The sequence below is a fragment of the Cuculus canorus genome, chromosome 3 (assembly GCF_017976375.1).
Source record: "Cuculus canorus isolate bCucCan1 chromosome 3, bCucCan1.pri, whole genome shotgun sequence".
Lineage (NCBI taxonomy): Eukaryota > Metazoa > Chordata > Aves > Cuculiformes > Cuculidae > Cuculus > Cuculus canorus.
Genome location: NC_071403.1, coordinates 43,376,358 through 43,448,446, shown reverse-complemented (window position 1 = coordinate 43,448,446; position 72,089 = coordinate 43,376,358). Strand labels below are relative to the sequence as shown.

The 72,089-nt window shown below is 39.9% G+C and overlaps 1 long non-coding RNA gene across 3 annotated transcripts; it reads right to left on the bottom strand.

Annotated features, from left to right (window-relative positions):
- Positions 1-14,714: 14,714 nt before the first annotated feature.
- On the bottom strand, positions 14,715-40,200 carry LOC128851854 (uncharacterized). Of its 3 annotated transcripts, none has more exons than XR_008449385.1 (4): positions 39,924-40,200; positions 39,611-39,674; positions 19,076-19,240; positions 14,715-17,717 (listed from the first exon to the last, which is right to left on the bottom strand). It is a non-coding gene; the product is annotated as an uncharacterized LOC128851854 (long non-coding RNA). The 3 variants fall into 3 exon arrangements; XR_008449384.1 differs by having other exon boundaries at positions 39,963-40,200; XR_008449386.1 differs by lacking the exon at positions 19,076-19,240 and having other exon boundaries at positions 39,963-40,200.
- Between the last annotated feature and the right edge of the window lie 31,889 nt (positions 40,201-72,089).

Genomic DNA, 72,089 nt, shown 5'->3' with positions numbered 1-72,089 from the left:
ATTTTTAATTTTTAAGACGATGAGAAAATCCATAGGAAAGCCAGTTTCATAGATGAAAATGGGACTGGGTAATATTACATGAATCATTGCTCCCTTTAGATTTCATTCTGTTTGGTCAGCCACATCTTTTTTTTCCCTTTGAGACAGATATATTTTGAAAGGGTTATTTTAGGTTCTAAGATCTATGCGTTGCCTTTACTCTGTTTTCTATATCCTGTCCTTTTCTCTGTGTGTGTGAGATTACTTTATTAACTGTAAAGAAAACATCCTTCAGGGATTAGACTAAACCATTGTTTTCTTTTCAACCACTGAAGGAAGATATTTTAGATGGCATCCTGTGACATTCATAACACAGCTTTTGCCTGTCTAAGATATTATCTATTCCTCTCCCAAGAAAGAATAATATTCTGACAAAAGTAGACCATACCTGTGTCACAAGACCGATGATGGTTTAAAAGACTGTATGGCTAATCCCTGAAACCACTTGTAATATGAAAGGCTTTTGTATAAGTTCTAGGTGAAAAAAATCTTTAGTTAATATGTCTAATTTCTGCTAAGAAAGTTTTCTGGGATAGTTTACCTGTAAATCTCCTCTAGGCTACACAAGGCCAGCAGATTGAGCTCTGTAGTCTTGTTTTGGCTTAAGGCATTTAGAGAATAATTCAGGTTGCAAAGTGGTATTGCTACACTGGCGTGGTACTGTATCTCAAAGCAATTTGTTGACTGGCACAAAACTGATCTGATGTGCTGACATGGCTTCCAATTTGTGTCTGCTCTGGCTCTCTGCAAGGTATTTGACCGCACTGGTGTTGCACTGTGGCAGTGATTCCTCTGGGTACACGTGACTGCTGGTCACAACCGTGTGATCCCCTTTTGGACTTGTACCTGTTCTCACCGAGTTACCTCATGTCACGTATCATTATTTCAGCAGTGTAGTGTGTTCCCTGGATTGGAAAAGGGAGTTTTCAACTATTGGACAGTATGATCGGTCTCATTTTGCTTGAGCTGACTTGCCATTAAAAGCTTAATGAGAGCACTTGGTTTCTCAGCAAAGGCTGTATTCTCTTCTGGATGTGGGTGGGGAAATAGATTATATATGAATATAATGAAAAGGTGTTGTAGCAACTTGCATGCCTGCCCTATAACTGCTGTTGAATCTATTCACAGAAACCCTTTGCTTTGCTTAACACTGCACAATTTGTCTGTTCTTTCCTGCACATAAGGGCATATGAAAGGCTGTGTTGGGTGTAGTAGTTCCAGCTACATATGCACTGGAATAATGGAAAGACAGACAGGAGGTGACAAACTAACTCCCTCTGACTGTAGTTCCTTCTGCTCGGATGGAGCTCATGTGTGGACTGAGAGACTCTTTATGTAAAAATCAGTGAGTACAGAAGATGTAAAATGAAACAAATGATGAGAAAAACAAAGTAGAACTGTTGAATGGAAATACAAGACTGTTTTGCAGCTGATTTCAATGGGATCATCTTTTTATCTTTTGTATATGTGTTACAGTAAGCCTCATTGCCAAGACATGTGCTGAGCCTTAAGGACATACGTTGTCCTAACGCAGAGTATTTGTGCAGCTGAAGCAGAGCACGTTTCTAAGGCCAGGCCAGACCATGGCTTTTCTATATGGTCTGTCTACACAAGAATAACATGGTTTTCCAGCTTAAGAATTAGACCTTCACCCAGTAGGTAGCTACCAGGGATCCAAATTCTGCTTAGTTTTATGTACAATGGCATTTTGCCAGCTTAAATAGCTCCTGCCCCATCCTTTTATCTAGTTGAGGGCTATGTGTGTTGTGGTGTTGTACCTTTCCACCACAGCTAGCTGTTCCTTTAATTGGGCAACTACAACTGTTTCACAAGCTGCATGGGAAACTCAATCACTGAAATGACCCAGGAGAAAAATAACACTCCAAAATGAGGGGTTCTTTACATCTCTGTTTGGCATTTTGACCTGTGAAGTCAGCACACCAATGCCCACATAGCTCCTTAAAAGCCGCAGAGAAAACTGCAAAAACTATTTAGAAAAAAATTTTAAAAAATAATTGCTGGTAGAACTCTTGCTAAGGCTTCTCAGAGAGACTACACCTACACTGGAGCAAGAAGTATTTGTAATCATACTCTGAAGATGACAGCTATATCCTTGCTACCCTGAGGATTAGATTGACTCGTTTTCTTTAACAAAGAAAGCTCTTTCACCCTTTCTGCTTCTGATTTAAGAGTAGCTCAACTTGTACCCAAGAAGGATGGTTTTTAATTCTGTGGCCTCAAGTTTTCAAGAGCTTTTCTGCCCTGTATTTCTTCTGTCAAAACATAGAAGGCGCTCTTACACTGCTGTCTGCATCTGGGAAAAGCTATTCCTAGAACCAAACTGCTGGCTTTGACCTAATAAGCATAGACTAGTCCTACCACAGGTCATCAAGCAAAGCTGATAACAAACATTAATCTGTAGTTCTTCAAAGGTAAATAACTTTCTGCAAAGACAAATAACGTTATTTACATTTAGGGAAAGAAACAGTGCCTTGAGACGTGTTGAGGCAAAAAGCAGTGAATAGCTATAAACTATGATGTCTTACCCATGCAAGACCCCTTCCATAGACTGGTCTGCTACTTTGAGCTTTATGCAGCCTTTCTTAAAGGTAAAGACACCTTTCCTAAGCAGGTGACATAGGTATGGATGTTTCAAAATAGATATTGTGTTACATGAAATTCTGTCAATCAAACCAAATAGGCTATGTTTCAAACTATCCAAATTGACTACTTGCACTAGTTTGAACTGCCTGAAATTGTTTTGATAAGCAAGTAAGAATGAAATGCAATGTATACATATACTTGCATGTATGTATATGCACATCGAAATCTAACCCTTACACTCATCAACGGTAAAAAATAAAGTGGGTTAAAGCTAGTTTTAACTTGTGACAAATCTTGATTAGTTCTTAACTTATGTGGTTTGGAAAAGCGGGTGATAAAGCATCTCCTGCTCTGCTTCCTGCTCTCCTGTGACACACCCTGAAGAGCTTTGGAGAGCAGGACAGAGCCTTCAGTGAGATGAAACCACTGAAAGCCATAGCACGGAGTTGAATAACAATACCAATTCCTTTCTTGCTGAAGCAGAAAGACAGTGTCTCCTCTCCCAATATTTGACCAGTGACTGCCTTCATCCCCACACTTTACTTCTTTGATGTAGGTCTAGTTCATTTTATTTTATTATTCTTATTTCAATAGTCTTTAACTCTTGGGCGTCTAGCACTTACTTATTTGGATTCCAGTTTCCCTTTCTGTTACTGGGATGCTCCTTGTCTTTGCATAATCTGAGCTATCTTGATGTATTTTGAACTCAATTTTGAACATCCAGGCTCTCCAGAGGAGAAAGGCAGACATTGTTCTATCTGCAGAAATGATCAATGAAAAATCATCATACCTGGGTGGAAGATCTAGGCCCAAGTCTGACTTTCTCCCTAATTCTTCCCCTTGGTAATCACTTATTCCCACCTCTTCATAAAGCAGGGTGCCATTTTGCTTTGTAGTCTTCACCTTTGTTTTTTCTCAACTAGATGTGAAGATAAGATCATATCTAGTATCCCATCCATATGGGGAAAAGAACTGAACATCTGTGAGACTTGGCACAGAAATCTGCTATAAACAGAAGAGCAATTCCGCATACTAGTGGGCTATATCATTGAACACTATCAAAAGCTGGCAGAGAAGTAATAGAAAATGGATTAAATGTCATTCTGCTTTTCCATAGCTTGTCATTACTTTTTTTCATCAGAGACATTATGCAAGTTTAACACATTTTGTCATTACTCAACAGTTGCTTGAGAATTACAGGGACATGCCCAGGTAAGCTGATCTTTTCTATTTTGCTTTCCTTATCTTTTAGGAAAATAAGAACCTACTGTTCAGATGAGAATTTTGAAATATATCAAATATATGCATTTCTTCAAATCTTTTTACATGTATTAGGAGTCTTTGAAAAGATAGCATTGCATAAGATAATTAACAGTTGAACAAAAGATTCAGAGAGAAGCTGCTTGTGAAATGAATACAGATCTATCTAAATGAGGAGAACAATATGAGAGAACAAAATTAATGAGTCTACAAGAGAAACCCAGTGTTGTGATTACACCAATGAGAAACACCACAAAGGAGCTCTTGCTCTACTCTTCTAATATATTGAACTAAACAAAAAATAAGCCTCACCTTTTCAGCACTACTGAATTGAGGAAGTAAAATTTTTTCAATGTCTCAAAGTGGGGAAAGGATAAATATAGGTATAATTTCTTGCACTCTAACATAGCTTTGGAGTACAACATGAAGCAAACCTAAGCAAAACTGGGAAAAAGAAAAGGTTTTAAATATTAAGATCTTGTGTATTTTCTAGTGTTTTCAGATTTTCAACTCTCTTTTCATCTTCCCAAAATATGGGATGAAAGTGAACTTCTTCATAAAGCAAGAATCACAAACACATTCATACTTGTTTATATGATTCTAAGAGCTGGTGTTGTCATAGAAAAAACCACATCATCATGAGATTCATAACAGCATTTACAAAGCTGGATCATGTGAAGTTGTGATATTGTCACATCACTCAGTGGATGTTGAGTGCAGAGAATCATCAACTTTTTTTGCAGTAAAAACATTTTAAAAGCTTACAGTGATATCTAAAGAAACATATTAGACCAGTTTCTTTTTTTCTAAGAATATGCATTTGTACAAAATGCTTAACTTCAATCTACACATCAACAATGTTTTGATGATACATTCATTTTGCCCAGTTGTCCACAACAAACACTTTCAACTTGATGCATTGATTTTCTTCCTGCATCACTTTTTTTTTACTTTATTCTAAAGACCATGAAAGAAATTTTTAAAAGGTACAAGTGGTAGTTAAGGACCTCACTACTAATGCAAAACCTGTGAAAACTAGTCATGTAAGTGCCTTCAGGCTTTTGGAAACCTCTGTAGAGGATGTAAACAATGTAGTAGTTTCTAGAAGAGGCCAGGACAATCTCATTTATTGTTATTTGTTGCACCCCATCTCCTAGCCTAAAGAGGGGACTAAACACAAGTTATATTCTTTGGGTATCTTTATAAATAGCAAAATGCAGCAAGGTGGTGCAGGAGCAATTATGAACATCACTGCCAGTGTATGTTGTAAAAAAAAGATTGTGTGAGCACGTTTTTAAAGGAGACATTTCCATAATCCTGCTCAGCATAGGCTGATGAACCCTGAATTATAATCAAGTAATATAGAGGAAGCTGTAGGTCACAGAGAAAGATGCTAAGGTCTTTCAACAACCTCTCACAAAAATATTCTATTTACTAATAATTCTCTGCTAGTATGTATTTGTAACCAGAAAGAGTCATGTGTACCAGTGCTGCACTCCTATTCCTATGGATTTCATAAAGCACAAAGATTTAATATTAATCAGAAGTTCTGGATTTATTGATCTTCTCCTGGCTTGTATGGAGCTCTCCCAGTGCTGTGGGTATGTAGATGCGTTGTTTCACAGGCTTTATTTCAGCAGCTGTCTCTGTGCTCAACAGCTGATTTGCCTCTTCCTCTCATGTTGTGCCTCGTGCATGTTCACATCACATGATGTTGCTGACGTGTTTTTCTTGTTTTTCTTGTTGCGTCCTGCTGAAATAAGCAGCCAAAGAATTATTGTATTAATGACCTTGGACTCTGCTAGCTAAAGAAAGTAAAAACCTGCAACCAGCTAAAAGGCATCAGAGAAAGAGGAGAAAGGAAGCAGCGTTTATTATTCCTTTACAGCTCTGCCAACATCCTTTTGCTCAGGAGTAATAATTTGTTCCCTATTACGCAGTTCTCTATGGGATAATTTTTTCTGGAATCAGTATTTTTCCTTTTCCCATTACAATGTCATGTAGTGATAGGATGAGGAGGAATGGCTACAAATTGGAAAGCGGAAGACTTAGACTAGACGTTAGGAAGAAACTGGGACAGGTTGTCCAGGGAAGTTGTGGCTGCCCCATCCCTGGAGGTGTTCAAGGCCAGGTTGGATGGAGCCTTGAGCAGCCTGATCTAGTGGGACGTGTCCCTGCCTACTGCAGGGGGTTGGAACTAGATGATCTTTAAGGTCCCTTCCAACCCAAACCATTCTATGACTATGATTTCTGATGTGGATCTGAGGACCTCTCAGAAAAGCCAGGATGGAGCAAGAGTAACCTAAACAGAGCTGATATTAGGCCCTTTGTACACTCCCTGGGGGACAAAAAGGAGGGAATGCAGAGCTCTATCTTCTGAAGTGGTGTTTTCCATTTCTCTTAGTGAAGAGTGACAAAATTCATTTTACCCCCAAGGGCAGTAAACAGGCACTACAAAATGATGATGCACTGCCTAAAGACAGCAGTGGACCCTGCCTGGCTTTGCTGTCGCTGAGGCAGTGTGCATCAGGCACGCTTGGGTTTTTGCTTCCATGTTCAGTGGCTGGCAAGGATGCTGCCCACTATGAGGCTTCATGTGCTTGGGACTGAAGGGCTAGGAGAGTTTTTTCACTCTTCAGCTGTGTGTCCATTGATGCTCTCTGCAATGGATGGGACAATGAATAGGATCCAACTGCGTTTTCTCACAGGGGATATCAGGAAAGGTTTGGGCTTCCCAGCATGCAAAAGCTAAATTTTGTTGAGGCGAATGCTGCCTGCAGTGCTAGCATGGATATAGATATTTGGCTCCAGACAGGCGGCACAGGTTGATGTCACTAAAACATCCTGAAGTGCTATGGGAAGTTCTGCTTGGTAGTGTGGAGGCAATGGCAGTTGTCGCTGACCTATAAACAGGATGAGGGAGCAGCAGCAGCAAAGCGGAGAGACAGTCTCTGGCGCTACATTGACAGACAGACACATAAACAAAGCGAGGGAGGAAGCTCTGTTTATATCCAGAAAAGAAACCCCAAACTATAGGATCCAAATGATAGGCATACATAGCTATAAATAGCTACAAAAGCATAATGTAACTTAAAAGACCTAGTTATGCTGTAAAGATTCCATGTCTATACTTAGAATGCACTGCATACACTTAATTTTTAAGTGATGTGCTAATTTTTTGCATATTTAGTACTACTTAGTATACTTTAACCCGACTTTTTTAAACAGAGAGAAAAACTTTGCATAAATCAATAACAACCTTGCCTTCTTTCATAAAAAAGAAGAGGCTAAAAAAATTTGGGAGGCTGCCAGACAACATTTCAGGCAGTTTCCTAAGAGACGCAGTCACCAGTAGTTTGGGTATGAAATTGTGCTTTATAAGATTAATAATACTACTTTGGAAGTCAAAAGGTAAGCAGAATACAAGCAATATTTTGTTGGAGTTTTGATTGTATTCTCAGGGTTTGGGGATATTAATTAGAAGGCAAGTGAGAGTTTTGTCCCTCAAACATTGTCCTCCCAGGCAAAATATGGATGAGGAACAATCCAAATGCAACCTTTCCCAGGTGTAAATAGAGATCTTCTTTGTTCTACCTTTACACATATGTGGTTAGAGACCTCAGAATCCAACTTTTGCTGGAATGCCAGATAGATCTTGCTACATTTTTGGACTTGGTTTAGTGGGGTTTCGCATCAATTGTGGTAGTTTAGAAGGTTGTGAACAAGAACAAGTCAAGTTACTTTTATTACAAATAGTTTTTTGCTGAACTGGAAGTGGTGATATAGTGCTGACAAGGTACATCCACAAGCATTTAGGATGTGGTAATTTTTTTCTTAGTGGCATTATGTATGTGATATAAAAGATGATTAATTGTGTTCAAAAAACTGTCACTGGAAATAAGATGCCTGCTGGCACTTTTTTACCAGATAACTGTTCTATGACCTCTGAGGAATTTTGTCTAGCAATCCTAATATGGATTGCTATGCTTGTAGCTTTTCATTTACCATTTTCATTTGTAATACTCAAACTACTTTCACAATGGCCTTTTTGTCTTTTCTAAAGAAAAAAACCCAAAACCACAACAAACTCAAAAGCCTAACAAGTATTACTGTTTGTATACATAACATAAAAACCTGTGTTTAGTACTTTCTGGTGCAGACATGAATACTTAGTTCAAGAGAAGAGTGAAATTAGCAGTTGTCCTGTGTTACAGTAACATGCTGTGTCAGACTTTGTCTCGCAAAGTCAAGGAGACATAAAGCTTTTCATGCCCTCAAGTCACCTAGTATAATAGACATTGCATAACAACTTCAGTTTCATTCAGGGTGGCATTGTAATTTCCAACTTGACTGTCAGGCTCATTTCTTTCACAGCAGGGCATGCTGTGCTTTCCGCACTGTGCAACTTCCACAGCTGAGTTTCTTTACTAAAATTCAGAGAGGAAATATCAGAACCTCTGAAGCAACGTGGTTCTCGGTCTTAGCCTCCTCCGTCCTGAGCCTGTCAAATCTTTCTTTCATGGCTTCAGGAACAGCCCAGGAAGAAGTAAGGCTTTCATTGTTAAATCTCTACAGGAGTTGTTTAATCACAACAAGTCAAACAAGTCAGTGTTGTTAGTATGCTTTCTTTCTTCTAACTGGAGGGGAAAGTTTTGCTCTGTCCTTGGCAGAGCTTTTGGAACAGGATCTAACTAGAAGGCAGGAACCCCCACGGCCTACCTGCAGCCTGGACTTCAGGACAAAGGCAAATGACTTCTTTTCCTTCCTTGAAGGAAAAGGAAAAATCAAACAAACAATCAAGGAGCAATCTTGATGGGAGGGAACACAGTTTCTCTTTTCTTGTCTGTGGTAGTGGGATTGATATGGTACTTCAAAATAAGTCCTACAACAGTATACATAATTCTATCTGCAAAACTGGAGTCAGGTATGGTGGGCATGTTTCATGGAGCTGTCATAGCCTATGCTTTTGAGAACAATAAGCAAAAAGTACTTTTCAAAGTGTAACTCCCTAGAAGATAAGAGCTGAGTTGGCCACTGCCATTAACACTGCTGCTGTGTTGCTAGAAGAAATTATCTAAATTGTTATCAAAGGGACCTGTTTTGTTGAGTGCTCATACTTGCTTGAGATCAAGAGGTTTAATCCAGTATGCCAGAAAAGCAGGAAACAGAGAAACAGAGGGAAAAATTTACTTTCAACAGGGTGAACACATCTTGAAGACAGTGTACTTGTGCTCTCTACTGCATATAATCCTATGATGAAGGAAAACTCTGATTTGAGCCAGCATTGAGAGAAAAGCAAAACTTGTTCTGGTCAAGTGAGGTGGTTTTGTTAACTGTCAACACAGCAATCAGAATGATTAGTAATTTTTATCTGATTTTTTGAACTATTTGCCACTGATCCTGAATCACAGAATCACTGCAGTGGGAAGGGACCGGTTGACATTGTCTAGTCCAATTGCCCTGCCAAAAGGAGAGTCAGCTGTAGTAGGTTCCCCAAGACCTTGTCCAGATGGTTTTTTAATATCTCCAAGAATGGAGACTCCATAACTTTTCTGTCCAGTCTGTCCCCCTGTTTGACCACTTTCATGATAAAGAATAGTTTTCTTGAGTTCAGATGGAATTCTATTCTGTTTACGCACATTGTCTTTTATCCTGTCACTAGGGCCCACCAAAATCAGCCAGGCTCCACCCTTTTTACATCATCCCTTTAGATATTTTAGACAGTGATAAGATATCCCTGAGCCTGTTCTTCTTTAGGCTAAACAGACCAAGCTCTCAGCATTTTCTCATATGAAAGGTGCTCAGTTACTTCAACTGCCCTTGTGGCTCTGTACTGAACTTGCTTCAGTATGTCTACACCTTTCTTGTACTGGAAAGCCCAGCACTGCACCCAGCACTCCAGGTGTGGCCTCATCATGCTGATTAGAAGACAAGGATCAACTCCCTTGACCTGCTGGCAACACTCATCCTAATGCAACCCAGGATATGATTTGCCTCCTTAGTCCCAAGGACACATTGCTGGCTTATGTTCAGCTTGGTGTCCTACGGGACGCCCAGGTCCTTCTCTGCAGAGCTGCTTTCCAATTGGGTGACACCCAACAAGTATTAATACCTGGAATTATTTCTCCCCAGGTGCAGGATTTTGCATTTCACCTTGTTGAACTACATGACTTCCCTGTAGGTGCATTTCTCCAGCCTGTCAAGGTCCTTCTGAACGCTAGCATAACTCTCTAGTGTATCAGCCACACCGCCCAGTTTTGTATCATCTGTGAACATCCAGGTCAACAACAAAGACATTAAACAGTACTGGCCCTGGGGTGTACCACTAGTCTTGCCTACACCTGGACTTTGTGCTGCTGATCACCAACCTTTGGGCCCAGATGTTTATCCATTTTTCAGTACATCTCACTCTGCACTGAAAACCTGTACTTTGTCAGCTTGACCATCATGGAAGGCATTGTCAAAAGGATCCTTCTCTCAAAATCTGCCTCACTTTCTTCTCTGCAATAGTACTGACATTTCTGATTTTGTTTGCTTTGTTTGAAATAATTTATAACAAATTACGTTAGTAGTTCCATCTAAGAGAGAAATTTCTATTCCCTTTTCTGGTGAGCAAAGCTTGATTTCATGTGTTATAAACCATCAGCAGTTACATGCTCTGCAATGCAGTTATGCCTTCCTTAGCTCAGACACTTTTGTGCCCAAATGCTATTTTCTTTCTGGTATTCAGGGGACTGATGTTTAGTCTGGGAAGTGGAAGACCACAGTTGAATTCGCCACAGATCAAACACAGGTTGCAGAAGCATTTACACAATATGTAAGACTTTCAGCTGCAATTTCCAACTCTAACATCCCTTTGGTGCTTTACCTGGTATGCTAGTAATAGGTTAGTGGCTCTTGGGCTGCATTGTGAATAGTGTGTGACAAGTGACCTAAGGGGAAGTTTGTCAAAGACACAATTTAGCAGGTATTCCCCTGCTATAAAGTGCTGGAACTTCCAAGGGTGATGCACCAAGTCCTTGCCTGTGACTTTTGGGTCTTGCCCCAGCTCAGTATTGATCAAGTTCTTCTCTGAAGAGCTCATCTCGGCATGGGGTGGCTGGGTGTTCAGCACCTCTAAATAGCTCTGTCATGATTCAAAGCTATCTGTTTGAAACAAGCCATGTTTGGGGCACTAGACTGAGCAGTGCCATCAAAATAATTTTTGTTGCTCCACTATTAAAAAGGAAGAATGCCTTTGCAATGTGGATGTAAACTGTGTATTTAGTGGGATACTTAGCACTTGCTAATTCCCTATTTGTCATTGCATTTGCATTCACTGCCTTAAGCTGTCTCAGAAAGTTGAAAATACAAGTGATGAGAAAATGTCAAGAACATGTTTTGAAAATGTATTAAAATTTTCTCTTCTGTTTTTCTCAGATGGAGGAGTCAGTTATTACGTGCTAATCTGCTCAGTGGATATGCATCTGGCTACACTAGGTTTAAAGGAAATCAAGGGTGGTGCCGCTAACATTCCACCCTCAGTTCCCTATTCACCTTTTGTCATCCACCCTTGCATTTGAACTCAATCGTTTTACTCACCCACCTAGTTTCCATGTGAAATTGTTCTAATGAAGACCTGTCCCACAAAACATGTAGAGTTTTGAGCTGCTTTTGTAATTTCCAAATTTCTTTTTGAATTTCAGGTGTTTCCGACTTGCTAAATCCTGATTTAAGTCAACATCCGAAGTCCATCCACACACATGTAAGACAAAGATCATGCCACATTGAAGTAAGAGGCTGATTATGCATGAGATCTAAACTTTATTGTGGTGCAGTAACACTAGATACAGGGATTTCGGTATAATTCTGTGCTACCAGGAAGGAAAAGGCCAGAAAGAGATCTGATAATGATTTGAATGGAGTAGGTCCTTGGGCATTTGTGTTCTGTGTGCCCTGTAAACTCTGCACACCCATTAGTGCTGTAGAAGGATTGGAGACCTGCTTGGTCCCAGAGAGAGGTCAGTTCTTCCAGAAATACTCGTATTTTTATATCCTACCTGTGCCTTGGCAGAACTAAAGTGATGCAGTAATACACAGGCTTTACACACCTTGTCTAAACTTCTCTCTTCCAAAGGTCTTTTACTTTCCTTTCTGAGTCCAAGCTTCTCTTTCTTTTGTCTTCTCCATTCAGTTTCATCTGTATTCCTTCATTCTTTTTCTCTTTTGGAACCCCCCCCTGCATGTCAGGAGACACCAAAGCTGCAGTCGTATCAACAAGGTGCTTTGCAGAAAACAAGCTCTGGGTTACACTGTAAGCTTTTATGGTACTCACAGCATGGCTTGTTTTTACACACAACTGTAGGCACGAGGTGGGCGAGAGGATGTGGTCAGCAATCGCTCAGGGTCTAGCAGAAATGTAACACGTGGTGCAGAACTGGCTAAGGCTCCCTGCTCATGGAAAGGAAGACTCCACAGAGACTCTTCAACTCTGACTGAATTTAACATGCTGAATGTTTTATGGTGCTAGGGTCCATAGCAGCCTTCACTGAAATGTGCAGAATTGGAACTAGGCAGAGGTGACCACATTACTAAGTTTATTATCAGTGTTCAGAGCAAGCCTGGCTGTTTGCAGGGGGCAGCAGGGACTATGCTCCATTTCTTTCCCCTGCCTACTTTGAGCTCAAATTTTACCAAACTCCCTGTACAGACTGTAGATTTATTCTGCCTCTGTTTCTCACTCAATAAACATTTAATTGTTCTATGCAAAGTGGAATTGTTTTAGGAAGAGCTGCCATTTTATGTCTGTTTATAGCATTCACTGGGGACATGCAATCTTAGGTATTTTCAGGCTGAGGAAAGACCCTAAGTCTAAGTTCTGCTCAGCTGGATCAGAGACCTCAGCTACTTGTAGGGGATTTGTCTAAGGGAAAGGTCCTTGTGGAGTCACTTTGAAAACACCTACCTGTTGTGTTTCTGCCCTGTTACTACAATTCAGAACTAAAGAGTTGTTGAGACACAGGCAGACTTGGGCTTGCTTTGATTTTTATGAATCTGGAGAATTTGACTGCTAGAGATGTAGGAAGCAGCTGGAAGAAGCACCTGTGAATCCAGTTGTCTCCAAGCCCAGAGGATGGGATCTTGAGGAGAAAAGACAACAGACTGGTCCTTTTGTAGCTACAGTACCTCGTGAATGAAGTCACATATGTCATTCCTTCACAGTTAACTTCGGAAAACTGTCTTGCTGAACTACACACCCTCCTATAGCTATTTCTGGGGTAAAGGCACATGAATACGAGAGAAGAAAAACAACGGAAACTGCAACAACCAAATAAACTGTAGTCTTACACAAGGCCTAGACTTCGGATATGTTGACTACACCCTTAAATCCCTCAGCCTTCATCCTGATCCTCTCCCTTTTGTTCACCTAGCAGAGCCCTGACGGTATGTGCTAGGATACAGCAGCAACCTCAACCTTTTTTACAGAAATGTCAAATAATGTTTAATTTCATAAAACTCTTATCTGTGAAAGCATTAACTTGGGTACAGTTCCTTAGTTTGGAACTGACACTTGGCCAAGTGTTTAATGCTTATAGCTATAAAAGAGTGCTTTTCTATCACAGGAAACATTGAAAAAAATGACAAATAATAAACTAAGAAATGTCACATAAAAAAACCCAAACCAAAATGGAAGCAAACCCATAATTTAGGGACTGTCAGATTATTCTGTGGAGTTTTGGCACAAATTTTGTTCGACTTTTTAACAAAGCCATAGTTCAAATTTTGCTTGTCGTTTCTTTCTACTAAACTATGTTCATCATCAAATTTGCTCATGCATCTTATAAGCCTAGAACACCTCATTTTGTGAGGGCAAGATTTCCTCAGAAACCAATTCTCCATTGCATGATTTAAATATAATATTGCTAGCCTGTCTCTTCTGTCATAAAAACTTGTTCTTATAGTGGATACTGAAACTTTAGGAGAAAATAAGGACCTGATAATTTTGATCAAAACTGTTGAAGCTGAATCGAGGTGATTATTATTGTTGTTAGTATCATTTTGAGATAGATTTCACACCTCTTGACTCATTAAATGTGAAAGGCCTCTGAAAGTCCCTAGCAGGTAGCACTACACAATTTCCAAATCTCCTGAACTGGGGGATTTTTTTGAGTGACCAGAAGACTAGAGGAACATCACTGACTCCAGCAAATCTTACTGTCATTAATCACTTTATGCAAACTCAGTTCTTTTATATAACTGTGCTAAAAATATTCACAAGTAATAGGTTGCATCTTTCTCTCTCCTTTGGTCAGCGTGGGCATTTTTTTTTTACTATGACATTCACTTAATTATATTTCTAAGCAAAAATTGTATTCTATCATTGTGATTATCTGTTGTCTGTTTTTTTCCTCTCCTCTGCGATATTTTTTATCTCTGATACTGTGATTCTGTGTCAGTAAGGCTCAAGGAACCAGTGAAGGAACAGAAACAATACTTCATGTCTTCAGTGAGATAAACAAGAAGTCATATTGGGTAAATATTTACAAATTAACTCAATTTGCCAAAGGTCTGGCATCGATACCTAGACCCCAAAGAAAAAATACACACCTCTCCTTCCTTCCTTCCTTCCTTCCTTCCTTCCTTCCTTCCTTCCTTCCTTCCTTCCTTCCTTCCTTCCTTCCTTCCTTCCTTCCTTCCTTCCTTCCTTCCTTCCTTCCTTCCTTCCTTCCTTCCCTTTTGTCTCCCTCTTCCTCTCCCTCTCCCTCTCCCCTTTCCTTTCTCCATCCCATTCCCCATCCCCCTTCCACATTACCCTTCCCCTCCTCTTCTTTTTGCATATTTTAGGAGAAACTTCCTGAAAAGTTTCCCGAGCATCCATCAAACAAATCACAGAGAAAATCTATTGGTCTCCTACTGCTTGTTTTACTGTGGCATGTGGTATTTATCTTTTATCAGACTCTGTTGTACAGTCCCATGGATGTCATAGTTAACGTTGGCAAGCTTTCTATCAGTGACTCAGTCTGCCCTGGCCCCAAATCAGAGTAGAAACAGGAATGGCAGGCCCCTAAATTAGAAATTATAAAGTTATGAAAATTGAGATGGGAAAGGGGTTAAAAATATTTATTCTGGGTAGGATTCAGAGAAGCCTCTGACCTTGGCCTCTTTACTTACTGGAGAGGACACTGTCCTCAGCTTGATTATGAGATAGAGATAAAATGCAGTGTAAAACTGATTCCAAATATCTATTGCCAGGAAGCAGATGACATACTAAATTGCTCTGTAGATTGAGTACTTAATTCAGTGATTTCCTGCTGCAGGAGTTGCCAGTATATAGCCATTTTGTCTTTTTTGGCAAAGAGGCTGCTTTTGGACTGCTGTCTCCAGTAGTCTTTCCTATGCTTCCTGTTGTAGGAAGGTCTGTTTCCTGTCGCGAAATTCCTGATTAGGCTCTGCACTATTTTAGTCTGCAAAATGCCTGTGTAGCAGGTTGCTTCTCTTCATTTGATACTGATTTGTGGGAAGTGATGCCAGATCACAGTCTGGCCACAATAGAACATCCAAATCCTTTGAGAAATCTAAAAAAAATTCTGTAGCTCAACTGAAAAGAACTGATGCTTAAAGTAGTATTCAGAGATACAATGCACATCCAAGTGTTTATTTTTTTAGTGAAGTTTTACTCTGTCTATTTCCTTTGGTTTTGGTAACCAGGGCCTATCAATTTTACTCTGTCTTTTTAAAGTATCCCCTAAGGTTAGTTGTCTGCCTTTAATGTTCACAGGATCTCCTGGTGCAGGTCCTAATATCCCTCTATAGGGATAAAGATGTTTTCTATGTCCTACTCTGTTTATTGTAGACTTAGAAGTATTTAACCAGCATATGAAGGTTACCTGGCTGAAGTTTTTCCTGGTTGAGTACAGTGGGAGAGAACTTCCATGAACTGCAGGTTTCTGAAGGCTTTTGCATATGCCAGGAAGGACTTATAGGATATCTATGACTTAGTTTTTTTCTGACTCATACGTGTGTTTTCTAATCAACATGAATTACAAAAGGTTTCCCTAGTTTTTCTGCTCTAATATTCCAAAGTTCTGCTTTAGTGTCAACATTTCTGAGGCATAGGAGCCTAGGCATAAGTTATACTTTTTGCTGCATTGCTAGTTTTTTGGACAATCAATAATTGTTATTGACTGGTCACCAGAGTCCCACTTGCCTTCTTGTATCACTCACGCCCTGAATCCCATCACCTCGCCAGCCATGCTTTGATGGTTCGTCAGAAATCCTAAAAGATCTTTGTCTCTTCTGCCTTGTGAACTACAAAACTACAGAGGGGTTAGGAAATATGGGTGTTGCTGTCGAGGCAGAGAGGTCAGCATGTGGTTTGCAGCACGTGCTTCTTTCAGTGAGTTACTATTCTTATCACCACACCATTCACCAGGATTATGTGTCACTGCAACAGGATCGACATGTTGAAGTCTGGTCGGTCTGCCCTATGCTGTCTGAGGAAGGTCTGGATGAGATTAATCGCATTGTCATGGACATTTGTCTTTTAAACTCAACAACCATCACAGAACTCAGAAGAGATCATCAAAATCATTGGCACATAAAACAAACAGTCTGAGAAAAAAATGGGGGAATCTAATTGAACAAAAGATTGAAGGGCCATGACTACTTATTTGGCTTAGGAAAAAAGTATTGCGAAGGAGTTAATTATTCTTATCTGCCAGAGGAGAAAGAGGCAACAGGGTAAAAATGCTGAAATGACTTAGTGAAATTATGAGAGGAAAAATACAGCCTCCTGAGTCAGCTGAGTACTCTCGCCTAGGAGCACAGTCGTATGCTAAGTGCCAATCGATATTTTCTGTTTGCTCCCTTTGTATGACTGTCTAATCTCTACTTATCTTAGTCTTGGCTTCCATCTCCTCTCCTATCCGTCTCTATTAACGTCAGCAGCATCCACCTGCAACTAAGTAAACGTTAGCTCTAGCAACAGTGTCCTCTTTAGAGCAAACTATCTGGCTAAGCAGCCAAGGCTGGCTCTGCAGAAAATATTAATCAGAAATACTTTAGGAATCACGGATTTGATCCCACGTTGCAGGAAAATGGATCAGTGGTTGCTCCCTAAGTGACCCATAACAGGACAGTCTGACAAGAGTCTTCTCTGTCTAGCTTTGAACTTTTGTTTGAGGATACAGTTACATGGTTGAGTAACAGTGAGGTCAGTTCAAGCAAAGAAAGGGGCTCTCAATTATTTGTTAAAGGCAGGACTCAAAGTTTCTGCCTTTTTCTCCACATATCCCTTGGAATCTCCTGTAGGTCTTTACCTCCCTCACATCACATGCCAGGCACTGCCTGCCTCCTGTTTTCTGCATTGTCTGGTGCCTCAGAGCTATGCTGTTCCTTGAATTTACTGTTTTGCCAAAGCCTGGTCCTGTCCTCTCCAAGAACAGAACTCGTGGTGTGTGCTTTGCTGTTGATGTTGGCCAGCTTCATAGTCAAAGTGTGTCTCTGTTTGAGTGTGAATTTAAAACACTGTGGCTACCTGGTAGAAAGAGTGCCACAGATATGAAATGGTTTATGCTTCTTCCAAGAAAGAGATGGGTAGCGCACAGCTACTGTTGGGGAAGAACTCGTGCATAGGCTGGTGTTTTGCAGTAGCAAACAGGCAAAGGAGTTCAGGTTGATGGTTTGTTCAGCTATGTCTCTAGTTTGGCTAAGTCATATTTTTCTGTTTTCCAAACCAAAATCCTGTACAGAGTAGAGACAGAAGAAAATTCTTTTACTTTACTTCCGAGCAGTAATGACAACTGCATCTTCTCTGCTTCAGAGGAAGGTAGGCCCTGTGGATGTACAGAGAAGGCATTAGTATCTGAGTTATGAGACTTCCAATATTTGATGGTGGCTTCTGGTCTTGAATTTTATAACTTCTGTGTTAGAATAAAATAAGGTAAAAAAATGCAATATTTGTAACAAATTAATAAAGATGGTATTCCTTCTGTAAAAAAAATACTTAATAATGGTTTAAATAATAGATGCAAAACCAGGAAGAACTGAATCATCAAGCATTGTATTTTAATGAATGTGCAACCTGTGTTAAGTGTCAATTAATATTTTCTGCTTGCTGCCTTTGCAGGCTTATTTAATGCCTGCCATTACCTCAAGCCTTGCTTACATCCACCCTCCTATTCTTCCTCTTTAACGTCACTAATCTCTACTTAACTTCCTTGCAGGCAGAAAGACTAAGTGCCAGTGTGCAGCAAGTGCAAAGAGTACTTGTCATCATGGCTAAGTGTTAGCGTAAATCAGCAGGGTTAATATGCAAGTTTCAAATCTGAGTGAAGTTCTACCTGTTAATATCACTGCAAAACAGCTTTTCCAATTCTTGCATATTGCCGAAACACGGAGAGAGTAAAGAATTTTCCCTCTTGATCCTTTTTTTTTTTTTTTGTGAAATGTCAGGTATGAACCACAGTCCTTTATTTCTCCATAGTCTGCAGAGGCTGAGGGGTCGAATACTCACAGAATAGGCATTTAGGAAGAGTGAAGAAGAATCATTGCCTGGCTTTCAACGGCTGCCAAAGGACGGCAGAATAACCTGGACTGCATGCCTGACTGCTAGTAGGTGCTTTAACAGGGTTTATTTTTCTGTGCAGCCCACAAGACTTTGAGCGTGGGAACATGGAAATTATGAAAACTGACTTTAAGGGCATTGTGTCACCCTTTTAGAGTGTAGATGATGCACACAGTGCAGTGTGTCTTCTTCTGACTTGAATGTACAACTTAGAGACCTAATAGAAGACTTATTATGTGGTTTATATAGTTACAAAGGTGTCACAGATTTTTAATCTTCCTTAAAGAAACAGAATGCGTTACAGCAGGCCATATCACAGATCATTTAAATGTAGATTTCTGTTCATGGTGTCACTTTCTCTTTATTAATGCACCTCATCAAACACCCAGGACTGTAAAGTAGGGAGGGAGGGGAGAGAACTTATGCTGGCAGCAGGAAGAACAAACGTAGGGCAGCGATGCTGGGTGTGGGGCAGCGATGTTGGAAAGGCAGCTACAGTGCCTACAGAGCACTTTACTGTAAATATAAGCCTCATTGAAGTTTGTGGTACCCAGGACATGTTAGAAGCTTAGTGACACTCCTCATCTCTGCCTTAAAAAGAGGGTCAACGTGTTTGGCAGTGCTCACCTTTAGGTGAGTGAAGACGCTTGGCAAGTCCAGGGCTGCTGACATCAAAGTGTCTGCTAGGGATGATGGCCAGCAGGAGATGAGAGGAGACTGTCACACCGCGCATTGCTCTGTTGGCTCTCAAGAGGATGCAGTGACTTCTACGGCAATCTGGATTTGAGGGTGCTGGATGCAAACACAGCCAGGTTATGGTGTGGAAAAATCTGCAGCTGGGCAGGGGCAGGCTTAGGAAATGCAAGATCATGCTGCCCAATTCTCTTGTTGCAACATAAATAATGATCATTGTAGACGTGATTAAAAAAGAAATATTAAAAAAATTCTTGCATCATAAATCAGAAAATGAGATCTCAGTCTTTTTTTATAATGCCTTTTCTTCCATGATACTTGTTTATCACTCCTTGGTAGCTTATTAGTGGAAGATTATTGCTTGACACTGCTGTTTAATCAAGGCAAAGCATGGTTTCAATGGATTTTAAGCATCCCTTTTTTTTATTCCTTCCCTCCAGTTCCTCTAAAAAGTTACATAAAGATTAGAAATCAATATAATGAAAGCTGAAATGAGATATTAGGTCCACTGTGATAAGACAAGACCTGTTCAGCTAATGTTGAATGGTAGCTGAGTTTTTTAGAAATCAGTGGAGGTTGTATAGTTATTCATGCCATTGATATTCTCTGGCATTCACTAGGCCTGTGGAAAAAGGTGGGTGCCCAGCACATTTGTTTCCAGGTTAAAAGTAAATAAAAATAATGGTCCTTGTGGTGAAGAGAAGTAAGTCTCCAGTGAGTAGAATTAACAGTGACCTTATTTAGTTTGTCACATTAACATTTGTCCTTCTGACTTGTGCAACTAGTGCTGAGACTTTGGGATCTGGATCTTACACTGAAGCACACTTTCTCTTTCACAGCACTTAGTAGCCCACATTTAAAAGAGAACCTAATTTATTCTATCATTGCAAGTAGTTTTCCCACGTACATCAATAAGCCAATGTTATTTAAAGACCTAAGAGAAATATTTATGACAGTTCAAACAAAGAAAGTACTTTGAGATCAGAATGAGAAACCACCTCACTTAACAATTTATAATGACATATCTTCTGCATTTTTCTTGTTGTATCATGAATAATTGCTTACCCCCAAGATTTTTTATTCCTTGGGGGCTTAGAGAAAAATGTGAATCATTCAAAGTTCACTTGGGAGCTATCTCAGGCCAGATGAGAGAGGTGCTTGCCAGCCCCTTCAGACCTTGGGTGAAATCAAGTACCCTGAGCCAAGGTTAAATCAAACACCAAGTTTGAACGCTGTTTTAAAGCAATCTGTAGTTTTGGACCACGAGCCAGACCTTATGGTGGAATAGAGTAGAAGAATGTGACACATTCAGATGCTAGTACAGCTCAGAGAAGATCCCTAATTCCTCAAAAGCAAAGCTCTTGCTACTGACTCACAGCTGAATATGTCAGATACCATTTCCTCAGGGTGCTAAAGAAGCAGGGTTGGGGGCTTGCTGGGATAAAGTCTGGGACATTCATGAAATACAGACAAAACCAGTGCTTCATAGTTTTGTTTCTTAGGGGAAGATACTGCCACAAATTACATTCAGGGGAGCTGTAACTCTGTTCTGGGTTATGCCACCCAAGCTGAAAGGGAGCTTGAGCTATTTTATTTCCCTATCCATAACTATGGACACCAGCTGAATTACATATTTCATAAGCCATAGATTATATTTCAGAATTATATGACGTACGCTCTGATTGCAAATCTCAGAATCTTGTTCTGCCTATGCTGAAGTTTCGGCTGCTTTGACTTGGCCACGCTGTAACTCTCTACTCCCAAACTAAGAAAACAGGGTTGGCAGGAGGAACTAAACATTTCTGTGCTTTAGGCATAGAGAAGTTTCTGGGAAAGATGGGTGTAATGCACTATGAAATATGATGGTTTGGCTTTCCTTTCTGTGTACTCCTTCTAATGACTTTGGGTATGGAACACTGAAAAGAGACCAACATAGGCAGGGAGGTTAATTCCAGTGATGTAAGAGTCAAATTTTCATAGACACAGTAAATTTCATACCACAGCAATACACATACATGCATTTATATTCAAGTAGATGCAATGAAACAGCAAAACCTCATACTGCCTGACACCATACATATCGTATCACTCTGATACAGAGCCAAAAGCAAGAAAAATATTCTGCATTCCTGATATAACAATGAAGTTCCAAAAGAACACTTTTTTTGCTCTAGTCAAACTACTAGTTGCATACTTTAAAAGCTGCTACAGTGTTGTTATTATCATTATGACAAAGAGGCCAATGTTTTCTGGCTGTTCCAACTTCTGCTTTATTTGAATAGAGATTAGTATGAGACAAATACAGATAATTGCTGGTTTTGATGCATTGGGACTGAATAGACCACTGTCATCATGGAGATCAGTCTGAATTTCTTCTGCTGCTTGTAGCAACCTTTTTGCTGTTTGTATAGGTATCAAAAACGAAAAAAAGAGGGACCAGGCGTTAATGGCTTTCTGCACAATTGGTAATGAAGTGTAAACAGCAAAAGGACCTTTCCCAAGCATCCTGCTAGATAACTGGGCACCAGCAACAGCAATCCTGTTTAAAGTCTTTCCTCCTACCCTGTTGCATCAAAGAAAGGGGACAAGAGGATGTATAGTCATAGTTGGATTCAACATAGCACCATTTCTGCTGCCAGTGAGAACCAGAAACATCATGGGAAGGTAACTTCTGCTCAGGCAGCAGGTTCACACTGCAGTGCACAGGTTTAGTTGGAGAAAATGTGTCTGTCTAGGATGTAATGCCACTCCATCCCCTGACGGGAACTGCTACAGAATTTTATCAGCCTGTCTCATTGCACTTAGCACATTGCCATTAAATAAGAGGAGAAATAGACCTATTCATGCAGGTGGAGGCAAGTGATTCAAAACCCATCTGTATATTAGCAGCCTACGTAAGTGTCTGACTGGATGACCTCTCTGTGAAAAGCAGAAGTTTCTGTTTCTAGCTGTTCCTTATTCCCCATTAAATAAAGTCTGAGGCATCTTTGTCACTTCATTTATTACAGTTAGTCACCATAGTTACCAATTAAGTTCAGGCTAAATTCCAGGGAATTGATGAAACTTAATGCATAGTATAGCGAAGAAAGAAATCTCTTAGAATCCAGGTGCTTCACAGATTCTGTGTATTTGTACAAGCAAATCCATTCCTTAATACTGAAAATAGTAGTTAAGGCCTTTATTTTAATTTTGACCCAATCTGGAACATACTATGACTGTTTTAGTGGCGTCCAATTATTTTTCTTTTCATTGGGTGTCTAGCAGTCCTGCTTGTGTAAGACCCAAACATAGTTTGTTTCTCGGGTATTTTAGGGCCTGAATTATAAAGGAAGGGACAGGCAGAGTAAGAAGTAGACACTGCAACTATCTGCATCTCGACAAATTAATTTATAGGCTTGATTAAGAGAGTCGAACAAGGGAGCTCTGCAGAAGTTTGTAGGGATCTTTTCCTAGGCATGGGGACAAGTCTGGAAATATAACTCCTTGGTGGCATAAACTGCTAGCAATATTTTTGGAAGGAAGAGTCATCAAGTCAGTAATGAATGACAGATGGTACAGAAGATCACTGAATCACAGAATTGCTGAGGTGGGAAGGGACCTCTTGAGATCATCCAGTCAAACTCTCTGTTAAGCAGGGTCAGTGAGAGTAGTTTGCCCAGGACCATATCTAGTTGGGTTTTGAATATCTCCAAGGATGGAAACTCTACAACCTCCTCTGGAGACCTGTTATTGTGTTCAACCACCCTTACAATAAGAAAGTGTTTTCCAACGTTTAAGTGAATTTTCTTGTATTTTGGTGTGTTCCCATTGCCTCTTTTCATATCACTTGATACTTCTGAGAAGAGTCTGAGAAGAGACATGATGGTCTGTGAAGAGCTATTACAGAGTTCTGTAAAAAGAACCTGTCTCTATTTCATACATTGGAGAAAAAGAGTCATGAACCATACCTCAGATGAACACAAGCTATTGAAAAACAAGCTATACAAACAGAAATGGGTGAGACAGTACATACCTGTCCATGGCAGAGGTAGGGATGCTACTGAGATGTGGAATGTGAGAACTACTTAGATGTGAGAACTACTTAGATGTGAGAACTCTGTGGAAGACTTCAGATGTGTGGATGATCTGAAAAGCTGTACCTTAGGGAGCAGTTTGGAAAACATGGCAGAAGTGCTGTTAGCTTTTGATCCATATAATATAAATTAAATAATGAGTGAGCTTGGCTAGTCTTCTATTATTAAATCCATTATACATGTGCAAGACTGATATTTGGATCCAGCTGCAGGTCTGACATGATACAGTCGCAGGATCTCTGACACATATTGTTGACTCCTAATCACTGCCTACTGCTGCTGGATTTCCAAGTCACCTTGGCTAGCTAGTCTCAGCTTGCTAGTGAATTGTTGTACTGCCTCATACATCAAACATATCTTGTGAGCATATTGTAGTAAGGCAAAAGGTTCCTTCATTCCTACCCCTAGATATGCGTCAGCTGCACTGTATAGTGATTAACCATCTTGAACACCTGGCAGTATTAAAATCTGAGATTGATTTAAGATTAAAATAACGTCAAAACTATTCATATGTATGTATACGTGTGTGCTTGTCTTTGTATTTGTATATATATGGGTACATGATGCAATCTATTGCAAATTAAAAAAAGAGTTTTTAGATATTCTTATCTTAGCATTCCCGAAACTCATTAAGCTCTTTTGACATTGTTCTTTTACTTATCCTCATTCCCAATTTGTTTTTTAAAATGCATCCTGTTTTCTGTCTTACTCTTACCCACCTGATTTATTATCATGAATTTTAATTTCCCTGGAAGTTGCTGATTAACAGCTGAACCACTGAAAGAGGTTCACTTCCCACAGAGAGGAAGGGATGAGAAAGGAAAGGAAGGGAAGGGAAGGCAAGGCAAGGCTCTACAAACAAATGTTTGGAAATACATTATCTAGAATATGGGACTAACAACAAGTACTCCCTGAAGGACAGCTCTGAAAACGCTTCATCTTCAACTATGTTGAAACAGAAATTAGTGGAAAACATTCCATCTGAACTGGTGGGGGTCTCTGAATTAGATGTTGCATGTCCCATGCACTGCCACGAGACAGTTTTTTTCCTAGTTTCCATGAACAATAATACTCCTATATTTGCAGACTCCTTGTTACTTGGTGAGAAGTTTGTCTGCTGACTCAGATGAAATGGCACAGCCCTGTCTGATGATCTGCTCAACTCAATCTACTCTGCTCAATGTCCATATGACCTCTAGCAAGTTAACAAGATGGCCTTCAGATGAACAAAATTTGAAGATGAAATATAGCTGGGGCTGTAACTCTTCATAAGAAATGCCCTTGGCATAAGATTGAATATTTTCAGAGGAACAGCGATATAGCTGATGGAGTACTGTTTTTTAAGTTAATGCTGCTGTTTGACAAGGCTGGGTGGGAAGGCGGAGATATTGGTCAGGAAAATCTCATTCAAGTAAAACAAAGTTAAAAAAAAATCACAGTAAATCTATTAAAAAAATAAACCCCATGATATTTGATGTCAAATCAAAATGAAAGTTTGTCACTTTGGACAAAACCAATGTAGGTTTTCAGTTTTGTATTCTCCTTGGTCCTCAGGGCCTCTAAATAACACATGTTGTGTGGTTTGAAAAATCTTTTCTGTGATAACTCTTTTAGACAATACCAGACTTAGTGATTATTTTTTCATTATTCTAGATCCCATTATTTCAAAAGGTGCAGCTTTTCTATCTTTATGTAAATGCTATCAAGACACATAACTCCATATCAAATTACAAATACCATCTAAAGACTGCAGGAGGACTGCATGTTTAGCTCACCATGAATGTGAGATAGTTGTCATATTTCTGTCTGGAATTTCCCAGCAAGATGTATGTCCAAATGTTTGGAAATCATGGAAACCTCGAATAAACCCCTAAATTCTGCACAAACTAACGGTCAGAGCAGAAAAAGTTGTGTCCAGGAATCCCAAAAGTAATAGTGGGTCTATAAACAGAGTTATACCAAACTGGATGGGATTTTTCCTATTAACATTTCACAGAACTCTGAGCTGTTAACTGATGTGGAAAGTAGCTTATGTGCACTAGACCCTCTTTTTTTTTTCCCATAATAATAGTATCACTGGTTCTATTTTTCCCTTTACCCAACAGAAAATCCTAGTCCAAATAGGCGTTCAGACAGCCTCCATATTTCATTTAAAATATGGAAAACTTGTTTTGCTCTCAAGATCCTCCCTGTGTCTTCCCCAAAGTTGATGCAATTACATGCATGAGTGAAAGGCAAGAATAATGCCTACTTGCTATAAAAATAAAATTGCGGGGTTTTTCCTGCTAAGAAAAAGACAGACTAATAATCTATTTTTGTTTTTATTCTTCAGTCTGTACGGAAAATAAAAAAAAGCTAAGCTGTTTTAAATTAAATTTTACAAAGCATATGCTCCTGGGCAGAAATCTTATAAATCCACTTTCGGCCCAAAGCACATTTTTATGGTTGAGCTATAATAAACTACTTAGAACTAGGATTCCACTATTGCTTACAGAATATAGTAGCACGAAAGGTATGATTGCTATAAAGATTCACAGTAGAGTTTAAATTTACTTGACCAAACCAGCAGAGCCATTTTTATTTAGTTTGACCTCTACTCACAAGAAACTACCAGAATTTCATGCTACAGAGAAGAAAACATAGCCAAAAATTCAAAGTAGAGTAACAATTAAAATGATAAAGTGGCGGCCAGGGCATCCCAATGCTATAACGTATTTGGTGCATGAATGTTGCTATTCTGAGTGTCTTGGCACGGAGAAAGAGTGGAAAAAAGGAAAGCATTTGTGAAGTAAGATCCTGTTCACCAACAGTTAAAAGCCAAGGTGATCTGTGATGGACATGGCTTTATTACAAACTTGATTTAGCAGATGCTTGTTAGCTTACAGTGAAGCTCAGTTTGCGAAATAGGGTAATCTGTCTAGCAGTTACACAATATAATGTTGCACTCAATGCAGAAATATGCCAAGAGGATAATAAGTGACAAGGATAGTTAAAAAAAAATTAAATAGGAGAGAAGACTGGGCATTATCTGATGATTTTGCAAAGTGCATGTTAAAGGACTAATGATAGCTGTTCACTATGAAATGAATTGTTTACATAAAATCTCCCCCTTACAGATGCCCTTGTGTCCTTCAGGTAGATTGCTGGGTTATTTGATGACCCAGTTACTCTTGTATCAAATCCAAGATACAGTCTCTATTTCACCTAAGAGAAATAGCTGACGACTAAAATTGGAATATCTTTTCCTGCCTTATCTATCATAAGCATCTTAGTCTGGCTTTTGGGAGGGGGCTAGGGTCACACAAGAAAATGTATCAGAGGGAAAATATAGACCATGTGGCTGCATGCAGTAATCCCCTATGCTTGCTGTTCACCAAATTAGAAACAGTGCAACTGGTACAATTCCAAATATCAATAGCAAGAGCTTGAACATAAAAAGCCTGTCCTACATCTGAAGTACAGCAAAGATCTGCAATGGCCTCAACACACCACCATAGTCAAGACAAGACAGTGCATACTTTTCTTCTGTAAGCCTTAAGTACTGAAGTCGAGGGAAATTGACCCTGAGCAAAGTCTTATACATACTGAAAGCTAAAGACACTGTGATAGCAATCAATTTTAGTTGAGGAATTGTATTTGGGGTAGCTTACATACCTGGTTGGAAATTAAAGACAAGAGAAAGTGGGATGATAGGTGATCATACAGGAGATGTTGAGGTGCATGGATGAATGTGCTTTTGTGGGCATAACAGCAGCTTTAGTAAAAGTTGGATTCTGACTCACTGATGTGATATGAAGTAGGAGAGAGACAACAAATTTGGATAAGTGGAACTGGGATGATAATTTGATCATGATGAAAGGAAGGGGCATTTTCTCAGCTTCATGTCTGAAGAATCTTTTAAACCGCCAAGAAAAAGAAAAGGCACAAGAAATCGGCAAATAAGTCTCAGGGAAGATGTACCAATGTCATAATCTCAACCAAGAAGCAAGAAGGATCACAGGATCAATGTATTCCCCAAAAAAAAAAGGATAAAGTGAGACAGGAAGGGGCTGTCAACCATGTATGTCTCTGTGATAACCCCTTTGAACAGCTTGTCTCCTTTCTTTTATTTCAAAGGGCTCTGAAATACCATGCAGCAGTAAGGGTTAAGTAACACCACAGTGATGCAGGAGGGCTGCTTGACTCACTCTTCTGTAAGTGCTAGTAAGTCAATGAACTTGTGAAATGAATAGTGAAGGAAGAGGATGGTTGGTGTCTGCAGGATGAAATCCTAATTCTTCATTAGAGGAAGAGCTAGCCAGTTCTGTTTTCCTGACCAGTGAGACAGAGAAAACTGCTGGTATGATGGGAACTTTAACCACCCATGGATGACAATTGAAAACTGACTCCAACTCGTAAGATATCTCTCAGTCCTTGCCATCAGCACTTATGGCTGCTTTGAGGGAATTCTTGGCACTATGGATAGTGGTAATTCACATGAAAGGGTTTCAGGCTTTTACTGTCTCGTTTGAATACCCTCATTGCTTTAAATGTTTTTATCCAGCTCTTAGGAAAAGAGAAAGAGAAGCCACAATACCTTTACAAAGTAACGCTTTTTTTTCCAGCTGATCAGTGTATTTTTTCAGCTGAAAGTGTATTTGACCATCTTGGAGGTATTGTTGGCTGTGTCAAGTAAAAGACAAAACTCAGAGCTTCCTTTGTGTTAACACTACATGCAGATAGAACATGAAATCTAAACCACAAGTTATTCAAGTTATTCACACAACCTCAACGTGCATGATTACCCTCAGAATCATGGACAGACTCCTTGCATAATTTCTGATACCCCTAATTCTATTTAGGAATTGATAGGAAGTTACTATGTAGGTAAAAATAATCCTTTTTGGTATTGACAGATGGAAATAGCATTTTAAAAAATGGTTTGGGTTGTCATCATGTTTATTGAATTTACAAAATGTATTAAAATTCCTGTAAAGTACTTTTCCTCCTGCCTGCTTCAGATAGATACAAAACGACTCAGCAAAAACTCTGGGGAAATTCACATACCTTTCTCTAAAAAGCTTTCATATTTTGGAAAGCGTATGCCGGTACAAGAACAGTGAGATCCTAGTCACAGCCCGTAGTTCCTGTTTTCATAATCTTTCTAAGCTTCTTCCTCACCTCACAGGATAAAGATGCAGTGGTACACAGTGGGAGAACAAGTTTCTGAAGAGACATGAGTGTTAGTGGGCATATTATAACCAGGAAACGGCACATACACTCCTGCTTTTTGCTGGAGCTGTGCATGGTCAGACCTGATTCACAGCATACTGCAGGCTGGCAGAAGGCACCAGCTGATTCCAGGGGTTGTCTGCAAACCCTGGGAGTGGATTTCCCAAGCTCCTTGGCACAGCTGTTTTTTTTAATATATGCTCTACAAGCCTAAAAGACAAACCCCTCAAGGCTTTTGTTCTTCTGAATGTTTCGAAGGTTCAACCTCTGACTCTAGGGGAAAGCTATATGATGAATCTGTACATTCATAAAGCTTTTTGAGATGCTTTCAAGAAGTTCTGAGATAATCTGTTATGTTTAAAGGCAGAGATTCGGTTAAAGTGTGTCCAAAACCCAAGCATTTTAAAACCCTGAGCTTTCACTGCGGATGACTAAAACATAGACATTTTTCATTATTATGTGAATATTTGAACACTTTACAGGGGCACATTCTTGAGAACATGCCAAAATCTGAGGGTGTTTATATGCAATGAAAAGCTTTAAGAATCTGCAGACTGCTCCAGACGTTTCTTGAACAGAAGAAAAGAATATTTCAGAGTTGGGGAAACAACACCTGCTTGTTTTGTTGGGTTTTTTTTTTTGTTCTTCCTTTTTTAGTCACTAATTAAAATGAGAGAAACTTCTGTTTATTCTGACGTTTCATGATTTGCATTGTGCGCCTTTAGGAATGGGCACTGCTTGCACTCACTGACAGACGGGCTGGCTGGGAGGCCAAAGCAGAGAGCTGTAAAAAGCAGAGCTGACCCATTTTTTAGCTGCTGCTTAGTATATCCAGTCCTCTTTATAAGTGTGATTTAGATTGTGACTATTCCTACTGTTTCCAGTACAAGATATTATGCAACAGGCATACACAGTCATTCACCCCAATCTTTCTTGCTATCTCTCAATTTCTTCTCTACATACTCCTTGTCTCAGGGAAACAGGGAAAGCATCTCCTTGACAGTTACTTAATCCTGGTCCTCATCCACCAGTAAAGCACTCATAAAGTTCCATTACAGCAGATTAACCTTGGGGCTTTTTATTACCTTGAAAAGGCTTAAGTGAAATTGCAGTGGGAAGACAGTGCTGTACCTTGTGCCATCATCGATGGTGCAACAGAGAGAACCACAGACGACAGAAATCAGCTGAGTTTAAGTTTTCAGCCTGACATCCTGATGAATAATGAGTCTTTTCATTGGAACTTGCAGGTCCAGTGTCCTCTGCAGCTCACATTATTGCCTTCCTCTTCCCCCTCACTGCCTGGCTGCAGCCTGATGAGAACCAGTTAACACTACTCTTCGAATCTTTGTTGTTTAGTAACTAGTTTCATGTCACAGGAATCAAATGCCTTTAAGAAACTCTTAAGAGAAATGACTATGACCCTGGTGTACCCTGAGACCCATTCAGTGCATGCAAGGCCCCCCTGGGCACTGCTGGGCATGTGGCTGCCAACCACTCAGGGTTGGGTCACGCTGTTATGAAAAAGAAGGAAGGAGATAAAGAAAAAAAGACATATTACAAATGTACTCTCACAAAAATATTCTTTCTCTGTTGGTAAAAAATGATTGTGGAATATGAAACTGGTTTAGAAGGAAGATCCAGAGCTTTATTCAGTAGGCAGATTTTTGGCACAGAAATCCTGGCCCAGGTATGAGAATATCCAACCCCTTCTGTGAAGAAACGCCAGCCTGGGGCAGGCATTGCCTCCACAAAAGCTCTGCCTGTCAGCATGCCTTCTGGCACCATGGTCAAAAGTTCTCCCCTCAGCTCCAGGGACAGGGATTTTTGCTTCTCTCTGGTCTCACAGAAATGCAGGTACCTAAAGTCACCCTTCCTGTTTCTTGGAGTAAATTATAGGACAGCATGGACATTTCTCCTCACCAAACCTTGTGTTGTATGTAGCCAGGGTGAAAGCATGACCTGAGGCTGCTAAAGCACAGGGGACACTTGCCTGTTGGTCCCAACAGCCTTTCTTGCAGCTCAAGCATTCTAGTGCACTTGCTGAAGGCAACACATCTTCCTTGCAGTGATCGTATTGGAGATGAGTTCATGTCAAAGCAAACCAGATTTTCCTGAGGATGAGGTTCAGTGCTTGGCTCTTCTTAGGGTTTTCTAACACACCTGTGGACATCTGGGAGGACAGACAGTTGTGTTTCAGCAAAAATGAGCTGTCCAGAGAAGACAAAGGACAGGCTTGCTTGGGAGTCAGTGAAGTATCAGCCGATGGCCTGGTCCAGCTGAGGTGCCCATGGGCCTTCAAGTGGCAAGTCCCAAGGGCTGGCCCTGACAGGGATCAGTGGTGACTGAGGCACTGCACAATGCCACAAGGCTTCCTCCCCACAGGGAGGCTGCAGGTGTCTTCCCAGTACTGGCTTCAAGGCACTCTTTTTGTCTGTCACTTAAGGAACCAGTAACTTGCAAGCTCTGAATACGTTTCTGAAAAAAATTAGCTGGGTTTTTTATCTTTTTTTTTTTTTTTTTTTTAACAGAAGAAAATCTCATCAGAATTACCATCTTGAAGAAAATATTGTTATTTTCCTTTTTAAACTTGAAGCACTTGAAAGAGAACATTGATGTTCCCTAGGAGACAGAAGTTTTGCATTTAGCTGACTTTGTTCACCCTTCATGCTCCAGCTTCTGCAGCAACTGAGGTGGAGAAACTATGAACTAATGACCTTTGTCATTGCACATTTCATTTGTACTAGAACAACTCCACTCTGTGCAGCGACTGAAAGAAAAAGCCTCTAAATAAAGAGCAAGGGACCAAGCAGCTAATGACTTTACCATAATGCGTATGAGCAATGGATCTATATTAAATTTACCACGTTGTCCTTCTGGCATTTCTTCATCCCTTCTGAGTACTGGTCTTTGCAACCTTAACATTTTAATTTGAGCATACGTTATGCCTTTGGGATACTGCTTTGAAAGCCTACTACATAACCTAAAGGGATTTAAAGCCAGTCCATTAGGATACAATGAAAATGAGAGACAGAATGTTTTTTTGAATAGGGGCATAACAAGACCTGCCGTTAAATTAAGGCCTGTGTTTCCAGTAAGTACCACTCAAGAGTTTATATCCAGAACTCATGATTGTTATTTTTATGGTCTAAGAATGACTGGAAAAAGCAGAGGTACTTAATGTGGTAGAACCTAAAATTCCAAAGGGAAAAAACCCTCTCCTATCATGAAGTTTCCAAATGATAATAAGACCGTGGGTGTCAGGATCAGAGGAGTGGTAGAGTCTCCAGTACTTGAAGAGCTCAATGCCTTACTTTGTGGAGCCTAAACACAAAACATGCTGGTTTTATCAAGCAGTTTTGAAATAGGAAACACCTCTGTTCCTTTGAAAAAATAACTGAATATGCAATATATCACTTTATATCCAATATAACCTGACCTTACAAAACATGTTCTTTTGAGACAGGGTGTGAGGCTCCTGAGATGTATTATAGATAAACTGGTTTCAGCTGCCTGGTATGAGCTTACTGCTGCTTCTTTATTCATCTAAGCATGACTTTTGTGTTTAGTGGAAAGGAGGAGTGTTAATTATTTACACTACTATAAATCTTTAATTACTGTGATATAATGTCTGTAATCTCTTTATCATTCAGAGCAGTGAAATGGTACTTGCTATGATATACACAAAATGAGATGTGACTGAAATGAAAGCTATTCATCATTGGATTGTATGAGAGACAGTGGCACACTCGGTGTAGCAGGCATCCAATGTCTTCAGTAACATGCATGTCACTTTCTAAGCAAGCAGGATATGCGGCTAAGTTATTTACTGTGCACTACAATAATACAGACAGCGTATGGATAGCAACAGATATGATTTACTCTTTGACCAGTGGTAACTGCAAAGAGACATCTCGCATCCCATGCAGGCACTAGTACTAAGCACTATTTTCATTCAAGCAGTGGCTACAGCCACTGTGTGACTATCCACGCATTTGCAGTCTGGCCTCTAAGGGATTGCCTTGTTGGATCAGGGGTCATCTTGTCTTGGTGTCTGGTGATTTTTCAGCTCTATTTTGTAGAGGATTCAGATATCACTACATTTATTACAATAAATGGAGGGTGAGATGGAAATGATAAGTGAAATAGGATAGCAAGCTTTTTTACTTGTCTTTTATCTTCACAGCTATAATTGCAGAGCCTAGCTGGCTCCCTTCATAATTCATGCAGCCTATAACTAAAGATAATCAGGAAAGCAAAGAGGGAATATGGTACATTAATACTCTCATTTATGCAATGTTGTTGCCCTGTTAGTGTGAAACTGGATCTGTCACATCATGAGTGTTTTTCTCCTGTTCTGTGTTACACTTTTTCTCATCACTTCACAATATTTCTTTTGACTTGTTCTCCCTTTTTTTTTGCCATTTATTAAAGATAACCTGTCCTTCTACAGAGAATGGCCTCTGCTCATACTAGCCTTAGTTTCTCTCATCTTTTTCTGAATGAAAAAATTGCATATAGCCTTCTTCTTGGGTATAAGCATTCCTCCAGCTCAGAACCACTTTAACATGGTCTTTGACCCTGGACACAGTGAGTTGTTTTTCTCTTTTGTATAGCAGAATGGTGGTGATCTATGAGACAACTTTTGCCTAACAAAGACCTAGGGATGTGGTATTTTTCTTTTCTTTGGAAATAAAAGTCATGTTTTCTAGCTTAGAGTGTGATACTGTGATAACTTAGACTGTGTTAGTGTGATTTATCCACAGATGGTGAGAATATATGAAGCTGGATGAAACTCTGTGGGGACTCACACATTCCTCTTTTTTTTTTTCTTCAAAATGATAGCAAAATGCTGGAGCAGACTGCCTAAGCAATAGCTGGTAGTGCCAGGAGGTCTCTGAGAGACGCATAGGGAAAGGCTCTGGTGAGCGACCTGGGTACTGTCTGCCCACTCTGCTCCGGGAAGCGGAAAAGACCAGTGACGTCTTCAGCTTCTTACCAATCTGTCTTTCTGTTAGTTGAGTCTGTACATTACCTTTCTCCTTTCTGCTCTAGGACTTGGAGTTCAATGTGAATTCCCAGATTAGAATGTGAAAGAAACAGCTATCATTAATCAGCAATTAAACTTTGCAGGCATACCTTACATGCAAAATGTGACGACTTTGAGACATCCATTAAACTGAGTCCATCACTCTCAGGTATACTGTTGTGGTTCTGATGGTTTGACTTAGTTTAAATATAAAGTAAGTGTAAAACCAGATTTTTAATTATTTACAAGTGAAATCATTAACTGAGCTGATATTTGTGGTAGCCACTGGACACTGTGATCTGACTTTGCTGAAGTGTATAAACTCTGATAAACTCAAGCTGAGTTCTTATTTAACCACTTATAGGTAACACACTTACTTCTCAAGTCCCTTAGCATTGAAGTGTGTAAGCAGACAAGGTTTCTAACAATTATATGCTCTTGGTTATATATGGTTAGCATGACTTTCCTCAGAAAATAATATCTCTATTAGTCTAGTTTAGAGTTGTTAACTGACAATTTTGTTTTAAAGTTCCAGTCTGCCTCAAACATTTTTGATTTTTTTTTTTTTAAATTAGTCAATTTCATTCTGGAAAAAAAGTCTCAGAAATCAACTGCATTTCACTATTTTTTTGGATTTAATATCCTAGAATACAGACAAAATAGAAATTATTTCTGAAAGTAGTTGAGAGAAATAAAACATTTCGTATCACTTTCAGGAGGTCTGTTGGCTGTTGTTACCAGAACATCTTTCTTTATGGTTAGGGAAAGAGAAAGATTGTTAAAAACGTGCAGCGCACTAGAAATTGTTTCACAAAGGGTGAAATTCACAAATACGTCTATGGAAGGCTTCACTACTTCTTCAATGGTTTCTCTTGTAATTGTTCATGATTCAATATGTTTCAGGAGCATAATTGTTCATCCTTGCTGAAAATATTACCCTTGAAGTTACAATGTGAAAAGCTTCCTGAAGACCTCGTGGAAGAAACCTGAACATGTTAGCAGAGGAAATTGGATGGATGTACAAATTAGATTGGCTTATTAGATGTGAATATTCATGTGGTTTCTTCAACTTTGCTCATAAAGATTTACTGCTGCTTTGTTGCTCTGCTTGCTGCACTATATCAGTCTGCCAAGGAAGAAGCACAGACATAAAATGTCTTGACTTCCTGTTTTCACGTGCCATATATTGTCTATCAGTAGTTTTTACTTGTATTTTCCTTTTACATTCACTTTCTTTTTATTATCATCCATCTGAAAAAACAATAAATTGAAAAATTATTGGCTTATAATTGATTGATGACACCCTTCACTGGGACATTAAAATCCACCATATTCTCATAGTTTAGTACATACATTATTTTTATAAGAACAGAGTTTAAGTTCTGATTTTAATAGCACAATGAGACTTGAAATGTGACTGTCTGGCATTTTTTCTCAGTTATTTCCAGATTTTTTTTTACAGTTAGAGCTCTAAAGATTGAAATGTGGAAAAAGTATGCAGCTATCAGACGTTAGCTGGCAGATTTATTGACTATTCAGAAGAAGATTAAAAGCAGAGTACTAACTGTAGAGTACCTAGTGTACTGAAGAGTTTTTTTATCAGTAACTAGGCAGTTAAGATGTAAAATGCAGAGGGAATTGGCAACTATAATATCTGAGCACGCAAACCTCCCATGAGAACTTCATCCAGATATGTTGTGATCTTTTTGTAACATGATCACATTAATGGGTTAGTGCTTATACCTTGTGGAGGGTGTGTACTTCAAAACACAGTCTTAACTTTCGCTTAAAATTTTGATCTCTAATGTTTGCAGTTCTTTCTCTCAGCAGTGTCTGAAGTCTGATTCTCAGAAACAGAGACCACCTTATTTATTTTTTTTCACTGAGGTATAAAATATAATAGCTTCCGAACTTGCATAGAAGAGTAAGGAAGCAGCTCAAATTCAGCTGCATGTTAAGCTGTTCTCTGAAGCTTAGCTTGTCCTACTTAATCAACAGTGAGCTAACATATGCTGGAAACAGCAAGCAGATACTCAGTAATAGTCCAGTATTGATTCTTTATTCTTAACGATTACAGCTTGCTTCTTCAGCATCCCTTACTTTTCCACAGGAGTGAAAACAAACATTGAATTTAAATTTTGACTTCAGTTTTGTAACTGAAATAAAAATAGAAGATACAAAAATGATCATAAAGGCTGTGTAGTCATCAACACTGTAATTTTTGATTGAAAAGGGGAACATAATTTTACAATACAAGATCCAGTTGCTTTTTCTGGGAGATTTAACAGAACATTTCCTGGCTGCTTTTGGGTGAAATAAGTGCAACAGGAGCACTGGTCTTACATGCCTATTTGAATGAGTTTAGCTGAAAGCCAGATTTGTTGCTTACATTGTCCTTATTGTTGTGCTCATTCAGGGCACTGAAAGGGCCTCTGCTTTTAGAGTTTTTTCTGTGTATATGTTGAAAATATTTGTTTCTTTCAGTACCTAGCCAATGTTATGTAATATCACATCAGCCTATGCAACGTGGTTCAATATTGCATAAGGCTATTACTTTTGCCCCTTGGCATGATAGAGAATAAAAATGAGATTTTAAACTGTTCCCTTCATACTTGCTATATCCCAAGGCACTATTTGAAGTAAAATTCTAAATTATACGAAGGCAAGCTGAGTGGGGATTAGGTAACTAGCAACATCCTGGATATGGCAGCAGAGAGAAAGGCTTCTGCTTTCTTTTCAAAAGGAGAATTTGCAGGCCAAGACAGATGTGCTGTGTTTGAAAGTTCCACACGCATCTGATAATAAGAATTATTTGAAGTTCTTCATGCCATTGTGCTGTACTACAATAGAAAGGGATTTTGTGGTCAGAGCTGTGTATTTTTAGGTATATTCAAAACAGCGCAATTATTTGGGTGGTGCTGTAATAGTAATGCACTGTGTATGTATTACATTAATAAGTTGATATTATGCATTATATTTGAGAGCTATGAATTATCTATAGCTGGAGTTTATCTGTAACATTTTAGTCAGAGGACATAGTGCAATTATGTCAAGGAAATGAGTTAAATGTGAAGCTTAAGAACTACCCAGCTTGGTGAAGTCATATTCAAATTTGAAAGTACACTTTGCCTCACCTCTGTCCCCCAAAATATTTCTACAGTAAGAACTGAGTTCCATGAGCTGTAAAATGTATTGAATCTTTCTTCTTGTGTCTCTTCTGTATAGTTTCTCTGGGGTCTGATGGAAGAACATCAAAGTCTTTTCCTCTTTTCCCAGACTCTGGGCAACAGGCTCTAGATGGGCCTACCTGAGACTTAGTTGGACAAGATGACATCCAGATATCCTTTCCAACCTCAACAATTTTGTAATTCCATGGATAATTTGGATCTGTTTCTTCTTCCTATCACTGGCTTTCAAAAAACTTGTACATAATTACTATCCCAGAAACATTGTTGTTGTTGTTGGCCTTGGATGGAGATGGTGAACAGCTTCCAAAGCATTTATAAGGACTCTGACAGTTAGTTGAGTGGCACAGGAGCTTTTGTCTTGGTTACTAGAAAGTCCAGTTGCAAGAATATATAGTATAAAAACATTAAAACAGTTTCAAAGGGATCAGACAAATTGTCTGTCTAGCCCTGTACCTCTTCTTTAACACTGGACATAAGTAAGTGCTTCAGAAACAGCAAAAACAAGATAAATTTGTTTGGTAGGGCCTCAAGAAAAAAAGATTTCTTTTCCATATCCTTGTCTGGTTTCCCAGAGAACTCAGCTAAACTGTAGCTTTCATGACTTCTTTGGGCAGTGAATTTCATGTTTCTAGCACCTGCTACATAAAGAACCAGATCTTATTGTTATGATTCTTGCTTCTCCAATCTTCATTTGATGGGCCCTAGATATTTTATTAAGAGGGGATGAAAACCTAACGCCTCTTTACTGTTCTAAGACATTTTTAATATTGTAAACTTCTACGCTTTCTTGTCATGAGCTGATCCTTTCCCAGGCTGAAGACCCTCAGCCCACTCAGACATCAAACCAAATGCCTATTTTAGAAAATACTTGTTGTCCCCCCCCTTAAACCCTTCTAATTATTTTTAAAAAGGGGACACAACAAGAGAGAGAGAGTGAGAAAAGTGATAAGCAATCTCAGCCTCCCATAGTCCTAGGCATATGTTTCACTGACAATGATGACTGCAAACTGTACTGCCACAAACCTCTGGGAGAAAACCTAATTACTTGGCTCAGTAGTGATGTGTCTGTCTTTCAGGCACTCCTGGCACTATTTGAAGACACAGGTCTAAATGTTTTCTATGGCACAGAAACAGTGTAAACACAACTTTTAAATAAATGGACCACTGAGATTGTGAATGCCTCTCAGGATGTCTGAGGCATAGCAATATCTATGATAACACACTGAAAAGCAAACCAACATTTCACAATGACAAAAATTAAAACATTGGCTGTGCTATACGAACTTGGCTAGGAGGAAAAAAAGCTTGGTTCTATCAATAGCTGAAGCACTAGTATCTCAAAAAAAAAACTTGATTCTTTTCATAGCCAGCACATTGTTGTCTCAATCTATACAAACTCAAAGTGGGAACTTTTTTCCTTTAACTCATTGAATTAAATAAGGCATATGTAATCAAGAATAACTTTAATTTTTGTTTTCAATTTACCCTGAAGTACTGTAATAAGCAGTTCAAAAGCTGTACAATTCCATAAACTGTATTTGTGGTGATTTAGTGAGGATCTAGCCTTAAGTCTTCTTTTGCTGCTGAAAGCAAAAACGTTTGTCTTGGGACTTGGCATATATAGATTGACCGACTTGTCCTGATATTCAGTATAGCACTAGTTAATGCGAAGAACAGCACTAAATGCAGTCATTAGACACGGTTAAGACAGCTCAGCATCCAATTTTGTTCAATAAAAGTGATGTATTGATTAAAGGAATTTACACTTTGCATATGTCTATCCTGACCAATTTTGTACCTATGATGAGTTTGCTGCCAGGTCTTCTCTATGAATGTCATAAACAACAACATTGTAGTCATTGTTGTTCTAGTGCCATCCATTAGTGCCATAGATATTGCAGGGACACAGTTTCTAAATTTGGGAGTTTAGATGGAGAGAAATCAGAAAAATAGATAGGAATGGAGGAGTGAGAAAGGCAGCATAATGTTTATAATAAAAACAATCACCTCAACAGTTCTTTAGTTCTCAAGCATACATAATTCGTACACATTTTTTCCTGGCCCTGCAATAATGGTTTTGGTCATTCTTTTTTCCATACTAATGAAATTCCACTGGTGAGAGAAAGTAGTGGGAGGTTTTTCGGATGGACATGAATGAGATGAAGGAAGTCCAGTGTATTTCAGCAGGGCAAAGAATTTGGAATTCAGACTATTTCTTTTAGAAATACAGAGCACTTTTCAAAGGTTTCCTGCTTGTGAGGTGGCTGGTGTTCCCTAGTATGGATTTCCTTTTAATTTAGAAGTCATTTCAGTAAAAATTGTTGAATTCTTTCCCACAGTGCTTAGGCTTATGCCTGCAAAAATAGGACTTAATAGAGAATTTTTTAGTGTGTGTCTTTGCTCTATACAATTGTGCTTTTAAAAGATTTCTGAAGGAAAGATGAGAGGACTAATTTTATATGGAGACATTGAACAGAGTTGCATAACACTGATAAGTATCATTACAATCGATAAAACAGGTAGCTAACGATTTTAGTGTGATCTTCTGGATTCTGTGTCACAAAAATAGCACCTCCTCCCTGAAATAGTTCACAAGATTTATTCACGAGGTCTGGTTATTTGTGATGCTGATTTTTAGAATACTGCTGTGTGTCCATGACTCACTTCTTTGAAATGAAAACCGAATTTTACACAAGAAAGCCACTGTGCAAAGTGACCTGAGTTAAAGATAATGTGATGTTTTTGTTTAATAGATAGGTACAACACCTAATGAATGGTGTGATCTTATAGCTTCTATCTCATGAATACCCAAACCATAAGAATAAGAAGGTTTATGAGTGAGGAACGAAGAACAGGCAGATGCAATCATGAGTTATGAAAGACCTTTCAGGTTTTCCTACCTGAAATGGAAGTTATGGCATGTCAAAGAGTAGGAGGTTAAAAGTCAGTGAATATTATTGTTGTGGCTTACCTTGACTGGATGCCAAACACCTTTACCCCACAAGTCGGTCTCTCACTCCTCCACCTCAATAGGTCTGGGGAGAAAATACAGTAGACAATGATGAGATAAAGGTAGTTTGATGAGAAAAGCAAAGGCTGCACACAGAAGCTAAGCAAAAATGAGTAAATTCTCTACTTTCTATCAGCAGCTGTGCAGCCACTTCCTGGGAAGTAGAACCTCAGTATATGTAGTGGTTGCTTTGTAAAACAAACTCTTCAATCGCCTGCTTCCAACCCTCCCCCCAGATGCCTTCTCTCAACTTTCTAATTGCTAAGAAAAACACCTTATGGAGGGAAATATCCCTTTGGTCAGTTGGAGTCACCTGATCTTCTGGCTGTTTGCTCTCACGACCTTTTGCACACCTCCAACCTACCAGCCTTTGGTGGGGAAGGCTGGAGAAACAGCTTTGATGCTCTGCAAGCACTGCACAGCAATAATGAAAACACTGATGTGTTATCAGCACCACTCTAGTCACAAATGCAGAGCACAGCTCTGTATGGGCTACTACAAGGAAAGTTAACTCCATCCCATTAATGTCCTCCTTGGTACAAAGAGGGTAGTTAAACAACCACTCAATACTTCGAATGTGCTTGTTAAGCCTGAAAGAGAAAGAAAGTGTTTAAAGCACTGTTTGAGTTAACCTGACTTAGTCATCATGAACTCTGCACCTCCTTCAGTATCTGGCAGCTTCCTTAGAAAATGCATTCTGCTTTGGCTCATAAAACAGGTTAAACTCCGCATGTGCTTGATTATTGTTATTGCACAACTTTTTGCAAGCTTTAGCAAGGATGATAAGCTTTAAGGAAAAGAAGCCAGTTAATTAACACTGAACTTTCACAGATTCCTACAGTTATGATTTGTGTTATTGCAAAGAGGTTAGAAATGAGCAAGCATTCTTTCAACACGCTATCAGCTTAATCATGTATTCCCAAGAAATAAATTTCCCAGCACTGGTAGATTTTAGATTAATGTATACATGCAAAGCATATTCTTTTCCCTAAGTAGACATCATGTGGACAGCAAGTTGCTTCTATGAAACACTGTTAAGAATATCAATCAGAAATTTATTTGATTTCTAGCTTTTCCAACATCTAAAGACATGAAAAGCTCATGAAAAGGATTTACTTATAAAAAATAAAATGCATTTAGCAAAGCGTACTAAAAAACGCAGAACACCAACTGTAGGGCATAGAAAACCATGGCACAGATATACAAAGGTGTACTTACAAGCTGTCATTAGTACTGGAGTGTGGGAGAGCATTGCAGCTAAATTCTAGTCTTTTGTTCCTATTTTCTTCAGTAGCTTAGTAATTTGGCAACCAAACTTCCATTTATAAGTATATGAATTATTCTGACCTGACTCCACTAAAGTGTGCATTTTTTAGAAATATTTCAGAATATAAACATGTCAGCTACTGTACAGATACACATGAGTGCAGAGGCTGACATTACCTGTATTGCTACAATTTCTACTGTAGTATCAAAGGAGCATGACACTCTTAATTTCCTTTTCTTACATCAATCTCAGCTGGAAGTTGACTTCGGTCACGAAAGGATCCACACATCTATGATAAGTATGGCACCTTACTCTTAGCATTTTTTTTATTAGATGACTGCCGTGTTGCTATGCATAGACAACATAATTTTACTGAAATCCTGCAAACCCTTATTTAGGGAAATGACATTTGGGTATATCCCAATTGTGTTTAGCCCCTTTCTTTTTCCCTATAGTCTTAGTTAGACAGTTAATATGTAGTTGATTTAGCTTCTTGGAAAGGGAAAAAATCCAAAGCTGCTGGCTAAACAGATGAAAGGAAAGGGCAGATTTAGTCTGTTTGTTGCTCTAATAAGCTTCTATTGCTTTTTTCAGTGGTAAGAGAGGAGCTTCTCTCTGACTTCGATGCACTGTGCTATGGGCAGCAGCCTATGAGTCACTATGTGCCTTGAAGAGATAGTGACTTATTTTAATTACCCTCAATGAACCCTGCATTTGCAGGGATGAGTCATAGCCTAATGCAATTTCATCATAATTATATAAGAAATAGTTTAAAGTGATGCTGTGTAGCTTTGCCTATTTTGTTTGTTCTCCAGGATGACTGGAGAACATGATTCATTTTAAATGAGCTAGTATATATTACTTACTAGTAATAATTAATTCTGTTATTTATAGATACAGAGTGTTCATGGTTCTATGCAGATCAACAATATCATAAGGTTCCTGAGCCCAGGAACACGCAATACATGATGCAGACTTCAGAGTGATTAAAAATAAGGTGAATGAAACTGATGCTATGACAAGAAGACAGAGCAGCTCTCTGAAGAATGTTTTGTTTACTTTTTAATGAATAACACGGGGTCAGATCAAGTGGTCAAAATCATGTCTAGGGACTCTGATAGAATGGAATGAGATCAAATAGAATCAGATCAATTGGGTTGGAAAAAAACTTTAAGATCATCAAGTCCACCTCTTCACTTAACACTGCCAAGCTCTCCGCTAAACTGTGTCCCTAGGATGAACACATCTTTTAAATACTTCCAGGGATTGTGACTCAGCCACTTCCCTGGGCAGTCTGTTCCAACGTTTGACAACCCTTTTGGTGAAGAAAGTTTTCCTAATATTCAATCTAAACCTCCCCTGACACAACTTGAGGTCATTTCCTCTTTTCCTATCACCTGTTACCTGGGAGAAGAGACCGACACCCACATTGCTACAACCTCCTTTCAGGAAGTTGTGGGGAACAATAAGATACCCCCTCAGGCTAGACTAAACAACCCCGGTTCCCTCAGCCACTTGTCATAAGACATGCTCCAGGCCTTTCACCAGCTTCATTGCCGTTCTCTGGACACATTCCAGAATGTCAGCGTCTTTCTTGTACTGAGGGGCCCAAAACTGGACAGAGTATTCACAGTATGGCCTCACCAGTGCTGAGCACAGAGGGAAAATTACTTCTCTAGTCCTGCTGTTCACACTGTTTCTGATCCAAGCCAGGATGCTGTTGGCTTTCTTGGCCACCTGGGTACACTGCTAGCTCATATTCAACCGGATATCAACCAACAGCCCAGGTCCTTTTCAACCAAGCTGCTTTCCAGCCACTCTCCTCTAAAATGTATCGTTGCATGGTGTTGCTGTGGGCCAAGTGCATGATCCGACACTTAGCCTTGTTGAAGCTCATAAAATTGTCCTTGGCCAATTGATTCAGCCTGTCCTAATCCCTCTGTAGAATATTCCTCCCCTACAGCAGATCAACACTGCTGCCCAACTTTGTGTCATCTGCAAACTTTCTGAGGGTTCTCTTGATCTCCTTGTCCTGTTATTAAGCAGAACCATCCCCAACACTAAGCCCTGGAGAATACCACTTGTCACTTGCCATCAACCACATTTAACTCTTTGGGCTCAGTTATCCAGCCAGTTTTCTACCCAGTGAAGAGTATGCACCTCCAAGTTTTGAGCAGGCAGTTTCTCCAAGAGAATGCTACAGGAAATGTGTCAAAAGCTTTACTAAAGTCTAGGCAGACAACATCCACAGCCTTTCCCTCTTCTACTAGCTGTGTCACTTCATCACAGAAGGAGATTAGGTTAGTCAGTTAGGAGCCACCTTTCATAAACCCATGGGCCTGATCATCTGGTTATCCTGTAAATGTCAAATGATGGCACACAGGAGGATCTGCTCTATAACTTTCTCCAGCACCAAGGTCAGACTGACAGGTCTGTAATTCCCCTGACTCTCCTTCTGGGCCTTCTTTTAGATGGGTATCACATTTGGTAACCTCCACTCAGCTGAGACCTCCTCAGTTAACCAGGAATGCTGATAAATATTGGAAAGTAGCTTGGTGAGAAATTCTGCCATTTCCTTCAGCACTTTTGGGTGGAACTCATCCTTCCCCATAGACTTGTGTGTGTCTAGGTGGAATAGTAGGTTATTTACCATTTCCTTTTGGATTATGGGGGCTTCATTCTCTTCCCTCTCCCTACCTTCTAGCTGAATGGGCAGGGTACCCAGAGAATTAGTCTTACTATTAAAGACAGGTGAAGAAGGTGTTTAGTACCTTGGGTTTTTCCTCATCTTTTGTCACTATGTATCCCCCTTGAATTTAATAAAAGACAGAGGTTCTCCTTAGGTCTCCTTTTGCTGCTAATATATTTATAGAAGCATTTTTATTGTCCTTTTCTGCAGTAGCCAGCTGAAGTTCTATTTGGGCTTTGGTCCCTCTAATTTTCTTCCTGCATAAATTCACAACATTTTTGTAGGCCTCCTGAGTTGCCTGTACCTTCTTCCAAAGGTCATAAACTTTCCTGTTATTCATGAGTTCCAGCAAAAGCTCTCTGTTCAGCCAGGTCAGTCTTCTTCCCTGCCTGCTCATCTTTTGGTACAGAGGGACAGCCTGCTCCTGCACTCTTAAGACTTTCTTCTTGAAGAGTGTCCATTCTTCCATACTTTTTGCCCTTCAGGGCTGTCTCCCAAGACACTCTGTCAAGCAATCTCCTTAGCAGGCCAAAGTCTGCCCTCCAAAAGTCCAGGGTGGCAGTTTTGCTGACCCTCCTCCTCACTTCTCCAAGGATCAAAACCCCATCATTTTGTGATCACTATGCCCAAGATGTCCCCCAACCATCATATTATGCACAGGTCCTTCTCTGTTGTTGAATGATGGGTCCAGCAGGTATCTTCCCTAGCTGGCTCACTCACCAGCTTTGTCAGGAAGTTATCTGCCCCACACTCCATGAACCTCCCAGACTGTTTCCTCTCTGCTTTATTTTATTTCCAGCAGACATCTGGTAGTTTGAAGTCCCCCGTGAGGACAAAGGCTAGCAATCGTGAGGCTTCTTCCAGCTCTGTACAGAATATTGCATCTGATAATAGCCAAGGGAATGCATGAAGGCAGGTCGTGAAGTTTGGAGGGAAGGGTATAGGAAATTGAGGTAAAGACCTCACAATTCCTTCTTTTTCTCTTTGACCGCTGTCAAACACCATTTTGTCACAGGTACACTGTTTTGTGGAGGTCTATGGGACTGGACAAAGCATATTTGCTAGAAAGGATTTAAAGCATTTTCTCATTGAAGTGTGTGTGTGTTTTCCGCTTGGTACTGCGAAGGATATATTTTATTAAGTAACTCATTAGGCAGTGCGCTGGTGACAATATGCTGCTGCTAGAAGGTGTTAAAATTACATAGAAGGTATACCATTCTACATGCTCACTAAGGGGTTTTGCCTCACTCTTTTGAAGGAAAACGGGGGAATAAGAGAGCTTAGACTGGGATATTTGCTTGTGTTAGACCATGAAATCTTTGTAAAGAAGCCTGTTGCTAGGTAGAAAAGACTGGAAGATTGGGGTAGTTTTTCTTGAACTGTGGAGAGCTAGTTTAGGCGCGTTTGTGTGCTGCTGGGGAGGAGCTCATTTATGAAAAAGGAATTTTCTTTGTTTTGTATCCAGCTGCCCATTGCCTTGGGCTACCTTCCTTGGGTGGCGTCTATCTACTTACCATAACAAGACTTGGTCTTCTTGCTCAGCTGGTGTTTCCTTGCCCAACAAGCTTAGCATAGATATAGACTTTAAGAAAAGTTTGGTTAAGAAAGTTGATGCAGATTTATAATTACAATATAGCACTCTTTATGGTAACCTAATTACTCATACATGCAACTAAAACTAGTGAATACACTTTCCATTGTCAGAATGAAGCAAATACATTGTCCAAGGGTGGTTTGAAAGCCCTCTTATCATAATGCTCTCTTTAGGGGAAGGAGAACAGAGGCAAGAGGTAAGTAGAATGATTAGTACAAACTCACACAGAAGTCATGTCTCTGAGTAAAGTAGGGAATACATATGCCTTCAGTCACAAGCAAAGTATCCTAAGACCATTCTTGCTCCTGTACAAACAAGCAGCTTGCTTTCGTTTCTTTCTTGTCCATAGTTATGATAGACAACAGTTCATGCATTAATGTTAGAGGTGAAGGGTTTGCTGGGAGAAGCACTTTTGGAGCGGAGACTTAAAAAATGAATGAGTCAATGGGCTCACAGAAAAAGAGACGCTTTTTCATTTATATGAAGAGTGCTATTGCCTGGTATGTCATAGAATCATAGAATCATAGAATAGTTAGGGTTGGAAGGGAGCTTGATCATCTAGTTCCCTAGATGTCCCATGGGCAGGGACATTCCACTAATCAGGCTGCCCAAGGCCCCATCCAACCTGGGCTTGAACACCTCCAGGGATGGGGCATCCACAGCTTTCCTTGGCACCCTATTCCAGTGTCTCGCAGCTCTCATGGTGAAGACATTCTACTTAATGTCTAGTCAATTTTACTTCTGAAAAGATTAGCTGGAGCCAGGAGGTTTAAGCTGTGAATCCAAATGTGTACAGGTATTCTGAGGAACTGGAATGAACAGACTACTTTTTAAATAATTCTCTCCATCTGTCTATCATTACTATGAAATATGTTATCATTCTTGGATTTCATCAGGCATATATCTGAATCACTTATTACTTTAGTGCCTGTGCAATAGGCATGGCAAAAGAAAATACTGACAGGTTTCCAGACAGGTTTGGTCTAACTGTCAGCAACTGCTTTTTATTGTGGTTCCAGATTTTTTCTTTTTGCTGTCATTCCTTGAAGAACCTGTTGATGAGTAGTGTCTCTTCCTATGCAGACATCAGCAATGACAGTAAGATTTGCAGTATGTTATCTCTGGCAGAGGGAATTCTAATGAACTTTTACTGCATGGTATGTTGTGTCATATTATTCCCAAGAGTCCAAATGGGAGTTATAAAGCTAGTTGGACAGAGAGTAGAAAACCATCATGATTACTATACATTTAACTCTCATCTGGCCTGACTCATTCAGCCTCAAATTGTTTATCTGCAAATACTCTTTTTCTCTCCTTGGAAGTGACTGTCAAGGATATAAAGAAGGGGCAAAGACCGTATTGCTAGTGGCAAACACTGTCAGTTGTTATCCCATCTGATGTTCAAGGAAGATCAATATTAGAGCACACCGAAATATTTTCTTGATAGTTTACATGCTGGCCCTGAAAATTACAGTCTCTGTCAGAGCATTCCACTGATGCTGCCAGAGCTGTCCTCTGCCCTTGCTAAATGTTCTTTCCTGAGTCTCAACAGCAAACATTGTAAGAATGCTTGTAAGAAAGACACTTGACACATCAAATTAAACTGCATAAACCCAGCCCTACTTTTGAACTGTTCGCTCCGGTAAGGAGGGCTGTGGCTGCTGGCGCCTGTGGCCGGATGACAGCTCGTTACACAACAGCAAAACAGCAAAGTTGACTCTTGAGGAGTCTGGTGCTTTGTTCTGCAAAGGCTGGGGGGAGACAAGCGCTGCTCTGCTGCTTCCGTGGAACAGCTCCATTGTTCAATAGACAATGCTTGGACACAGAGCACACATACCTTTTGAAGCCTCAGTATCCAGCACGGGTCTCTTACTTTCACTGCAGGAAGCATGCGACATGCTTGGAAAAAGGGAACATACAATTGGCAAAAGCTAATAGTGCAGAAGGGTGGGTCTGATGTGTAAGTAATGTTGTTGACAATGCTTTTGGCTTTGTTTTTAGGACATCCTACAAACCCTGGGTATGAAACCTATGCATGTGAGAGTGGCCAATCCAAGGTGCTAAGACCATATGTGGCTGTTCCTAACAGAAATACTTTTTCCTTATCATGCACCAGAAAAAAATCTGCAAATGTGGAGATGAACTGCAAGTGGTCACAGAGCAAAGAGAAAAGTTATGCAGTTTTCTGAGGATATTCCTGAATCATTGCTAACGCTCTACTGCAGTGATCCAGAAGTGCAGCACCTGCCAGATGCAGAGGATACGAATGTTTTCAGAAAAATTAAACACAGCTAATTTCAAGTGCTGTCAATAAAGTGCTTGGAAATTGAAGTCTGAATAAGTTTGTCCATATCTTTGGCTGGGCCGAAGAGAAAGAGTTGGTTAGAATACTTATGAATAAATTATGAATTAATATCTTCAGAAGCAAATGCCAATTCACCACTGCCAAAACAGCATTGCAAAGTGATGTTGGCACTGACAAAATTAAAGATAAGTAAAGACTAAGAGATCTAAAGTATGAAAAAGAAACATCTCCTAATCTGAAGAGACCCAAAAAGAAAGCTTTGCTTTTAATCAGAGCCAGGCTTTGTAACAACTTCAAGCTGCATGTTTCAAATTTCAGACCGAAAATAGGCTTTCCGAAACACATGTAGATGGTTAAAATCATTGAAGAAGATTGCTTTCGGTTTGTGCTTGTAAAGAATTGGAGGACTGATATGGATTAATGGGCTGTTTCAATACTATGGGTCTGTGAGCTGGATCAGCCATCAGAAATGGCGAAGTACTGATGTCTCTGAGAGCATCAAACACACATTGTGGCCAAGGCAACAGGTAATGAGATGGTGAGAAGCTGTGACACCAAGGAACACATTCTTCAGGGTGACCTCCTCCCCTGGTTTCATTGCAACTCTGCTGCAGCTTGTCCTGTGCACTTGAACTTCTCTGTCATAGCCCTGGATCACACGTCTCCCAAAGACCCGAGCCTGGCATCACAGGTCCTGTTGTAGGGGAGAGACAGTGATGCTGTGTAGTGAGTACCAGCAGTGCAAAGCTGGAGCACAAAGGCAGGGCATAAAGAAGTATGTAGGATATGACTGACTTGAATTTAGGGTTTCTTCCTAAATACATATTTTCAGAAATTTTAGGAGTCTGCCAAAATGTTCTGTCCTGGGTGAAGCTTCTTGCACCGGCTTCACTTGTTCAAGGTTTGTAACGGCATGTCCTTCCTTGCTATTTGCCCAGGTAGAATGTTTACATTGACCTCATGCAAGTTATAGTGTCACTCAAACATTTCCAGTTTCCCTAATATACTATTTCTGGTACAGAAGTTGCTCCTGAGGTTATTATAAACAGGGCTGTGCTGTGCAAGTGCTTGGACAATTAGAGTATCTTTTATGAGAACTCAGAGTACTCCCTGAGAGGAACTCTTTCCTTGTCTGATGCCTATTCAAAAGCAGGCAGGTAAAAGGAAAAGTAAAAGGCACAATACTTCAAAACAAGAAAATAACATCGCCATGAACATCAAACATACAAAGGGAACATAGTACTGTAATATCATGAATCATCTGAGTAAAAGCAAGCCTCTCCCTGAACCCGTGGGGTGACTCCTCAACACAGTTACTGATACAAATTATTGCAGGAGAGAACCCTGCCATTCAAGTCTGTCAATGTAATGACAGGTTCTTTGTCAGAAAACATTAAATTAAATCTCTCCAGACATTTTCAACAGCTGTCATTTTACAACCTATGAATTCTTAACAAACGAAACTGAAAAAAAACAGTAGCTTTGAGTGCTTTCTTGAGAGTTTTAGATCCCTTTCCTGCTTTCTTCTACCTCCTTGCTCCCTTTAACTTAGCTTAGAAGGTGAATTGGGGATTAGGTAAACATCATATCTGAGGCTGAGGACAATGAAACTCTTTTGGTATAAAATCTGTTGTGGTGATCATTGAATTTCTTGGTTTCTCTTTTTTTACTGTGAAATACCTAACTAGAAGTCTGTAACCAGTTTCAGCCAAATTTATAGGTAGATAACCTGGTTTAGCTACAGCCAGTTATTTTACAAAAGAGATGCGGCCCATTGTCTTGGTCATATTATGGTGGGGCTTGTTCACTGATTTGATACAAGGAACCTGTATGCCAACAGAAATTTACTCAGGCTTTGTATCAATTCAGCCAATACCCAGGATGTGAACACGAAGTTCTTGGAGGTGAAAGGAAAGTGCTTTATCCTGCCTTTTCAGCTAGCCCTCAGTCAACTGACAGGAAACCAAAGTACACAACACCCTCAGACAAAGGGGCTTTTGTGTTTAAACAGACAAATAGAGAATTTTATCTGTGAAATATGCCACTAGTGAAGCAAGAACTCAATTTTCCGTGTGGATGTTCAGTGAGACCTTAAAATACATTGCAAATTCAAAATTGACTTGCCCATGTCAGCACTTTTCTAGTGATGCTTCCAAATCAGAAAATAGGCTGTCCAATTGTTCATGTTGCTAAATAACATAGGAAAGTATTGTTTGAGTTCAAAACTTTTAGAACTGGTCCCATAAACAGTTAATTTTGAGAGCTCTCACCCCTGACATTTCAAAACAGCTAAAAAAATTATACCTCAGATATGACTAATCCTGAAATCCATGGAATGATTGGAATATCCCATGGTAGGAGTAAAGCTTGGGAGATTATCTCCTTCATGTGAGAGGCAAGTCCTAACAGCTACAAAATAAATCCCTCCTGTTCCTTCAGTTGCTTTTCCACCAACAGCAAGGAAAAGGATGTACTGTGTAGTTGTTGTAGGACAATTCAGTAGAGCTATTGAAGAAGCATTTTGCTGATAGTTTCCTCTGGACAAATAGACTTGTCTGAGTTGTAGCTACAATATCCCTGCTAGAAAACAGGCTAGAACAGAGATTACAAGTTTTAATGTCAAGTGCCATTATGTCAGGTTTTTAACTATTTATGACAAGTGAAAAATAGGTGGCTTGTAAGGTCTTTTCTTTGTCATAGCTTCTTATTGCAGTTGTTAGTACAGCTTGTCACATGTTCTTGTCAGACACCAGCTGTGCTTGTGCTGGGTCTGCATGTCACCCTGTATATAAACTGTATATATAAAGCAATACTGAACCTCTGATTTGAGTGTCAAGTTTGCTGTGCAACATGGTTTGAATGGCATTGCGTGTGTGGGATCCAAGAAAAATACCTGGGTACTTCAAACCCAAATTTATCACTTCTCCTGGTCAGTCTTCTCTGCAGCCCTTACTGGGTCTGCCAATACCACAGATGAGATTTTGAACTTCTTTTTCACCATGTTACCTTTCAGGATGGAAACTGAAAATAGCTTTACAACTATGAACTTTTCACACAGGGCTCATTTAGAAGTGACTGGAGCACATCCAACCTTTGTCTTACTGGATGTTCACCAGATAACATCCTCCTTGTGGCTGTGTCTGGACTATTCTTGTCTCAGAGGCCTGGAGATTAATGGCTCTGCAGGTTATTACAGCTTTACTGGGCCATTAAGCATCGCTCCCAGTAAAAATATCAAAATTCTGCATTGTAGCTTCCCCCTCCAATTATATTTGTGTTTCATTTAGCCAAAAGAGAGCAGGGAGAACTTCCTGCAGTGCTGTAGCATTCTTTCCTTTAGAAAACTTGAGGGAAACCTCTCTCACATATGTGTTGTTTTGACCAAGGCCTATTTGTCTTTATTCTGTTTTTTAACCAATGCTGAGACTAATTTGATTTTGTAAGTATTCTCATGGTGTCATCAAATTAATGCCACCCATCAGCTGATAAGTTGTGCCATTTATTGAACATACAGCTAATTAGCAAAGAGTGATGCTTAAGCAACATGTCAGAGAAGGTCTGGCACAAGGTCTGACACAGGTTGCGAGTCTCTCAACCTGTAAATTAGTTTGCACAAGAGGAAAGGTTTAATTTCCATACAATTTACATGTATGTTGAAAAAAATTTTTTTCCCGCGGACCTCCGAACTTAAGGACAGATACAACTGATCAAAAATCATTTCTGTAGATATACAGTGCAGCGAATTCCCATTGCTTGTGTCAACACACTGCAATAAATCACATAAAGACATGGAAACTATTTCTGACTTACAAAATCAGGCTCAAGGAGAGGAGATTGTTTTGGTTTTGTATAAGCAGCTATTTCCACTGGATTATTTCTTTGCTTAACGAGTCCCAAATGGAAGCAAGGGGCTTGGCTCCACAGTCTTTTTCTGGGGGCACTTACTTACCATAGAGTCTTCTGAATTTCATTAATAGTAAATAATCTTTTCGCAGATTGCTGTTAGGTGTTTTGCTTGCATTGCCACCTGCCTGTGGAGTGGTGGGTGGCTGATTAGTGGACAACTGTTCATTCCCTCATCCTCCACAGTAGGCCAGGTTACAGAACTGTTGCTCTTCATCGATCTGTTCTAAATGCGCATGCAAATTACAGTGCAGACTTTTCTAGGACAGTCTCCAGTCTCAAAAAATGCATTTGAATAGCTTGATAGGTCTCCATGAACATGGATATGTCCTAGTAATTGGCTGCCATGCTCCCAAAATTACATTCTAGAATTCTACTTTATGCCTTTGACTGAAAAGTACTGTATAAATAGGAAGGATATTGGGATTAACCGGATGATCACAATGATTAAGATTCTAGTGTGCATTCTGGAACCTCTCTTTTAGCAAAAAATTCTTATGTGATGCAAAAGAAATTGATAAAGGTTTCTCCACCTGGAAGACCTGGGCTTTAGTTTCTCTGTGCAGTCTGCAAAGTAGAAACTGCAGCATCCTTTCATTGCACCAGTTCTTTAAGACTACATGTTTTAAGATACTGTGCTCGGATACTGAACATACAAATGCATATCTGCACTATCAGTTAATGTGAAAAGTCATAAAAATACGAATCCTGACTTTTCTGGACTCTTTTGCACGGTTTGAGAGAAGCAGGGAGGAGAAAGGGAGTTTGAACTGGGGTAGCTCCTCCTGATGTGGAATGAAGTAGTTTATGAGGGATGTCCTCACAAGACTGGGGAGAAGATTTGATCATACAAGGGCACGGGAATGAGACTGCATTTTGTCTGTCTGCACCCTGTACCAAAGTTAAATCTAGAACAGTCTCTGCCTGTTAGCCTCTCTGCATCTAAAAGACTTTGCTCAGGAGTTGTAGCTCTCTGTGTAGAGACTGTAGCACTCTGTGGTGTGATTACTTTCTACTTTGCAGGGAGCAAAGATCTGAAGCTGTCAAAGGAATAATCAGACATGCAAACTCTGAAGAAATGCTGGAGCAACTAATTTCTACTCCATCTCTTAAGCAAGATGTGTCCATTGGATGTCATCTGATACACTTAAAGAAAACAATACCTGCTACCATTCACCAGAAGCATATTGTCCTAAATCCTGCTGCTGCTTACAGCACAGTGGCTAGTCATGACCAAAAAGTGATGAATAATTTGTTTATCTCCTTCCTGAGACATTTAAGGCTTAATGCATTTTCTTTTGTGCTGCTGTGTGTCTGCACTATGTCAAGCAACTGGAGAGGAAAGAGCTTATGTGAGGTTACATGGGGATTGAGTAACATTAAACTACAATCTCTCTTAGGAAGACAGAGCAAGGTCCAGTAAGAATGGTCTCTTTCTCTGTGTCTTCTACCTATCCCATGGCATTGTTTTCCCAGATGTAGGAGACCATTGGAATAAGGGCAACAGTGATGAAGTGTTGGGGTTTTTATAATTCTTCTTCTTCTTCTTCTTCCCCCCCCCCCCAACTAGAGGACCAAGAGAAAATCAACATAATTACATGAGGAGAGAGAATGAAAAGAAACTAACACTGAATATGTGAGGTTTGCCCAGCCTGACAATGCTCCCATGAAATGTCATTTCCGGTATTTACCAACATGACCAGCTGCTAGATTATGTTGTAAATGTATATGATGGATTAAATGCATGACTATACAACTGCCTGTGCCCTATGCTCCTGCTTCGTTGCTCACGGTAATATGCCTTGTGTTTTGAGGTTTTGGGTTTTTTTTCTGCAATTCATCCAGAAAGAACTGCCAGTTACATATTACAGTTTTGTGGTTTAATATGTCTTATATAGGTAACTTTTTTAATGAATCAATTATAATTTATCTTGATTTTCTAAATCAATATTATTTTAACATACCCAGATCATTTACACCACATGAAGAAAAGCATTTGCAAATTTAAGACATTTAATTGCTGATCAGTGTTCCAGACTCATGTCAACTGATTTATGAGTTAAATGTCAGTAAAAGCTGAGTGTCGCCTTCATTTCTAGTCAAGGAGGTTATGCTTGGCAGACATCACTGTTCTATTATGTTCAGCCAATGAATACTTAACAAACCAGCACAAAATAGAGTAGGGCATGGAAATAATGTTTTGAAGTAGAAAGTTCTGGCTATATGCATGGCATTTGTCAGGGTTGAAAAGATACTTGGTCAAATTACATGTTCTGTCACGGACTACTAGGTACCTTGGATTAATATAATAGTACTTAATGATGAGTATAAAGAACATGTAACTTTCCTTAGTTCCTCCACCCTGCTTGGATTTCTAAGCATCCGTGGTAATGATCACATGCAAAAATTTGCTCCTGTAACAACAAGCATTAAGGTTTATTTAAAAAATGGAGATGGATTCCTCAAGCCTGTGCCAAACCTTTAGCAAGAACCACAAGAAAAGTTTTTAAGACATTTGAGTTCAGTCTTCCACAGATGTACATCTGGGCAAGTCTCTGCTCTGTTTTTTTTTTTTTTTCTCATACTTTCATTGACCTTCTCTTAACTTCAGAGGACTGACTTTCACAAGGTATCTTTGAATATCTTCTTCCATTCTTTTTTATCCTTCGGGCATTACAGAGATTGGATGCTCCGTGATGTCAACAGAGGATTTGCAATGTCAGGCTTTGAGGATCAGCCGTGATATTTCAATGTACTGATCTCACTAGTTAGATGAATCCAGTGCAATCATGTACATTTGGGAATTAGAGGGTATATATTACTAACTTTGGGCTCAATTGTTTGAACTTTATGATCTCTTCATTTTCATAAGATGATTTTTTTGTTTTGTTTAAGGGGAAGCACTATGTTTCAAGCTAGAATATGAAACAATTGATTTCTGTTCCCCCTTGATTTCTCTTGCAACTTTTGGCATCTTTTAGCCACAGTGGACCACAGTTTCTCCATTTGTAAATAAGATACGTCTAAAAGAATGGAACGGACACTTGATACCATAATATTTGTTGTTACTGTCATGTTGGGTTGATTAGGTCTAAGGATTTCTTTGTACTGATATGAATAAACATAAGTATCTGGCTTCAAACTTAACACGTTCCAGAACATGTTGAAGGTTCCATATCCACAATTTCCTTCATGCCAATAATAAAAACACAAAAATTAAAACAGATTAAATCAAAATCCAGTTGATATAAACTTTTCAGTTTGCCACTAGAGAAGAGCCCTGAAGAAATTTGCCCCTGCTTTCACAAAACACCTGAGAATGAGTCAGTATGTTTTGGTAATCTTGTTTACACTATTTTCTTTTCAATTACAATAACAGCTAAGTATATTTAAAAGAAAGGAACAGCTGCCAGACCTTTTCCTTGGCAGAATTAATAACAAGTATGTTACACTAGTGGCTCACAGAAAGACTAGATGACGCCTGCGTGCTTGATTCTAGTCCCACCAAAATGAACAGAGCCCCAGGGTACAACAAATCCAGTAGAAGCAGGACCAGAAAAAAGCCGGTCTGGCTTTTTCTTTTCCTGCCAAGGACACTCATTTGGTGTTTCTCCCCCACCTGATCTGTTTTATGTGAAGCTTTGCAGGAGATTACCAAGAGTGACCTTTCAGCAGTTGCAGCCACCAACTGAATGTCAGCTATTTTCATAGGCCTGCTGTAGTCTTAACAAAGTATGTCTATAAATAGTAATAATAACAATAACAGTAATTTCTTGTGTATGTGCCATCAACCCTAAGATCATGAAAGCCCAGCACCTATTGTGCTGACTTAATGATTGTTAAAATGATTGGCATGAGAAAGGAACATCATAGTTCCTTTGATGCCTTAGGGAACAAAGGCACACTTTTCATCCTCTAGTTTACTTACAAGACTTAAGGATAAGGCGGAATAGTGCAAGGACTTGGCAGTGTTAAGTGGGAGGAGGAAAGGAAGAAACCCACAGCTCTTATTTCCATAACTAAATATGGCATGTTTTTATTAATTTTTATCTATGAGTTGAACCATGTGCCATATCACTTCAGAGCATGTTGTTGCAACAGAAAAAGGTATTTTCCAACTCTTATCCACCCACAAAAGCTTTACCAAGAAAGGTCCTTCTAATGTGCATGCCTCAGGAAACAAACAGGATACCTGATGTTAGAAATGTATCTACTAGTACTGGCATGTTCTGTTTTCCCCTGTCTTTATTTAGACATATTTCACTTTTTTTGTTCTCATTTACTGGATCAGCCTTATTCTTGCACTGATCTGCTTTATCACGCACCTTCAGCTGAACCTGCAAAAGAGCTTTGAATCTCAGTACTCTTGAATTACACCAGCCTCCATTTGAATTGAGAGTATACCTCACTGTAAGGAAGACAGGCATGGCCCTGGTGCTTTGGATACCATCTAGACCTGAAATGAAGTGATAAGGTAGTGCAGGGAGGTTGTCACAGGATTTGAAACTCCAAAATGTTATAAGATATAAGTAGAAATAGTTCAGGGTGATGCTGCCGGTCAGCTGTTGAGAAGAATGTAACCAAACTTGTGATCAGCTTGTTTCGAAACACTAAGTTCCCATTTTATAGTTGCAAAATAATTAAGCATAGAAATATTTTCTGTTTTCTAGAAATGGAAATGAACTGGAAATGAATGGAAATACCAGCAAGTTTAGTGTCCTTATTAAAAGCAGAATTGCCGTCATTTTGAGCAGAAGATATTAACCATGAAATCTGGCTTTTTTCCAAAAGACTGAGTAAAAAGGTCTTTTAATTACTACAGTTATTTCCATATTTTACTGCACTTTCTTTTTCAATTGCCTGAAGGTTTTATTCTTTAGAAGAAGTTGTAGGGCATGGATAGCTGGTGATTAATCAAGCAGATTGCAGATCTATCACTGATTTACCATCTCAGAAAAAATGTTATGAGGTGAAGGTGAAGTATGTTGTTTAGCTATACTGACACAGAATTGCTTCAGTTAATCACTAAGCGAATATACTCTAGAGTTTTTAAGCTAAAGCTATGTGGTCATTTTCAATAACTCCACCATGTGAAAGCTTTCTAAAGTGTAACTACTTTAGAGCGTACACTCTGACTGTAATAGTTTTGACCCGCCTGAATATTTTGTTTAACCTTATTTGGCTGCTTATTTTGAGTCCAAATACATCTCACCGATGTCCAGCCACCAGACATGAAGGCAAGATTTCTTCAATGCATGGGTCCTGAGCAAGTGAAAAGACCAAGTCTCTTTAGCATATTAACTTGATAAACAAGAAGCACTAGCCAGTCTTCTGGTCATCAGCCCGAGTAAGCACACTGGAATGGAGATATTTCACATGGGGCTGCTATGCTATCTACCACCTCAAGCAACAGTAAAAGCATAACAGTGTTTAACTATGTTTGTTTGTATATTTGTTTCCAAATTAACCACATAACTTGCATACCAACTTTCCAACTGCTTGGATTAAAGCTTCCAAAGAAGTCCTCACTTAGATCCTATTTATTCTTAATATTTTAATAGGCATTTTTAGCATAGAGAGGTTAAGGTATGACCTGTGATATTTATTGCCATTTATGGTGACTTTTAGTAGAGATCTGTTTTTTGGACATAAAGCAGAGTGAAAGAATGTGGTACCAAGACTTTTTTTCAACCTTATCTCTATTTCTAAAATTCCATTTCACCATTTGCTATGGCAGTCTGTATGTTTACTACTGATTAAAATAATGAATGTTTAACATCTAATATGAACATTTTAATTACATTCCCTCTAAGTTCCTCAAAAGAAGGGAATGTATACTTGCAACAGACTGCTGTTAGGTGTTTATCTCTCTTTTATCTAGCATTTGCATTCAAATATCTCAGAAGGAGTACGTTGGAGGGTAAAGTTATGGAATACCCGGCCTGGAGACTGAACTTCTTATTAATCTTGCTTTAGAGCATTTTTAAAAATAATATGTCATACTGTGGCAAACAGTTTCCTGATCCTGACCACTGAGCATCATTAGTATGAGGATATTACTGAAATAGAAGTTGTGGCAAAAGATTTTGAGGAACCTCTCCAGCATCAGCTGCTGTTCTGTGGCAAGGCTGGGCGTCCATTTGTCTGGCTTTGCAGCCTCTATCAGCCTAGACTTGAGTTTCTTTTGGGGTGCACAGAAGGCAAATTGCCCTTTTATTTTTTTGCAGAAGTTTATTTAACTTCAAGGGTAGTCTTGTGGATGTATGAAATGACTTCTACCTTCTTCCTTCTTTTCTTAGCATGTGTGTTCAGGATAAGAAATTGACACTTGCTCTGCATTGCTGAAAAATCATGTCCTATAAACAGTGGCAGTGGGAGAGATGCTCAAGGGTGAAAGCCTTTCCTGAACACCAAATTCTTCCCTTGAGCCCCCCTGGGTGGTGAGGGGTAAGAGCAGTGGTGGGCAGAAAGTGGCTGTGGGAACGTGGGGGCAAGCAATGCCCTGAACTCTGGCGGGTTGGCCCGATGTGACCCCTGCGATAAAACACAGTCCCAAAGAAGAGGACTGGGGGCAATTCAGTGCTGCAGAGCCCTGTGTATCACCAGATTAAAGCCAATTTTTCAATCTTCCATGTAGAAACTGGGGTCTCCTTTTCAGTCCCCACCTCCTCCTTCTGCTTGTCATCCCCTTTGTGTCCCCTTTGTGCAAGGATGGATCGTGATGGCATGCTGCAATGCTAAATGGTGAATAAAAAGGAGTGTCTCCAAACGAGATTTGGCTCTTTATTTTCCTAGCGTGTCATTGTGTGCCCACTTCCTAAAAAAGCAGCCCACAGCAGTGATGTAAATTGCTGTCACAATGATGAGTAAGACTAGGAGAGAAAGGACAAGGCTGAAAATCATTTGTAGAACCGTAAAAAATTTGAAGCGTACAGTCCTTACTGAGCCAAACTCATGCAGGGTAATAAAAAACCTACCATATGCTGTAAACAGCCTCTTTTTAACATTTGCAATGAATTATAACAAAAAAAAAAAAAAATCAACTGATATTCAGCAAATACTATTAACTGAATGCAGCTGCTGTGGGGCAGAAAGCTCGCCCTGAGTGATCTTTTCTGCTTTTTAATTTGGGGGTTCACCTTGTGCCAATATCCAGGGCAGTTCAGCATCAACTCTCTGCAGGGAAATATGCCAGGCTTCCAAAGGTGCCCCTGAGAACAGCTGGGGTAGAGGCAGGCTGCCTGCCCTAGCACAGCACAGCCAACAGTCACCCCTGGGGCTGGCCGGGCCAGCTGCAGGGCAGCTTGGCACCAGAGCAGAGCTGTCTCCGTGCCATGGAGGATTGAGATCCCTGGCTTGGGCCGTGTGTGGCCTGGATGACCTCCTAAACCCACAAAAGCCAGGGAGTTGAAGAGCTGGAGGTTACTGCAATGTCATGTTTTCAGTACCATGGTAACTTACGCAAGATTTAGCCAACTCTGGCAGCAATTGTGGCAGGAACACTCAGGGTAGGTTATTTCACTTGGAGTTTGTCGGGCGCTCAATTCAGCTTTTGTTGGGGAAAATATAAAATGAGATGTTGCCTTGAATAATACCAAGCAAGACAGAAACCAGTGGCTGGCTAGAGATCGCCCATGAACTTTGTTATTAAGGTTAGCAACACTGTGATATTTTTCCCATGCTGTGCTGACATTTTGTCCACTTTGATACCAGAAGTGCGAACTCCAGCAGCTGAGAGTGGTGTAGACTGACACCCCCTGTTTATGCCCCTCTGCTTTCCCTGCTTTGCCTCTGCTCACTGCCACACGTCTGCTCTCCTGAACAGCTTCTCTGCTGTTTGTTGATTTTAGCAATGCTATGCTTATTGCTTTATGGCCTGAAATAGAAACTCTTATTCTCTGTCTGATCTCTTTCCTCACTGATTTTCTTCACCAAATAGAGGTGAGAGGTAGCCAATCACTGCTCAGGTTCTTGTATTTCCCCTTCATTTCCTTAAAAAAGACTGTACCTTCACCCACAGTAAATGCAGACAAACTGAATGGCAAGTGCCAGATCCACAGCACAGAGTAGTGTTACCGGGGGCTGCCCCCATTTATTTACAGGCACCTGACAGGTAAAATTTAAGAACATCCTTGATCTCAGAGCACATCAAGGCATCTCTGAGGTACCCACATCCCCATGAAATTTCCCTGGGAGAAACAAAGCCACAGGTCAGACCCTCCCTACCCTGCACATACTGAGAGATAGGTCTTCAACCCACAAAAATGCTGAAAAAAGGGCAAAGAAGGCTGGCCTGAAGATTTTAGTTCTACTGGTACCCAGAGAGATAGCAAGAAGTTTGACCGTAACTTTTGCAGTAGAGGATCTGAGAAGAGGAGCCCTTTGAAACAGAAAGAGTCTGATAGCACTAGAATTGTCTTAGGCACATCTCTCCTTAAAATACACCCATGCTTTTCAGAGTTGCTGAGAAGAAACTGGAGATAGATGTGTGCTCCCTGTGTCTTGGAGCAGCCGGTAGGCACTGTAGAGGGAAACAGTGTTGGGGCTGGTGGCTGCTGGACTGTGTTTGTGCCGAGACCAGCATCATTGGGCTGCTCTGCTTGCAAGCTGCAAAACCAATCAACTGACCTATAATTCCTGTTATCATTGGAGAGGTTAAAAAAATGAGATGCATCAATTCAGGTACTTAAAACCTTTAACAATCCCCACAATTTACCTCACTGTTCTTGCAGGTATAATTAATTTTCAAAGGATTCTGCATGATTGCCAGATTTTGAAAAGATCAGAAATTATTTCCCAGAAGCCTTCCTTTTCAAAGTTGGTTGGTTAAAGTTGGCATAAATTTTATTCCTGTTTCTTTAATAAACAGGCTATTAACAGGCATTGTGACAGAACAGTAATGCTTGAGCCAGTGTTTCAATTTATGATTATGCTGTACTGATTTTTAATGACCTGAAATTGTGTATTGAACAGAAACATATATTGTTTTAATTATCCCGATGACACAGGCAGCTTTATAAACTGGCTACATCTTCATCAGACTCAGATATAATTCATATTGGACACAAAAAAATTACTTTAAAACATAATGGTACCATTGACAGCAATCATTGCTCATATGTTCTTTAAATGTGATAAAATGCAATAAAAAAATCATGTAATATTTAAGGTTGCCAACACCAAGGGATTTCCACTTTTACCAGTCAGCTAGAGCAGTTTTCTACAGTCTCCCTATGTGTATGTTCAGATCCACATCAGCAAGACTGCCTCTGGAGGTGACAGATTGGCTGCCAAACCTGTTGCACAACACTGCACAACCTTCCTTGTCTGCCTACACAGAGTTGTGGCAAATGGTTAAGTGCTGGGATAGCGCAGCGAGGTTAGCTAATAACTAAGAAAGGCTGTTGAATCTGCACCTCTGGAGGATCCACAAGCAGCTGGGACACATCTGGAATGGTGTGGTCTTTGGATATAAGTGACTTTCTGGATCCCTTTCTGTCTTCATGTTCTGTGAATATAAAAAACTATTTTAGTAGTTTTTATTGTACTTGAACACTTGCTTGACCAGTAGACATTCCCTGTTGGGATTTCTACTGGGAAATCTGACTTTGTGGTCTCTATTGTGAGCTGGTTTAATTAGAAACTAACTGAAGTATTGTCTTCATTTGCACACCTAGTTTGTCTCAACTGAAGCTGCACCTATAGAGTGCTTTCCAAGACCCTACCTGCAGATACTGATTTTTGCAGTCATCCTTTTTCTCTGTTGTAAAAATCTTTACATGCAGAGATTGTGTGCAAACACAGAGCAGTGGCTGTGATGTAGTTATAGTGTCCTATAGAAATAAATCAGTTTCAGCTACACTTCATTTTAGCTAAAAATTTCCAAAGCATACCTGGAACATAAGAATAATGCAATTTCAGCAGAATTTAACGAGGCTGTAACTCAAGTGACAGATAGTGGGAACAGCTATAATGCAAGAGTAAAACTTTAGTTTCCTAATTCCTAAAACAGACTCATGACTTTAATGGATATTCTGCTGAATATATGTCCAATAAAAGGCATGCTTGGGTTTAGATTTCCTTCTATGCTGCATGCCTCATACCATTTTCTCATCCTCATCTGTTCTTTGGCTTTTACCCTGCGTTTACCCTCTTTTTATGAGTTCCTTTCATGCCTCCATATTATACTGGTTCACAAAAGTTCACCCATAAAATTTTCAATATTTGTTTACCTTGTGCAACTTTCTTATTATATCATCTCTGACTCTACTGTACATTTCTGATTCTGGAGTAGTACATGATGTTCAGAACACCTGAGTGACAAAGTGCATGTGTGTATCTGGAATTACGTGCACATGCACACCCCATTTTATATGATTCTTTCCACACTCCAGACTGCTGAAGTGTTTAATTTTTTTCTTCTGTTTGTCATAATTCTTTTTAAACTAAATAGATGAGATTCTGAATAATGCCACATTGTTTCTTATGTTCTGTAGAATAATGATTCCTAGTGAAACCCTACCTTGCATTAATACATTTGCCTGTTTAATGAATCCAATGAAGATTTGCTTCATGATTCCCACCCTGGTCTACAGGTCAAGGTATATTGCTTTGTTTTGTTCAGTAATGAGCACACTTTGTTCTCCTACTACACACAGAAAAGATATTTTTGTGTGCAGTGTCATACTGTGTTGTACATGTGGTCCAAAGTACATGTTGGACTCCTCCAGGATGGCAGAATCAGAGGCAAACAAAATATATTTCAGGTATATAAAGTACATAACGTTACATAACATTTATCATAGTACAATATATAACTAATAAACTATTATTATAATGTTATATAAGAGTTCTGCCTCAAAAATGAGTGTATTTAAAGAAAAGGTCAACAAATACACTTTTATTCTTCATAAATCTCATGTGGTTTTGTGGCTCCAGAATAGTGATGAAATCCTCAGTCCCCCCTGCTCTCTTCTATGGCATCAGAGAAATATGGCTTTTTTTTTTTCATTGTAGGTCCCAAGTTTCCTGTAGCAGGGTAGAAGGATTCTGTGGTTTGTTATAAATGTGAGCAAGGGAGCAGAAGACTTTCCTCTTACTGTTTATTGCCTGTGACTGGGTGGCACTACAGGAGGACTATGGGAGGCTGGGGTTTGTTTCTGCAACACACTTGTTCTGTTCCTGTCCTGTGTTTGTCATAGATACGCCTATCTAGTCCTAAGCACCAGCTTCTGCAGTTCTAGATTCAGACACATATAAACAATAGTTAAGCTGTTGTTAAAGTCTGATAACTTTACATTGTATTTGATGCTTACTTTGTATAACTTTTATAACTTCTATATTTGACTCTTACTTTACACTACACCTTTTATAACCCTTATCTTTTGTTGCTATCTGCAGGCATCGGGGTGTCTGGACCACAGGCCAGAGATCTACATTTAAATGGACATGAATATATGACTTTTTTTTTAAGTTAGATTCTTTGGTTTTCACTTTTCATCTATCTTTCATTTTTTTTTGTGTTTAGTTAAATCCACTCTTTCCATTCCCTTAAAATTCAAGTGTTTTGAAAGGTCTCTGATTCACTGTAGCACTGTGTCACTATAATGTCAGTGTCATTTAGCTTGCACATGAATAGTCACAGATTTCACAGAAAAAAAGAGTGCAAAAGCCAGGAGAAAAAATGAGCTGTCATCTCTTCCAGGCCACCTGCCTGTACCAGAGGAGGTAAAAGAGAAATTCCAGGGCAAGCTATTTTTCAAAACTTGCACAGCAAATGCATCCAGAAGACAATACTTTATAAGTCATTACAAAGGTCAAATCAGTTTGTCCTCTTAGGTCATAAATATGATGCTTCCATTTTCAAAATCTATCTACCAGCAACACCAAGCAATTGCAATCTTCTCTCCCACTCCCTCACTCCCTTGTGTAGCCTCCCTGTAATTCTCAGAGGTTCACAGCTCCTCCTGCTGCAATGCCGTGCAAACTTCGCTGAAGCTGGGCACTGGGGCAGGTGGCCAGAGACCAAAGGGACTGGGTCAACCAGGCTGATGGCTGAAAAGAAATACACGAGCTGCTGAAACCGTATCTCCTGGCAGTCCTCTTCATCCATGTACATCAGACCTGATGCTGTGGTAATTGGTTATTTTGCAGCTAATACAACTAATACAGTTAGCTCACCACTAGCCTTCTGAACTCTGTCTCTTCCCTATATCTTGGCAAGCTGATGGGGTTTTAAACAATATTTAACTTGGAGGTACTACATGGCAAACACACGAGCCATCAAAGGCATGTTTTATAATCATGGGTTAAAAAGATTCTTTTCTTTGGCACCTAACTGAAGGGGAAAAGCAGTGAAAAAATAATTTTTAAAGACTTATGATTTTAAGCATGCAGAATGTCCTGGCTTTCCATCATTGTGAATCTTTTCTCCCATGTCAAAGGGGGAAAGTTTACTTGGGAGTAATAAGCAAGTCCCATGGGACTGCAGCGTGCTACTGCAGTCATGCACAAAGCCAGTCAGCCAGGAAAGGGATGTCAGCCAAGAGCCCAGGGCCCCACACTTCAAAGAACACCTCATGGGCAATAGCTTTATTTGCTTTTTAGGAAAACGATCTGACGAGCTGTTTTCTGCATTGCCAGTGGTGTTGCTGAGACTGTTCTACATACCTGGAAATCTAAAGGGACGATTCTTATCTTCTCTACACGTGCAATGCTGTCCCCAAGAAAAGGCAGACTACATCATGTAACAAATTTAAAATGACCATATGCCCAACCCAAATACCAAGCCTAATAGACAGCAGATGAGAATCAAGTTAGTGGGGCACTATTTCTCAAGGAGAGGTCATTGCTTATCTGCCTCTTATTGCTTTGAGCTATTTATAGGTATTTAATCACACGAGCACATAGGGCAAATCCTTCTTGTAGAAATCTGTCTTGGAGTGGTCTTCCTCCACATGAAGTAGGTCTCATTTAGCTTGGTACACCTCAAGAGCAGCACTGGAGATTACCTGTGGGTGGGAGGGATGCCTACAAGGTTGATATGACAAATGTGTCAGGCCAGCCCTGCTGCCACCCCCAAACTGGGGTTACAGCTTACGGGGAACTCTGTTTGAGCTGTTTCAAAGCGCTGTCTCTGCCTGGATTACTGTCATGAACTGCTGCTCTGCCTCATGATCATTTTGCTAATCCTGATCCCAAGACCATATGTGAAAGAGTATTTTCACAGTCCATGTGTGGCAGGATGCAGGTAGATTTGAGAACCTGAGTAACAAAGCCTGCCCTTACTGTTATGATGCTCTAATTGAGGTTAATTCACTGAGGTTGGGAAGTAGAATAGGATTTGGTACCTAAGCTAAAGCAAACATTTCCTATTTCAAAGCAAGCAGTAAGGTTCCCTGAGGGGCCCAGGGCTGAAATAATTTGGATATTGATTTAGAAAGTGTTAGCCTCATGACAGAACCTGGAATTAGCACTCGGTGGGTTGTGTTATCTTGTGGGTAATCTCAGCATTTGTTGTTGTATGTGTCTGCCTAAAAAGCATGGATCTGAGGGCATATGGGTTTACGTGTAGTCTTTATCACGTTTGTGCATGGCTAAGCAATAGCTATAGCTATAGAGGTATTTTCTTGTTAGTCTTTTGCCTGCCAGTTGACAGGTGTAACCCACTAGTCAAAAAAATAAGACTTATTGTGTATTGCATCTACTTTGCCTCTGTGACTGTAAAAGCTTATTTAATTTATCAGTGTCTACACTTTTTCAACAGAGACCCTATGACACGGTATCCAATTTTCTACTACAATTTGGAAACCATACTCTACTCTGTTGTTTTCAAGAAAAACAATTTCAAATGCAAGAAGTAACTATTATGAACACCTAATTATAGCTTGACTAAGAGATTGAGAAAGAAAATCCCTTCACTGCTTTTGTTTATTTTTAGAGTTCGTAGTTGCAGTAAATCCAATGCTTGTATACATTCAGCTGATACTTTCACGGCAATATCATGACCTGGTGACAGTTGTTCTTTCCAATCTGAAGCAAAGAAGCTAGTGTGGGACAATCATCATGATCTCAGAGCCAGGGAAATGAGATAAGTGTGGATTTTGCAATAGAAACATTACCATATGGCAATTCAGGAAAGCACACATTAGGCAACTGTAGAGTTACCTAAAGATAAATTACTTAAATTATTTCCAGAAGTGAACACCTTTACATTAGAATTTGCATTTTTCTTTACATACTAAAGAGCTCCTGTCTTCTGCCATGATCCCAAAGCAGCCAGTTACTCGGTCATGGGACAGGGCTTTGAGCTAAGACCACTTCTTAGCCCATATAACGCTCAGCTCTTTTACTCCCTAAGTGGCAACTAACACCTAGGCCAAGCCTTCTCTTCATGACGACACTTCAGACATAAATCCCTCAACAGCTGGTCTTAAGTAATACTTTAGGGCATCATTTTGTGACTGAGAGCAGGAACTACAAGGATTGTTTTTTTCTGTCTGATAGTTGATCTTACTGAACGCCCAGTCTTGGTTCAGCTACCAGCCATGTTTCCATATTCTGACAAACCAATTTGGTAAACTTGTTTATTACTAAATATTAATCATGTCCTGTATGATTCCTCTTGATTGGTTCTTTTATCTCAGAAAAGTCTGAAAGACCATGAGGACCATGTATTTAGGGAACAGACATTTTCTCTTCTCAATGAAATATATGTTAGGTTTGGAGAGGTACCTAGAGAAAGCAGCAAATTTCTTCAATTTTCTAAGAGTATTTTAACCCTTTTGGTCTCAGCGTTCCCTTGCAGGTTTCTTGAATCCTGAAACACAAAAGAGGACATAATTTCCTGCAGAAAGAGTCTAGGGAACTTTCCCAGAGAGAAAAATATGAAGAAACCTCATCAAAGGCTCAGTTTTAACACTTTCATAGGGTTGAGTATGACTCACCATGTTTATGTGTCCACTTGGATGGGTGTGAGGTAAACCATTGGTAACCAGACAGAGGAATCATTTAGCACACTATCTATACTTTCATCTTCCTTTATCAGTAGACAGTTCAAGCTAAAACAAAAATTTAACTTCTTTTTATTACAAAAAAAGAAAAAATCTGTTGTCTCAGTATTTGGTTTAAAGAGTGGTCACATGTTTTGCAAGTGTTATCAAGGAATCAGAAATGAGTACAAAAATAGGTAAGGCTGAATGTCATGGCCTGAGCAACAGCTTCCCTGAGTGACCCTGTGGTGTAAGATATACACTTGGGCAGCTTAAGTAAAATCATTAAATATGTTGCATTTACAGCCTGATTAGGAGTAAACACAGAACTGAGCATCAATCAGAACAAGTATATTGTGAAATTCACTGCTATTATACCAAAAGATTACAAGGTGAGTATTCTAGCATTTGAAAACAGAGAGTTTTCAAGATGAGTGGAAGACAAATTGCAATTAATTTTTTATCTTGATGCAGAGCACAAAATGAGTAGTATTTTTTTCCTTGGTTTTGCAGAAAAAAACCCACGCATCTTTTTACTGAAATTGTTGCTCCTAGAGATGTGTTGCTTCACAGAGAAAGCGCTCCTGCAGTCTATGTGTTAAAACAGGTTGATTTACAGAGTCATGGCAGGGCCACAGCGTGGCATATTATGAAACAAAGCATTACCTACTGACTGAACCAGAGAACTAGAATCATAGTTCTGGAGTGACATTCTTGCCTTTGCTGTATCACCGTATGCAGAAAGTTAAATGAGCTTCTGCTGTCCTTGTTTCGCGCCCTCAAAATCAAGTTTATAATCTTCCTTACTTCCCAATAATAAACTAATATGTTTGCATACCTGAAAGTGAGACAACAGCCTCTGAAGTGAAACACAATGTTATTCAGTTTTGCTGATGTACAACACACAGGTACTAGTGATGTATCCCTTCACATGGATAAGGATATGCAAAAGGGTATATTGGCCCATTCTGCTCTGTATCATGATAGTGATTCCTGACTATTGCTAAAGCATCAGAACATTTATTTTAATTTTTTTTGTGTATTAAGGGTTACCAAATGAGGATTGAAGGTGATTTGGAACCTGCTCAGAATGTGCTGGAAATAAGGAGTTCAAAGGGAAAAGTTCAAAGGGAAAAGTTCAAAGGTATTTCTTTTGCAGAGAGGAAAAGGTTCCTAATTCCAGACAACTGAAGCACCACTGTCCTGGTGAAGGACACTCTGAAGGTTCTACACAGGGTTTTTGACCCTCACCATAGTATTAAATGCTTCCTCTGAGTAGAACCACATCACTAGGGTTCTGCTTCTCATGTTAGTTGTCTCTGTTCAGATTCTGAAATCCCTGGGTTTTATCATCTTTATTTGCATAAGAATGACCTCCTCTCATCTCCTCTGAAGCTCTCAATTGTCAAGTTTTGTATTCTTTAGTATTCTCTTCTATTCTGGTCACCGCACAGAAGGGAAACCAGGATGCACCTCTTGTCCGTATTTCTTCTTGTAAGATACTAGGCATCTGCAATCAAAGCAGGTCTGCTGAAGTGTGAATAAGGACGCATTTAAATGTTTCTCTCAGAAAGAAGGCAACATAAGAGGAAACCAAATATAGTCTGAAGATCTCACCATTATTCCCTAAATAAATTTCGAATAAATGTCCCTAAATGTACCCTTCTGGCATCCTTCTGCAGTCAGTTTAGAGTAGGTCCATTTTGAAGGGTCATTTTGGGGGTGTTTTACTGGAAGCAGAACACGAGTCTGTATGTTCGCATCTCAACGAGTCACCTCTAAGCAATGCATTCCTGCTCTGATCACTCCAGAATTAACCAGAAGTTCCTTTTGGCCCATCTCAGAGAATTCATCATCAAACAGAGAAAGAGGATGGATTTTATTTTGTGAAGTCAGTGGCCTATGCAAATGTGCATTTCAGCAGGAAATTTCACAGGGAGTGAGCAGAGATTTTACAAATCCATTTGAAGGAAATCAACAAAAGCTTGGGCCGATCTCTTTGTTATTCTGGAGATTGGTATTCCCTTGAGAGTTCCTAGAGAGCAGTATTAACGTTGCATCATATAAACGCTTTGACTCAGCAGCAGAAGTCCTTGGAGCTGACAACAGCTGCCTCTCATCTTCCCCTAGCACTCCTCTATGCTTCAGCCACTGAGAACTTCCTTCTCAGAGAGAGGGAAAAGCAGCTAATTTAAACCCGTCTTCAAACTATTGTTGGATTCTGATGGCTTAAAACCTTGGAAATCTTGCTAGGAAAAAATGCACAGTGGTGTCTCATCCGTCCTTTTTGGTTAGTCTCATTGTGTCAGCCAGGAAGGTTGCTATATTCCCTGGGAGAAGGCTGGCTGTTCCTGGCATGGGAACAAGTGACTCAGGTGTGACTCATTGGTGCAGAAGAACCTGCTGGCAGCCAGGCACAGTCCTCAGTAAGGGCAGAAGCCCTGTCTGCGGCACAGGCAAGGGGAACTTCGGTAAGTCAGCATTTGCTTGAGTGCTGCAGTGAGGCACTCTGATAGCACAGATCTGGTAAAACAAAGGAAGCCCAGGGGCATAGAGCATGGCAACCAGTCCTCACAGAGCTGACAACATAGGGTGCTTTTCCTGGTCTTGCTACTGTTCAGCAGTGCCAACGCTTCTGCAGACTGACTCACTTTAGACTTGGGATAATTTTTCTTCCTCTGCTTTGGTTGCCACAGCAAACAGTGCCACAGCCCTCACATCCATCACAGCTAGCAGGGGAAAGCTCCTGTCTAGCTTCCCTAGGCAGCCCTGGGGCTGGACCATGGAGATGAGGAATGATGCTCCCTGCAGCAGCAGTCACAGTGACCAGAGTGGCCATTCATCACTATTGCCTTCCCTGCAAAAGGCACTCAGCACCATCCTTTTGTGAAGAAGATCACATTATCCTGGGGTTGTTCTCCTAGGACCTAGCTAAATATGTTTACAATGGCTGGCATTCAATTCAATGAGTAGTTCCGATACCTACTATGAACAGTTTAAAAAGTAAAATATTTCTCCTTCCGAGAGTTTCAGTCTTTGGTTGTTCCCAGCACAGACTGTTCCTGGTAGGTCCTTTTCCTCTGAAGCTAGAATATTCTTTTCTGTCTTAACACTCTTCATAGATTTGATACTTTTCTGCTCCCTTTTCTGCTGTCTGTAAATGATCTAGAGACAATGATTAGATTAGAAACTGACAATAATTTGAAGAGAGCTGAAGGTAAATCCTGCACACTGATGGGAAATTGGGAATTAATATTCTTGCTGCAGATGGGGTAACTGGCAATAGGAGAGAGGAACTGATGTTCCTGATGTCACATGAGGAATCCCTGTGACACTGCTGAAGAAACAAGAAGTAGTTAGGCAAGTGACAACTGCATACGTGTTTTTCCACTTAAAATGCTGAGGGTCACCCTCACATGGTTAATATGTGATCCTACAGGAGGAAAGATTAAAGATAGATAGCCTCTTTGTTGATCAGAGATGCCATCAGCTGATCAGAGGCTACAGTAGGTCATGTGAAGCAGTAGCACTGCGTGCTGCCCTGTGTGCTGTCTTTGTGAGACCAGCACATCACTCTGGCTGCTTCAAGTTGTCCCTTTGGTGTGTCACTGGTCTCTGTGTGAATGTGAATACCTCCTTCCTGGGGCTGGTGTGACACATGGGCCACTCTGTAGCACTGCCTGGATGTGCTGAGGATACATCTCTGGTGATGCTATGGTGTGGAAGAGTGACTCTATAGAAAAAACTCTTTGTTTTTGTCTCTTAACACTCTTCTCTGCTTTCTGTGTATGTTGGATGTAAAAAAAAAAAAAAAACAAAAACAAAACTCTACTTGTACCAAATTCTAATTCCAGTTATTAAAAATAAAATTCTAGTGTCCAACTTCTCCTCTGAGGCATGTTACCTGCTTCAGTGGTATTTCATAAGTCATCCAATGTGGCCCATTGACCTTAGAGACCAAGGTGCCTGTGTTCTTGATTTGAGCCTCTGCCAAACCAGCTTGGCAGTCTTTTTCAGTGGAAGATGTGGGGGACATGGGAAATGCAGCATACACAGTTTATTTGGATTTCAGGGCTATTATGGCACACTGATAGCTTCCAGTGACATTGAAGGGCATTGTTTGTCAAATAGCATAAAATAGGTGGATAATAAAACTGGCTGATGGAAGAGATACAGGAAGAAATCAGCTGTACTGTTTTATAAGAACAGGACTTGCACCAAGCACAGTTCCCCTGAGATTAACATATGCTGCTATGAGCAAGATTACTCTGCCTAGTTATTAGTAAGCCATGAAAGCAGTATCATTCAGAGTGGCTGAATGTAAAGCTGGTACAAGATCAGAGTTTTAAAGGAAGGATGAAGTGTACCAAATTATGTATTTAGGTAAGACGTGTACAAGAAAATACACTCTACTCCCTTGCTCTACTACAGAGTCTTTCTTCCTCTTCTGATAAGGTTCTCTAGTGGTCTGTAAAAGGCTTCAAGCTAAATCCATAAGACTTAGATATCAGACCAGCACTGTTGACCATTAAATCTAAGATTACATCTTCAGAATCTGTGTATTGGCTGCTCTTGGTTTTGGAACTAGATGAAGTCACTAGGCTTCCATCACTAACACTGCTTGTGTGTCCAAGCTTATGCAATACGAAGTACAGGATAAAAGGTCTCTAGCCTGTCTTCAGATGATTTGGCACATGTCATTGCCACAGTGCAGTGCTGTGCAGCAATAGCAGCCCAGGAACCTGAAGCTGCAAAGGTTTGCTGGGCTGATGCGGCATGTAGGCAAAATAGCCAGGGCAAAGAGCTGCACCTCAATGGCTCCCAGAGCCCAACGTTGTTTATCAGGATTCCAAGAATGGCAACAAGAAGGTTAAATGTTCCCTACCTGTCTTTTGAAGAGACTAAGCAGAGCTGACGAAGGTCTTAGCAGTGCTGTGCAGCTGGATACCCATCTCAGGCTGATGCTGAAGGGCCTTCACAAGCAATATGAATCTTTCCTGCCCCTTCCTACACATGAGATCTGAGCTGGTAAGAGTTTTCTGAAAATCACTGGCAGATTAGGCCACAGGCAGAACAGGGAAGATAGTTACTGTTTCCACGTAATGAGAAATTATTTAATGCTGAAAGAATTTACTCATCAGGATGAGCAATGTTTGAGTCCTGTCTTGGTGAAAAGGATCCTGGACCTTATCCAGCCTCCAGAAAATTGTCCCAAGAACAGTGACGATGTGTTCTGTGGTGGAGCTTGCCGGCTCTCCTGTGCAAAGAAGCACAGACTCACAGAAGTAATTAAACATACATTGGTTCGGAGGTAGAATTCAAAAGGTAAATGCTTGGGGCTTAAAATGCACCTAGAAAAGTTTTAGATCTGTTCCAAGACCCTTTTCTAAGTGTTGATACTGGACTTTTCCAGTTTGATACTGGACTTTCTAAGCCTCAAAATACCAGTTTGAGGCTTAAGATTCCTAGGCCTTCTGCACTCCTGGCATATATAGAAAAGAGCACCTAACTGAACTTAATTTGAATATTTTCAAATGAAGGAAAAGAAAAAGGATCTTCTGACTGAAGCAGAGGGCTGGCACTCATGAGCTTGAGGCTGTATTCAGCTGTTCCACAAGCTTCCCGCCTGGCCCTGGGCAAATTGCAATCTCTCTATGCCAAAGTTTCCTGTAATGTGCAGATAAGGGTGCAT